Raw genomic sequence first — 72,089 nt, 5'->3', positions numbered from 1 at the left:
GCACAACATGGAAAGTGGCAGACCTTTTATGTACATTAATATTTATTTTGAACAAATGAGATAATAGAGAATGAAAAGTAGGCAAAGACATTTGGAAACATCTAGAAGTCTTAGAGAATGTTTCTCTCGACTTCTCTCCATTGAAAATAGACCACGTTGGCCTTTTCTTAGAAGGTGCTCCTTCAGCATTCCTCTTGTCACCATCCTCCCTTTCGCTTTTTATTTTTTCATGCCTCATGTGTTTCTAAACTTCTAAAACTGTGGGATGACAGTAGAAAAAACCTTCTCTATTGAGTGGCGTATGGTGCTCTCTGTTGGATGGCTTTTGAAATTCCCAGGCTGGTACATGACCTTGACTTCTCCCAGAGGAACCAGCAAAGGTAGCAAGGGTATGTCCCTTGCTCCCCTAAGTGCTTGCTGGTGCTGGGCTACCATTTGAAGGAAAGGATTCCCATTATTCCTGTCACTTGCCTGGTCTAGGACACTGAAAGGGACTAGGCTGTGACCTGTTCTTGCCTCATTTCAGTGAGGAACTTGAGGGGTGAATTGCTCACTGACTGCAGCTGAGTGCAGGTCTCCTCGCTGCTGACCCAGGACTCCCTCTCACAGCTGCTTTGCTCTTACCAGGGGTTGGAATGTCTCGGGTGTTTGACTCTAACAACCTAAGAACACCTTTGCCTTTCAGCTCATGCAGTCTGCAAGCTTCTGTCAGCACATTCTACTCAGGCCTGCCCCTAGGATCCCTGTCTTCTCCACCAGTAAGACAGGTCTTCACTTTGCCCCTACATTCTAGTGCCTTTGGTACAGGAAAGTACTCTGCACACTACCAAAAGAGAAACATAAGACACCAAGCCATCCACAAACCCTTTGACCTACAATGATGTCCTGACTGCAAGATATGCTAGTGCAATGGAGGCATGGCACAAAGCTCGTGGGAGTAACCAACCAATAACTGATTTGACTTATGGCCCACTCCATGAGATGGGGCCCATATCTGACACAGCTTGGGTGATAAAGAAGCAGAGACTACATAGCACACAGACATAGGGTAAAACCAAATAATACTGATCTTTAAAAAGAAAAACAAAACAAAAACGTAGTGATAAAATAACTCCTAATGATATTCTCCTATACTCATATATCAGTGCCTTGCTCAACCATCATCAGAGAAACTTCCTCCTGCAGCAGATGGGAACAAATACAGAGACACCCCCCCCCCAACCCCAGCCAGACATTATGCAGAGAGTGAAAGACCTTGGAACACTCTGCCCTAAATTGGATGTCATCATTAAATCCCTCCCCTCAGGACTCTCTAGAAAACAAGGCCCTCTAAATCAACATGAAGAAAATGTATATGAACTCACAGAGACTGAGGGAACATGCACAGGGCCTGCGTGGGGCTGCACTAGGCCATCTGTGCACATGCTGTGGCTTCTAGTTTAGTGTTTTCATGGGATTCCAGAATGTGAGAGTGAGTGGGTCTCTGGTTTTTATACCTTCTCTTGGACTTTCTTCCTTCTGTTGGTTTGCATTGCTCAATTTCAATGTGAAGGTTTTTGTTTTATCTTATTTTATTTTGTTTTGTGATATTTCAGCATTAATTTTTAGGAAACCTACTCTTTTCTGATGAGACAGAAAGAGAGCCGATCCAAACAGGAGGGGAGGTTGGAAGGTACTGGGAGGAGTAGAGGGAGGGGAAACTGTAATCAGGATCTATTATGTGAGAAAACACTGCTTTTCAATAAAAAGGGAGGGGGAAAAAGGTTTTCAGGTCCAGGAGTTGCAGGACTCTGCTGTCCTAACAACCGCTGCACACATTGGCCTGGGTCACAAGGCCAGAGAAAAATCATGCTGCTGCTGCCCTCCAGTGTCCACCTGCGAGACCAGACCTACTTTTCTCTGGAAGGCAGGATGCCAGTTTTTTGAGGGACAACAACCATGGGCTGAGCTGCAACACTAGAGCTTCCAGATGAGGCCTGAAGTGATTGACTCATTAGAGGCCAAGGGGTTTGTGTTGGGGCTCCATGTCCTTCAAGGAGGCAAGTTATAGTACTCCATGCTGATGTTTGTGAATGACATCAGTTTAAGGAGTAAACAAACATAGTCATGACCTCAAACAACTGGAAATGGCCCAGAATCATCAGTTCCTTATAAAACACCCATATCTTAAAGATGGGGGTCCTAAAGGCTTCTCCAAGTTGGAGTACCTAAAATTTACACAGTATTTCCAATGATGAATTGTGAAAGAGAAAAGAACTCTTATGGCATTAATATGAAAACTACATTTTTACCTACAATTCTAAGAATGAATTCATTTTCTATGCTCTTCACAGTAAATGATAATGCAAAATTGTTGAGGTATAGTGAGGCAATCAAAGTAACAAATCCTGCCTGTGAGGAAACTGGAGGTGGGAAATTACAGAGGAAAGTTTTGCTGGCTTGTTTATATGTTATTGTTCTGGATGTTCTAAGGATTATAGAATTTGCCACAATTTTTGCAATTGTCATGATTTATTTTCTTTTTGTCATTTAATTGTCAACTTCACACAGCCTAGAACTACCTGTGATGCAAGCCTTGATAGAGAATTGCCTTGATCAGACTGGCCTGTGGGCATGTCGGGGGGGGGGGTGGGCAGGGGATTATCTTGATTATTTTTTGATGTGGGAGGATCCAGTCCACTATAGGCAGCACCATTCCCTAGGCAGGTTGTCCTGCATTGTATAAGAAACTAACCTGAGCATTAGCCTGCAAGCTAGACAGCAAACATTTTCTCATGTTTTTTGCTTAAATTCCAGCCCTAATGCCCCTCAGTGATGAACTATGACCTGGAAGTATATGCCAAATAAATTCTTACCTAAGCTGCTTTTGGCATGAGTATTTCACCAAATCAACAGACTGAAACCCTCTAAATAAATATTCTTTTGGTACCTAATTTTGAACTCTTATTATATATTACATAATATATAATAATAGAATGCATTATATAATGTTGTGCTTCCATAAATCCAGATCAAATTCCTTCCTCCTTTCTTGTTCTGGTTCCTGGCTACACACATGTGTCCAGTCAGTGTCAAGTCAGTCCAGTCCAGGCATATTCCTGTAGCGATCCCTGGTGGCACCATCACCCTTCGAAAAGGTGTCCTAACTTTGCAAAGTAGCCTCATGTCTATAATTTCAGATCTAGTTAAACAATAGGTGCTTTGTAGCATTCAGTTATTTAAACTCTTCTGGCCTTTGTTTTTTTCATCTGTACTGTGGAGTGGCCCTTGGACCTATTTTTATTATGTGTCTGTGGAGATTGAGTGAGTTAATAAATGGCAGGTGTTTGGAACTGGACCAAGCACAACGTAAGTATCAGGTAGGTGCTGGCTGCTGTCTTATTTTACTCATTGCCTGCTGTTTACATGGACTTCACAGTATACAAAAGAACAAGCCCTGCCCCCTGACTCCCCTTTTCTTCAAGATGATGATATTGAGAACTGGGAGGAGGCAGGGAAGAGGTTTTAGGACTTGGAGGAAAGACAGCAAAATCTTCATCACATATGATGACAACAGACAAAGTAAAGAGGCATAAATTTTAAAAATTGTGGGGAGAGCAGAATACAGAATGATAAATACCCAGAAGAAATAATTAAGGGCAGATTCCAAGATGGCAAGCGTTGTGGACCTTGTTTAGAAGCTAGAGTAATCGAGTCAGGGAATTGGACTGATTTCTTAACCAGGAACACCAAGCTCCTTACCCTACTACAGGGGCAGAACTCCACAGTTTGAAAGGAATAAATTATGGGAAAACAGTGCTCCCCTGAACATGGGAAGAGCATGGACTCCCTGGAGAGCAGACTAGCATGGCAGCAGTGGCAACTGCTGAGGTAGGCTGATGGGAAGGCCTACAGGGAACCGCCGGCAGAGGTGATTGGCATGGTGTCCCTTAAGAATTGCTATGGGAAGTGGCAATTAACAGGGGCTGTGAGCAGTGGTAGGTGAAAGAGAGTGGAGACCAGCAACCTGCCTCAGTGGCGGGCTGTAAACCGCAGGTAGAAACAGAAGGGCAGACTGCTCGACAGCTCAGAGCAGCAAAACAGCACCCTCCACATGCACTGCTGCACAGGCAAGGAGCTGAGGAGAGGTCAAGGGGAAGCCAGGTGGAGTCCACTGTGCACTGGGGAAGCAGCTCCATGGAGCAGAACCAGCCAGCTTCCTGCCTGCTCCCTGCTCCCAGAATCGCAGCTCCAGAGCCCAGCAATGACTCAAACACTGAAACTCACCCCTCTGACAAAGATTGGGGATTCCTGTGGCATTTGATCTGCGAGGAAGATACCACAGAAACTGGGAACAAATTTGTGGGATACATTGGAAGCAGTGCTAAGAGGAAAATTCATGGCACTAAGTACCTTTAAAAAGAAATTGGAAACATCCCACATAAACAACTTAACAACACATCTGGAAGACCTAGGGAAAAAAGAAGCAGAAACATCCAAGAAGAGTAGACGTCTGGAAATGATCAAACTCAGGGCTGAAATTAACAAATCAGAAACTAAGAAAACAGTCCAAACAATCAACAAAACCAAGAGCTGGTTCTTTGGGAAAATCAACAAGATAGACAAATCATTAGCCAAACTAACTAAAAGGCAGAGAGACAGCATTGAAATCAACAAAATCAGAAATGAAAAGGGAGATATAACAACAGACACTGAAGAAATACAAAGAATCATAAGATCCTACTTCAAAGGCATATATGCTGCAAAATTTGAAAATCTAAGGGAAATGGACACTTTTCTTGATCAATTTCACTTGCCAAAATTGAACCAAGATCAGATAAACAAGCTAAATAGTCCCATTTCCCCTACAGAAATAGAAGCAATCATTGATAGTCACCCAACCAAAAAAAGCCCAGGGCCAGATAGTTTCAGTGCAGAATTCTAACAGACCTTCAAAGGTGCACTAATACCAATACTCCAAAAACTACTCCAAAAGATAGAAATAGAAGGAACATTACCAAATTCATTCTATGAAGCCATAGATACCTAAAACTCACAAAGACCCAACAAAGAAAGAGAAGTTCAGACCAATTTCTCTTATGAACATTGATGCAAAAATACTCAATAAAATACTTGCAAACGAATACAGGAACACTTCAAAGATATCATTCACCATGACCAGGTAGGCTTCATAAATGTAATCCACCATATAAACAAACTGAAAATCAAAAACCACATGATCATTTCCTTAGATGCAGAGAAAGCATTTGATAAAATCCAACACTCACTCATGTTTCAAGTTTTAGAGAGATCGGGGGATACAAGGCACTTTCCTCAACATAATAAAGGCTATATACAGCAAGCCAATAGCCAAAATCAAATTAAATGGTGAGATACTCAAGGAATTCCTCTAAAATCGGGAACAAACAAGGCTGCCCACTCTCTCCCTATCTCTTCAATATAGTCCTCAAAGTTCTAGCCAGAGCAATAAGACAACAAAAGGTGATCAAGGGTATCCAACTGGGAAAGGAGAAAGTCAAATTATCCCTATTTGCAGATGATATGATAGTCTACATAAGTGACCCACAAAATTCCACCAGGGAACTCCTACAGCTGATAAACACCTTCAGCAAATTGGCTGGATACAAAATTAACTCAAAAAAGTCTGTAGCCTTCCTATACACAAATGACAAGCTTGCAGAGGAAGAAATTAGGAAAACCACACCCTTCACGTTAGCCACAAGCAATATAAAATATTTAGGAATTACTCTAACCAAGCAAGTGAAGGACTTATTTGAAAAAAAATTCAAAACTCTGAGAAAGAGATTGAAGATGACATGAGAAGATGGAATGATCTTCCTTGCTCACGGATCAGGAGAATTAACATAGTAAAAATGGCCATCTTACCAAAAGCAATCTAGAGATTCAATGCAATCCCTATCAAAATACCTACACAATTATTTATTTTTTTATTTTTTTAAAAGATTTATTTATTATTATGTTTACAGTGCTCTGCCTGCATGTACAGCTGCAGGCCAGAAGAGGGCATCAGATCTCATTATAGATGGTTGTGAGCCACCATGTGGTTGCTGGGAATTGAACTCAGGACCTCTGGGAGAGCAGTCAGTGCTTTTAATCTCTGAGCCATCTCTCCAGGTCACCACAATTTCTTAAAGACATTGAAAGTTCAATTCTGAACTTCGTATGAAAAAACAAAAAAACCCAGAAAAGCTAAAACAATCTTGTACAATAAAAAATAATCTGGAGGAATCTCCAGACCTGATCTCAAGCTGTACTATAAAGCAACAGTAATTAAAACAGCATGGTACTGGCACAGCAACAGGCTGGTTGATCAGTGGAATCGAATCGAAGACCCAGATATGAATCCACACACATATGGTCACTTGTTTTTTTGACAAAGAAGCCAAATCCATTCAATGGAAAAAGGATAGCATCTACAACAAATGGTGCTGGTCTAACTGTATTTCTATGTGTAAAAAAATGCAACTGGACCCATATTTGTTACCTTGCTCAAAACTTAAATCCAAGTGGATCAAAGACCTCAACATAAAACCAGAGACACTAAGTCAGATAGAAGAAAAAGTGGGGAAGAGCCTGGAACACATTGGCACAGGAGACAACTTCCTGAACAGAACACCAACAGCCCAGACCTTAAGGTCAACAATTAATACATGGGACCTCATGAGGCTAAGAAGCTTCTGTAAGGCAGGAGACACTGTCAGGAGAACAAAGTGACAGCATACAGACTGGGAAAAGATCTTCACCAGCCCTACATCTGACAAAGGTCATATATCCAAAATATATTAAGAACTCAAGAAATTAAACACCACCAAACCAAATAACCCAATTGAGAAATGGGGCTTGGAACTAAGCAGATAAGTCTCAACAGAGGAATATCTAATGGCTGAGAAACACTTAAAGAAATGCTCAACCTCCTTAATCATCAGGGAAATGCAAATCAAAACAACTCTGAGATTCCATCTTACACCCACCAGAAAGGCTAAGATCAAAAATTCAAGTGACACCACATGCTGGCGAGAATGTGGAAAGAGAGGAATACTCCTTCATTGCTTGTGGGAATGCAAACTAGTATAGCCACTTTGGAAATCTATCTGGTGTTATCTCAGAAAACTGGGAATAGGGCTTCCTCAAGACTCAGCTATTCCACTACTTGGAATATACTCAGAAGATGCTCCAGCACACAACAAGAAAAGTTGCTCAACCATGTTCATAGCAGCCTTATTCATAATAGCCAAAACATGGAAACAGCGTAAGTGTCCCTCAGTAGAAGAATGGATAAAGAACCTGTGGTACATTTAAACTATGGAATACTACTCAGCTATTAAAAACAAGGAATTCCCGAAATTTGTGGACAAATGGATTGAACTAGAAATGATCATCATGAGTGAGCTAACCCAGAAGCAGAAAGAGTCAAATGGTATATATTCACTTATATCTAGACACTAGCCCAAGGGGCATGTCCCATGAAAATCTTCACATACCACTAAAGTAGGTCAGAAGGGAGGACATCGTATTGGGACTTTAGGTGAGAGAAGCATGGGAGAATGGGGAAATAGAAGTATCCAGATGGTCCTAGAAACCTACAAGAAGAATATTATGATAGGCAGATTTGGGCCTAGGGGTCCCGCTCAAACTATGGCATCAGCCAAGGACAATACCGGCCATAAACTTCAAACCCCTACTCAGATCTAGTCAATGGATAAGACATTCTCCACAGTTGAGTGGAGAGTGGGGACTGACTTTCCCACATACTCTGGTGCCTCATATTTGACCACGTCCCCTGAATGGGGAGACCTGGGGGCACTCAGAGGAAGGATAGCAGGCTACCAAGAAGAGACTTGATACCCTATGAGTCCCCCTCAGTCACAATCATTGGTGAGGGGAGTAAGAGGAAAATGGGAAGGAGGGAGGAATGGGAGGATACAAGGGAGGGGATAACCATTGAGATGGAATATGAATAAATTAATAAAATAAAATTTAAAAAAAAAGAAACTTACACTTCAACACTGATGTGTTTCTCAGTGGTCAATTAATGGTGACAATTTTCTCACTGTGAGAGACCCCCAAATAAGTTTACACTGCTGGCAGTTTTTTCTCACCATGCCCAGAGTCTAGGTTTTAACTGAGATATTCTAAGTTTACTATCAAAGACAAAGATGATTGAAGGAGGCAGATGGTGGGGTAAATGAAAATTTGGTGTATAGTTTCAATTGTCACCTTGACACAACCTAGAATTGTCTGAGTAGAAAATTGTAATGAGGAATTTTATATATTTATTTGGCCTATGGGCATCTTTATGAGGGGTCATCTTGATGTTGTTAATTGAAGTGAGAAGACTCAGCCCACTATGGGTGGCACCATTCCCTGTGCAGTTCACCAACTCTGAGAGCAGAAAGGATGACCAAAAACAAGAGTGCATGTATCAATTTGTTCTTTGCTACTGGACTGTGGATATAATTGTTTCAAGCCCCTACCACTATGACTTCGCCATGGTGACAGACTGTAACCTGAAACTTTAAGCTACGATCATCCCTTTCTCCCCTAAGTTGCTTGGTCAAGATATTTTAATCACCACAATTGAAACAAAACTAAGACACACACTGTCTTATGTAGACTTTTTTACTAAGTGAACCAGAATGTGGGGCCAGTTTGCTGACAATATTTACAAAAGCAAACTGGGAAAGGTATGAGCTGTGCTTTGTGATCTCAAATACTGGAGTACTATTAATAACCCTGAAAAACAACTGAAAGATTGGCTCTAAGGGGCTGTGGAGAAAGTCTGGATCTTGCGGTGGAAATCTGTGGCCTTCTGTAACAGTTTTGTGTATTCAGGAAGTGTGTGTGTGTGTGTGTGTGTGTGTGTGTGTGTGTGTGTGTGTGTGTGTTATTAAACATAGAAGAAGCAGGAAGGGGGACAGTAACCAACTGCCTCTGTGGCTGGGTCCAGGTCCACCCCACAGTTGAGAGATTAAGACTTTCACCTACACTTCTCTATTGGTTCCAAGAAAAGTTAAAACATGGAAGCATGTGTATGACAGAAATCAATACCTTTTTATTTCTTCTTTGTTATCTATTTATTTTTCTGAGACAGGGTCTCACTAGCTTTGGTTTACCTGGAGCTCACTAAGTAGAGCCAATCTGGCCTTGAACTCCCAGAGATCTGCCTGCCTCAAGGATGCTGGGATTAAGGCATGAGCTACCACACTCAGCCCCGTATTTTTCATTGAGGAAAAAGAAGTCCAAATTACATTAATATACCTTTAAGTTCTAAAGAACTCAGTCAGGACACTTTGTCTGTACTAAAGTAGCAAACTTAGTCTCATGGGTATGTATACTTGACATACGTTAACACAGGAGTCTAGGATGGCATAGGCCATGGAAAGTGGGTTGAATCCACCAGACTCAACTTCAGCTACTGCCTCATTGGTTCACAAATCTTCCATGGTCTTGGGGTTTGGGAGAGCTGACTCTAAGAAAGAGTTCCAAATCACCAATATAAGGTTAGGACTAGGGCCATCTCAAACAAGGAACTCTCATCGTAGGTTGTTCAGTGGAACACAAACCCCAATCACTAGGTACTTTAAAAGCAAGACTGAAAGAAATGAATGTTACCCTGTGATGGGATTCCATTTACACAAAGCTGTAGTCAACGCAGTTAAGACACACTGTGAGGCACAGGGTGCTTACCTGCTAGAGTACAATGACTGTTTTGGCTACTGTGGTGCTACCTGAGGTATAACGTCTGATACAGGGAGGAGTTTTGTCATTTTTGGACTGGGCCATGGTAAGCAACAAAAAGCCCAGCAATGTGTGGTCTGGGGAGTGCTGCATCATGGAGCTACTGAAGAGGCAAGGCTTTCCTGTGTGGGGTGGGGGTTGGGGGGTTGGGGTTGGGAGAGGAAACCCTTCACTTTCTCCTCAGCCTGTAAAGCCAGGGTAGAGTTTAGTGGTAATCCTTTCATTTCCACTGTTTGGTCTTGAATTCAATAACTTGGGTGGTCCTGAGACTATTTTGCTAAAATTTTTGTTTATGCTTGCATCTCTAATAGATTTTGGAAGTTTCTTGTTTTCTTTCTCCCTCTCCCCCCCTCCTTTCTTATTTTTGGTTAGGAAAGAATAGGGCATTCACAGAAAGACGGATAGAAGGTATTCATGCAACCCCCCCTTTTTAAAGAAGAAATGCTTACCTCCATAAATTGTCTAGATTTATAAATTATGTGATTCTCTTTTTACAAAACCAACTTCAAAATTCCTTATGCCATGTGGGTATCTGACACTGTTGTCTTCCAAGGCCAATTTAGAGCCTTGGTCTATAAGAACTTGCTAAGACTATATAACATCTGTAAAGGACTCTCACACCAACACCCTCCCTGCTACATACTTGGTGATAACACTTCAATCCAGAAAAGGTCAAGAAATCTTCTCACGGTCAGGACAGGCCAGTCAGGGAGCTAAGAGTGGGTCTCAGGTTTTGTAAGTTAGCCCCATGCTGTCCTTCACGTTTTTGATAAAATCTCCAAAGCTTCATTGTACAAATTACCCACAGCTGCTGTCTCCTGTTGGGTTCTGGAGGCTACAGCAGTACTATCTTCTACTGAGAACCAATGACATCTGTGCTTAAGTGGAAACTGAGTGGCTGGGTGATGGGAAGGGCGGAAGTGGGACTAGATATGCTGACTCTCCCAGAACATGAGTGTTGTGGAGGAATAGAAAATGCCTCCCGTTGGCTCATGCATTTGAACATTTGATCCCCAGTTAGTCATGCTGTCCTTTTAAAAGAGAATCATACCGGAGGAAGTCTGTCACTAGTGAACTTAGAGGCTGTTTTAAACCACCCCACTTGCTGTTCCCTGTCTCCTCCCTGAGTGGGGAGGTAATGTGACAAGCCAGCGTCTGTTCCTGCTGCCTTCTCTGCCTATGGCTGCATCTTCCTGGCCATGATGGACTCTACCCCTGGAACTGTAAGCCAAAACAAGCCCTTTCCCCCTTAAGCTGTTTCTGTCAGATATTTTATCATAGCACAGGGAGAGAAATGGACACAACACAGAACTGTCGGTCTGCTTCTGCTATTGGATGTGTTCACACATGTGTTTTCCTTCTTTCCTCCCTGCCCTCATCGTCTGTCTTGCTTGCGGGCCTGCCCTTCATCTGTGCTGAGTGTGGGAGTTCCTCCAGGCTTGGCTTTGCCTTCTTTCCTATAACTTTCTGGAAACAGCCTCCTCCAAACACCACCAACTCACAAATCATTACCTCCAGACCATCTCTGACCCTTCACTCTTCCTGGGCACATGGCATCTCAAATTCCCATTAGCCTACAGAACAAGCAATCTTCCCTCCTCCCCTAAACTCATCTTCCTCCAGGACTTCCAAGTCGGAATCTGTAAATCACCCCAGAGCCTGCCTTCCCACTGCCATCCCCCGAGTCCCTCATCCCTCCCATCCCCCACCTTCCCACACCCCCCCTTGCTCCCATACTCTACAGCCTGCACACCTCTGAGTACTCATCCGGTGATTTGGTCAGCTTCTGACCCTTCGTCCCAGCCCACAATCCACACTACCATCACTTCTCATCCAGAGGGATAGCAGCTTCTAGCCTGCTCCTGGATCTGCTTCATGCCCCCCCCATCTCTCTCTCTCTCTCTCTCTCTCTCTCTCTCTCTCTCTCTCTCTCTCTCTCTCTTTCTCTCTTTCTCATTTTACCCCAGTATCTCTCAATACACTCATCTGACTATAGTTAGAATCACAGAAAAAAAACACTTGCTTCTCTGGGCTGCAGTTGCTCTGCCTACTCTTGGGTCCCTGAAACAAGCCATGTTCCCAGGCCTGTGCACCCACCCAAGCTATCACAGAGTCTTCTTTCCTGGTCTTTTTGTGCCTGCAGACCTCCTGCCAAGTACACAAGTGTACACGAGCTCGTTACCATCCACTTATCCTGCATAGCTTGTCTCAAATATCTCTCCCTCAAGCCCATTTGCTGTCCCTGGGCTAAACTCTCACTTAGATCATATTCTGGATATATGTAGCTCAAGTTTAGAATCATAGACAACCTTCTGCATCCACAGGGTTACCTGATCCACAGAATGAACCACCCACAGGTCAAAACATTTTGGAATTTGTTCCAGATATACTGAACATGTGTGGATTTTTATCTTTTCATTGCTACTTACAGTACAGATGCTTCCATAAATCATTAGGTGTGAACAGTAGTCTGGAGATGGTTGAAAGTACACAGTATAGTCTATGCCAGCTACATGCAAATGTGCATCTATAGATTGTGGACTCTTTAGGAAGTCATGAAACATCAATCCCCTATGTTCCCAGGGGCACCTGTGTGCACTATCTTTTAGTTAGTGGACTTAGTAAGTTACCTGCTTTTTGCCAGGCCTTGTTCTGCACACTTGAGAATTACTCAACCAGTAGAAAAGTAAACTTAAGTATGTTTTTACCTCATTGTTTGGATTTACTTGTTTTTGTTTTATGCGTGTGAGTGTTTTGCCTGCACTTGTGAATATGCACCATGTGCATGCCTGGTAGGAGAGGGTGTCAGATACCCTGGAATACAGTGGTTGTAAGCCGCTGTGTAGTGAGTGCCAGGTCCTCTAGAAAAGCAGCCAGTGTTCTTAACCACTGAGCAATCTCTCCAGACTGAATTGTAAGTAGTCTAGAAACGGAATAAAAAATTAAATTATATATAGTAATTATATCCCATTAATTACTGTAAGTTACTTTTGATGTGTTCCATTTCAAGTTCATCCCCTCACTGGGCTCTATGATTAATGTGAGCTAGGACTGTGTCTGTCAGCCCTCAGCTCTAGGATCTATCAGGGACTCAACACCTGGGAAATTAATGAACATTCAAACCTGTAAGCCAGCAAATGAATGAATGATTTTAATACTTGGACCAATTTACATGGAATTATGGCATTTTTTCTTTTATTTTTTTATTAATTTATTCAGATTACAACTCAATTGTTCTCCCATCACTCGTATCCTTACGTTCCTCTCACCCTCCCACCTCCAACCCTATTACCCTCCCTTAGGGCCATGTCCAAGGGGGATCTCCTCTCCCACTTTCTGTTCACAGGCTAACAAGTCTCATCTTGGTAGTGTGCCTATTCTTTCTTTTTAAAAATATTTTATTAATTTAGTCATATTACATCTCAATTGTTAGCCCTTCCCTTGTATCCTCCCATTCCTCCCTCCCTCCCTCTTTCCCCCTACTCCCCTCCCCTATGTCTGTGACTGAGGGGGATTTCCTCCCCCTGTATATGCTCATAGGGTATCAAGTCTCTTCTTGGTAGCCTGCTCTCCTTCCTCTGAGTGCCACCAGGCCTCTCCATCAAGGAGACGTGGTCAAAAATGGGGCACCAGAGTTCGTGTGAAAGTCAGTCCCCACTCTCCACTCAACGGTCGAGAATGTCCTGTCCATCGGCTAGATCTGAGTAAGGGTTCGAAAGTTACTGCATGTATTGTCCTTGGCTGGTGTGTTAGTTTGAGCAGGACCCCTGGGCCCAGATCTGCCTATAATGTTCTTCTTGTAGGTTTCTAGGACCATCTGGATACTTCTATTTTCCCCATTTTCCCATGCTTCTCTCACCTAAAGTCCCAATACGATGTCCTCCCCTCTGACCTACCTTCATGGTAAGTGAAGATTTTCATGGGACATGCCCCTTGGGCTAGTGTCTAGATATAAGTGAGTATATACCATTTGACTCTTTCTGCTTCTGGTTGAACTCACTCATGATGATCATTTCTAGTTCACTCCATTTGTCCACAAATTTCGGGAATTCCTTGTTTTTAATAGCTGAATAGTATAGTACCACCAGGGCTCCCCTCCAAGGGGAGGTCATCAAATATGGAGCACCAGAACTCATGTCAGAGTTAGAGCCCACTCTCCATATAACTGTGGAGGGAATTGTGGCACTTTCAATACACCCAGTATGTATCAGCACGGACAGCGTATGTGTAATCCACGAGGTTGCTCTTCCCCTTCTCCACTAACCTTACATGTCAGCAGCTCTTCCTGCTGCCCTAGATAAAAGGAGATCTGAAGACGCTCTTGAACAATGCTGCCATCTTGTGACCAAAGACAGCACCACAGCTGGACTAGCAAGTTCTCATCACTGCCTCTGAGTATCTATGAAAATCTTGCCACTGAGGTTGATCTTTGCCTAGAAACCCAAGAACATGCTGCCAGCTAGGAGGAAAAACAATGTCCATGCTAGTGTCTGTCTCTGCTGTGTCTACTTGTTGGCCCCCTGGACCATAGTCCTTGCCCTCTGCCTCTGCATCCTAGCACCATGGTACAAAGCCTTCAATGTGTGAACAACTGTTTTCTATCAGAATTGCTGGGGCTCAGTCACTCAGTGGACACTGGATGCCTTTACAGCTCCCTTCTCCAAAAAGCGTGGGTGCTAAAGACTAGGCCTGCTCAGTTGGCAGTTTAGGGAATCCATGCTACACTCAGTGCAAGATGTGCACCCCTGCCCTCCCCCTACTCACACCCTCCCCTCTTTCTCTTGTCCAGCTTCCTCCTTGGCCTCCTTTCTTACTCACAGCCCCATTCTCTTCCTTCTTTCCTCCTTCTCTCCCCTTCCCGGGAAAGTCTATCTAAAATACTTGGATCAATAACAATTATAAATCTCTGGTTACAAAAGAATCATAATCGAAACTTAAGATCTCCCACCACACTCAATAAATGTGTGTGGGTTGTAGTAAAGGCCCTTCTAAAATAAAAGAATAAAACATTAGGAGAAATACTTTCTTTATAGCCTATATGACCCTGTAAGGAAAATTATGGCAGGTTCTCTGAGGGCTGGAAAAGTTCTTAAAAACATTAATCTGGGGTGAGATGGCTGAGTGGGTAAAGACACTGTTGCCAAGTGGGAAGACCCAGATTGAATCTTGGGACCTACATGGTAGGAGTTGAGAACTGAATTCCTGCAAGTTGTCCTTTTATCTCTATACACACGGCATGTGTGTACATGTGCATTCGCTACCACACAGACACAGAGATGCATATACATAATAAATGTTGGAAATGCTTATTTTTAAATAAATATGTAAAAATTGTGTTCCTTTAGAAAATCTGCAAATTTGAAAATCTGGCTGTGATGCCAGGGAGCCTTTGTATAGTTCAGGTTGCACAAGTGTAGCATCTTAGCATCCCAGCATCATCCCACCATCCCAGCATCCCAGCATCCTAGTATCCCAGCATCATCCCAGCATCATCCCGGCATCCCCCCAGAAAATCTTCCAACAAATCCAGAGAGATGAGACACCTTGAAATGGTCTCATAAGAATAGTCCATGTCTGGGAGATTGCATGGGCAGGTGAGTGACATACAGACCCATTAAAACGTAGTTAATCCTCAGCTTCTTCTGGGGAAGTTTCTAGCAGAGTCTTGATTCAGAGAAGTGAAAGTGTTGAATAAGAAAACAAAACTGTAGGGCTAAGAGGTTTGTCATTCTTTGAGGATTAACCCTCTGGTCAAGACAGGAAACCCACGGTAGCCAGATGACCATCTTTTCCTCTGTGTGGGCCTTGCGTGTTGACAAGGATCTCCTCACTTGAAGGAGGATTTTTGGTTACCCAAGTTCTCACTTCTCTTTACTATTCACTACAGTTCCTGACACAGATTGAATGATTCTAACTCTCCAGATTTAAAGTTCACCTTTGAACTCCTGCTTCTGAATAGTCATGTCAAAAAAAAAAAAAAAAAAGGAAAAAAATAATGCTTTAAGTAGCAAACTTCCAGTTACAATGGAGAAAACTAAACAAAGCAGCAATTTTTCTGATTTTATGTCTAGAAGCTATGCCAATGTACTTCCCTGGCCAGCACGAAAGCTTTCGGAGAACCTGGCCTTTGCACGCACATGTGGGTGGCCTAGTTCACCAGAGATGGGCAACTTTGTGCAAAGGTTTCAGTCCCAGCCAAACAGTGTTGCAAGCACTGAGCAGTACAGCCTCTGTATGACTCCTGCCCCTTTCATGAAGTAAGATACCTGCCAGCAATTTCCTGTACTGACAGACTGGGGACAAAGGCCCTGAACAGAGGAGGAATGGAAACCTGGCTGGCTTAGGCTGGTCATTTGGGAAGACTAATGCTGGGTGTGAAGAACTTGCCTGACATCCATCACCTGGCTATTTCAAATTGTCCTGGGAGTCTGTGGAGAAGACACTGAGCCATTATTTCCTCTCAAGCCCAGCTTTCCAGAAGTAGCATTAAAACAGGAGGCCTTTCTCTCTGGAGAGCACTAAGCCCTCATGGTGACTTGGGTGAGAGAGACGAGAAACCACTGATAAAGACATGTATGTCTCAGATGGAGAGGAGTGCCAGGGGAACTGCTCATGTCCCTTTACTCTGAATGAACACCTGTCATACAAGTTCCACCTGCTGATGAAATCAAACTCCCTAAAGCCCACTGAAGGAGAAGCTGATGAAGTCTAGGTCCCACAGCCAGAGATGCTGATGTAATTTCTTGGATTTGGCTTCTAAGTCACGATTGTTAAACCTTCTTGGGTAATTTTCACTATGCAACCAAGATGAAGAACCCACTGTGTCCCCATAAGGAGCCATTAATGGATTGAGGAATGTGATTTATTGATGCAAAATATTAAAATACGTTGAAGAGCTATGGATGGTCTATTGAATTTTTCTATCAGATGCTTGAACCACTTGAAACAACTTTACATTTTACAAATTGTTCACTTTTTATTAAATTACTGATGGAAGCAGAGAGACCCACTACTGAAGAGGGAGAAGAAGGATTGCAGAAGCAAGCATAGTCAAGGACAGCGCAAGAAAATCCACAGAATCAACTAACCTGAGCTAATAGGAACCCACAGAGACTGAATTGGCAACCAGGGAGTGTGCATGAGTCTGACATACACCCTCTGCATACAGTTGTGTACCTTGGTCTTCTTGTAGGATTCCTAAAAGTGGGAGTAGGAGCTGTTTCTGACTCTTCTGCCTGCTTTGGGGACCCTTTTCCTCCTACTGGGTTGACTCATCCAGCCTTAATACAAGCAGGGTGCCTACCTAGTTTTACTACAATTTGGTATGCTATGCTTGGTTGATATACGTGAGAGGCCTGCCCTTTTCTGAAGAGAAAGAGGAGGGGTGGATGGGGGTACAGAAGGGAGGTATGGGGAAGGACTGGATGGAGAGGTGTGAGGGGAAACTGTGGTGAGGATATAAAAAAATATATGAAAAAATTTTAAACAAATAAAAAATGGAGAGATGCTTCAGTAGTTAAGATCACTGGCTGCCCTTCTAAGGACCTGGATTTGATTTTCAGCACCCACTGGCAGCTTACAACCATCTGTAACTCCAATTCCATGAGTTCTACTCTAATACCCTCTTCTGACTTCTGTGAGACCAAACATTTATGTGATACACATGCATACATTCAGGCAAATCACTCATATACATAAAATAAAACCAAAAAACACTTAAGAAAATCAGGTGTGAACATTTGGTGTTTTGTTATTTTTCCTATGACTTTTCTTACTTTGCGGCAAGTTCATATTGTTGAATTTTCTCATGTTCACTACTGAGTACACCTGACTGGATAGATAAGCGTGGTCCCTCAGATGAGAATGGCCACCATAGGCTCATATGTTTCAATATTTGGTCCTCGGTTGGTGGAACTGTTTGGGAAGGATTTGGAGGTGTGGCCTTGTTGGAGGAAGTGTGTGAATGGAGTTGGGATTTAAGGTTTCCAAAGCCCATGCAAATCCTAGTTAGTTCTCTCTGTGTGCTACTCTTGGTTAAAGACAAGCCACTGGGCAAAATGTCCTCATTTCTACCACAGACAGAATTCTGCCTTAAAAAAGGACAAGCTTGGATGCAGGCAGAGTGGACAACTGAACTCTGTCAAGACAGGATAAGCAAGTCCTCAATAGTTCCTGCCTCACAAATATGTCTGTCAGATATATAGGCCCAAAAGCTGAGAAAGATGCTCCAACATTATAGAGAGTTTTGGGTGACTATTCAGGTAGCAAACTGTCTCTGTCATGTTCTCATTTGGAAAGTTACTAACTTGCACTGCTGGCATACTCGGGTAGTCAAGTTTATTCCTTCTCAACTCTCTGATGGAGTCAAAGACCAGGTAGCTTAGTTTTACAATGAAGCTTAGTTGTTTAGGGGTTAAGATGTTTTTAGGTCTAGATAGATGTTTTAAGTTGATAATGACAAGATGTGATGGAGCTTGATTTACATTCAGAATTTTAGATCCACCAAGATAAGAAAGATGTTTTCTTCAAAGGTGTCAAATACAAATAGCTAAAACACTAAAAATGTAACATATAATTCCTGATTCTGTCATGGTTCTTCTTGCTATAGGTAGTTTATTATATATGTGTGTGATAATATAAATGTATATGTAAAAAATATGAAAAAATAAAATTAAAATAAACTAGCTTTAAAAAGATATAAGATATTAGCCACTACTCCAGCTCCATGCCTGTCTGCTTCCATGCTCCACAATATAATGGTCATAGGCTCTAATGCTCTAGAACTGTAAGCCCCAGTAAACGTTCTACAAGTTGCTTTTGTCGTGGTATCTCTTTATAGCAATAATAAAATAATTTAGACACTGGCAGAGAATCTTAGGCTAGAAAGAAGCAAGTTCACTTACAATTGCAGAAATAAGATTCCAAAAAGAATATTGTCTTTGTCCACTTGAGTTACTATAATAAAATAACTTAAACTGGTAATGTATAAAGAATAGAAATTCATTACTCACAGTTCTGGGGACAAAGGCATCTGCGATTGAGGTTTCAGAAAGTCCAGCTTTTTCTGAACACTCAAGCTTTACTTTCAAGGTAGTACCTGGTTGCTGTGTCTTCACACAGTGGAAGGGATTGATGGGGAAACACTCACTCTCTCAAGCCCTTCACAAGGGTGCTGATCCTACCCATGAGGGTATCACCCACATGGCTGAAACATTACTCAAAGCCATCACCAATTTAGAAAATTATATTTTGTTAATTCTTTAAGATTTTCAAACACCCTAATTTGATAATATTCACCCACCCCTTCTCTCCTCTTCACTCTGAACCTACGCCCATTTTGTCTGACAGTAGATGTTCTCTTCCTCTGGCTCTTGAACTCTTTCCATTTCTTCTTCTGAAATGCTTCTTGGGTTTAGGTCTAGGGCTTGTGCTGTAGATGTAATCTTTAGGGCTGTCCACCCCACAGAGCTGTTCTCTGTGTTCTGACCAGTGAGTTTCTGTAACGGTCTCTGTCTGCTGCAAAGAGAAGCTTCTTTGATGAGGAGTGAGATACACTATCTGTGGGTATGAGGATAAGTATTTAGATTGCAGTTCAACCGTGGCAGTAGTGGGTTCTCTTCCGGGTTCTATGGCCTTACCAGCTGTAGGTAGTTGGCTGGGTTTACAGTACCAGTATGATTTCTCTCATATTGAGCCTTACGTCTAAATAGCTATTGGTTACCTCCAGGGTATAAGCATCACTACTGTGCCTTCAAAAAATGCCTTGTCACAGTGGTGCACACCTCTAATCCCAGCACTCAGAAAGGCAGAGGCAGGAAGATCTCTGTGAGTTTGAGTCCAGCCTGGTCTACCAAGTGAGTCCAAGATAGCCAAGGCTACACAAAGAAACTTAAAATATATATTTTTTCATTCTGATCATTGTTGAATAAGACTATTGATTGCTGAAGTCATCATATTTTTAAACCATTACTTTGAGGAGTATATTCTAGCATAATTTTTGGGGGCTACCAACATTCAGAACTGACCAGTTATCATGACCAGATTCCTTTTGAATTACTGTCATAAATATGTTTTAATAGCTCTGGGATAGTATAGTAAAGCTGTACTGCATTCTGGTGGCCCACTATTTTAGGAATAGCAAAGGAATTATTGTCAAGGCAGTATCAAGTTCAATAACCACTTTCCATTCTTCTCCTGCTGGTTGAGCTTTCTTTACCATAATTATGGAACTCAGCCCAAGGCCCATTAAAAGGCGACAGCTAACATTTTCATGGCTGCACTGAGCTAATGCACACAAAGTGATAACAGTTAATACACGCATGTTTGCTGGCTCTTTAATTGTGAGAGCCCCATTCTACTGCTTCCTGAGAAGCTACTATTGTAAATTTAGCATGCCTTTCAGCACTGGTAAATGCGATAATTGTGTGAGTCCAAAGATTCCCATTTAGCACAGTCAAGTGAAAACAGAGGAAAGGGTAGGTCCCACCCCTAGTCACCTGAATGAATGCTATGGGACACACATGTTCCCTCATTCATAATAGCTACCTTAATAAAAATATTTAGACTCTAATGTAATAGCCACAAGACAACAGAGCTTTCTTTTGTCTTTAGACAAAAAGGGGCTCACTAACATGCCCAGGATAACCTTGGATTTGATCCCGAGCCCAAGTTAACCTCAAACTTGGCAATCCTTCTGCCTCAGCCTGCAGAGTGACTAGGATTGCTGTCACTGTGCCACTAGGCCTGTCAGACTTCTTAGTTGACAGTTACCCTCAGACCTTCCCATCTTTCCTAACGTATCTCCAAAGTCGCTGGGCTAATCTTTAAACTTCTGCAAGTACTTCTTTGCTGGCTGTGTATCCAGGATTCCCATTTGTGCTACTTTAGTGCCCTCTATTGGCTCAGCTATTTTCACCAGCACAGTAACAGTAAATAAAGGCAGACAGATTGTTTGGGCAGTCCTTAAAAAAACAACACATTATTTTAAGTGAGTTGTTATGACCTCTGGAAAGTTCTTCACAACCATTCCTTCCTAGTGTACAGATAGCTCTTCTTACTATAAACCACAGATGGTCACTCCAATGCCATGACATTGTTCTCGACCTGTAGTACTAATTGTACTTCTGCCTCCCGCATGCAAGAGTCTATATGGGCAAATGTCAATGGCCAATTTGGACTGATTCAAAAATACTGCCCAAACATCATCTAGACAAACAAAAGTGATGGAACTATCTAGGGAAGAGTTAAATTTAATCCCTCAGCTCGCATCTCCTCACGAAAGGGAATTATAGTTGGACTAAAAATTCCCTTGTCTGTGATCATGCCGGGGCAGTGGGAAACTGCTCCATTTGCAGGGTTTGAAGAGTTCTGCATAGCCACTAGTCTGCATAGACACTAGTGACACATATTGATGTACCGCTAACAGGCTCTGGGCTTAGGCAATAAACAGTAAGACTGCAGGGTGCACACAGCACCGCATGGCATACCCAGGCATGAACTTAGTTCTTGGTCTCACAAGGCTAACAGTATGTAATTTCACTTGCAAACTACAGACTACATCCAGTCAGCCTGAGTCCCTCTGAGCCATTATCAGACCCTGATGTTAGCCACAGGACCTGTTTCAAAATCTTGCAATTTATGCTTTCCATAGATCTCTTTTCATAAAAATGCCTAAACTTCACTGGCTTCCTGGGCCCATTTTTGATAACCTAAAATGAGTTTATTTGGCTCTCCAGTGTCACCTGAGAGCCCTTGCCTTGGCTGAGGTTTCCACTGTCTCCTAGAGGAAGGTCTTCCCAATGCAGCAGTACCCTCAGACTTTCCCATTTCATGGAGACCCTCTGCTGGCTCCCGTTTCCCTGTCCTTTTTTCTTCTGCTTTGTCTTAGTATCATGGCAGATTAGATACAGTTTTACATGTACACGTTGCTCATGTACATATAAATGTATATATAGCAAGAGCACATGTTGTGTCACTGTTAAATGTCTTACACCAGCAAGTGTGACATGACTGCATGGGATGCTCTTTGAGGAACACTGCATGAGGAGCACTGCATGAGGAGTACTGAGTGTCTTGCATAATTTCTATGAACCCTTTCTAAAGGGTTCATAGCCCCAGCTATAGTGTAACGGTGTATGACATTTAGCAGTGATACAACATTTGCTCCAGCTATGGTCCTGGTTCCTGTACCCTCAGTGCTGCAAATGCGGTGGAGTACAGGCTGTGCACTAGTAGCCTAGAGAGTGAAACCAAAGAAAGGTGGACTTTACAGAAAGACCGAAAGGCCTGTGCCCACATCTCTGCTGTCACTAAATGGCCTTGGGCAAATCACTTGCCCTATTAGTTCCCTAAAATGGGGCCAGTAGCAGAACACAAGGTTGCCTGTAAGCATGGAGTAAGAAGCTTTGAGATGTTCTTTGCACCCACATGTCTACATAGGATGAAGACATTTTCTTTAAAAGAAGTTGCCCAAATCATCTTCATTGTCCTCTTCATACTTTCCAAATGTCAGCATAATTTACATGGATTCCAGAGCTTTGCATTCTGGCTTTGCCAGGGCCCAATTGTAGGACCTTTGGTTCTTTAGAACTTTAGGAATTTGGGGGTCTGGGGACTGAAAAATAGAAATTTACATGTTCTTCACAAAAGGGCTCATAGAAACGATGCAAGTAATGTAGTGTTCCTCATGCAGTGCTCTTCATGCAATGCTCCTCAGGCAACATTCCTCATGCATTGCTCCTCATGCAGTACTCCTCATACAGTGCTCCTAAAGCAGTGCTCCTACAGCAATGCTCCTCATGCAGTGTTCCTCATGCAACACTCCTTATGCAGCTTCTTAATGCAGCACTCCTCATGCAGGGCTCCTCATGCAGTGTTCCTTATGCAGCGCTCCTCATACAGTGTTCCTCATACAGTGCTCCTCATGCAGCACTCCTCATGCAGCGCTCCTTATGCAGCACTCCTCATGCAGTGCTCCTCATACAGCCCTCCTCATGTAGTGTTCCTCATACAGTTCTACTTGTGCAATGCTCCTCATGCAACATTCCTCATGCAGTGCTCCTCATGCACTGCTCTTCATGCAGTGTTCCTCATGCAGTGCTCCTCATACATCCCTCCTCATGCAGTCTTCCTTATGCAATGCTCCTCATGCAGCCTTCCTCATGCACCGATCCTCATGCAGTGCTCCTCATGCAGTGTTCTTCATGCAGCACTTCTCATGCAGTGCTCCTTCTACAGTCCTTCTCATGCAGCACTCCTCATGTGACGCTCCTCATACAGTGTTCCTCATGCAGCTCTCCTCATGCAGCACTCCTCATGCAGCCCTCCTCATGCAACACTCCTCATGCATTGCTCTTCATGCAGCGCTCCCTATGCAGCGCTCCTCATGCAGTGCTCTTCATTTAGCCCTTCTCACACAGTGCTCCTCATGTAGTGCCCTTCATACAGCCCTCCTCACGCAGTGCATTTCATACAGCACTCTTCTTGCAGTGCTCCTCATACATCCCTCCTCGTGCAGTGTTCCTCATGCAATGCTCCTCACGCAGCCTTCCTCATGCAGCGCTCCTCATGCAGTGCTCCTCATGCAGTGTTCTTTATGCAGCATTCTCATGCAGTTCTCCTCCTACAGTCCTTCTCATGCAACACTCCTCATGTGATGCTCCTCATACAGTGCTCCTCATGTGATGCTCCTCATACAGTGCTCCTCATGTGATGCTCCTCATACAGTGCTCCTCATGTGATGCTCCACATACAGTGCTCCTCATGCAGCCCTCCTCAAAGAGCATCCCATGCAGTAGTGTCACACCTGCTAGTGTAGCTCTGCTTTCTGCAGTCTGAGGCTTCCCCCAGTTTGCTCATGAAAGAAAGGGGTTAAGCCATTTTTTTTTCTCCAAGGACTTTAACACTAGTGTCCTATGACACTTTGTAATATATTATACCAGTCCCCACAAGACAGAATTGGAAGAGGAGCAATTTAAAGGTGGGTCCAAAGCCCTGGCTTCATAGAAACTAACTTCTTGTTCCTGGCTGGCCTTCTCATGTTGTACCCTGGACCCTCTTCTTCCTAATTTCCTGTGGTGAGTTCTATGACCGCCTTTTCTCTCTCAGAACAAGAATATTTCTCTTTATTATATCATTGTCACTGTATAACATATTCTTTTAAAAGTTGTTCTGTATTTTGTGACCTGACCTGCTTCCCAAACCCACTTGCCATCCACCTCAGCCAGTCTTCTCCATTTCCTTCCTTTCAGATACTCAAGTAAAATTTTTTATTAAGGGCTAGAGAGATGGCTTCTATCTCCTGTGCTTCCCAGCACCCACCTGGTGGCTCATAACCACCTGTAACCCTAGTTCCAGAAGATCTGATGCCCTCTTCTAGTCTCCTTGAGCACCAGACATACACATGTAGTATGCATATATACATGCATACACTCACACACACACACAAATAAATATAAATAAGTCTTTTAAATCTTGGGCATTGTTCTTGAGTCCTTCTTTCAGCACATCTAAGCATTCAACAAATCTTTTCATTCTGCCTCCAAAATTCAGCCACATGCATCAACTTTCTCCATTTCCACCAGTGCTGCACTTAATCAACCTGCCACCATCTTCAGCAGAGAATTGCTATAATATATCAACCTCCCATCCTTTCTCTTATGGTAACCAGACTGAGCTTTCAAAGAATGTCGATCAGTCTGTGTGTTTTCCTTGCCTGAATTTGTCCAAACCATTGTCCTTTGATTTTCTGAGGCTCCATATAAAAGCACCATTCCCTGCCTCCCCACCCTCACTGTAGAGCCCCAGCCTCTCTGAACTTCATGCTAATCATATACCCACAACTCATGTCTGTTGGACATTCCTGCTCAGGCTCCTTCCTTTCCCTGATACGTTAGCTTTCAGTCCTCAGGATCAACGTCACCTGCTCAGGGACACCAGTCCACACAGCACAACACGGAGTGTCATCTCCCTCCTCTACCACAGTGTTCTACATCGACAGCTGCTCTCTGAGATCTTTCTTATGTGATTTTCAGCCCATTCTACTGACATCAGGACCCTACCTTATCTTCTTTGCTGGTGCCATTTCAGAGCCTAGAACTACATATGGCATAGAATAAGCTGTTCAGTAAATAATTGTAGGAACACAATCAAATCAACCCATGTTGGCCTTGCAGCACTATTATCATTTCACACCACTAGAGGGCAGTCATTTAATTAGAATGAAGAAATCGGTGTCCTTGCATACATCCTAATTTGTCCATAATTGACTTTAATCATTAATGGCACAGTTATATTTAAGAAAAAATATTTTTCTATCAAAAAAAAAAAGAAAGGCCCTAGATTTTTAAAACAGCCACCGGGCTTAAGTCCAGGCAACAGTTTATTCCAGAATAACAAATGGTGATATTTTAAGCAGGTTTTCTGCTTAATGCTGTTATTCAAATTTGTTTGTTTTGAAATTTTCATTATATAGAGTGATATGTTTAATTTGGTGATGTGAATTGTCTAGGAACTCAGATGCAAGCCTATGCACACAGACTGAGAAAGGCTGTGGATGAATGAGTTCTGGAGATGAGGCGGAAGCTGCTGATCTGCATCTGGTGGAAGTGTTCTGTGCCATAAAGCAATGCTTGCAGGACAGCTTCAAATGAGGATCACTTTGTTGTATGATGGGTGGTTTTTGTGTCTATGACAAATGTTCTGTGGTGCCCCAAGGGCACAGGCCATTTCTATCTTTTCTGTCCCTTGTTCTTAGCAGAATGGCTCTTAGTGTTTCACTTTTTGTTTTATGGTATGTCTTCAGGAATCATGTTCAAGGTCAAGAGGCAGGAGAAAACCTTTCTGTTAAAGACCAGTGGCCAGCACAACCTTTAAGGGAATCTGGGAGAGTCAGGATCTGTTTAGCAGCAAGAGAATCATCTCGATGGGTAGGTCAGCCATGATTTACTGCCAATTACAGGCTATGTGCTACCATAAGTGGAACCAGTTTCCCTTAGCATCAAAGGAAGGGCCTCTTACACACTCAACAGTATCTACGTCAACCCTCTGCTGTCGCTCAGGTGTCCCTGAACATGTGATTTTTCAGATGGCTTAAAAAGGAAATGACACAAGCTCCAGAAATCTGCAGATGTGACCTCTGCTTCGGATGCCTGCTTCTAGCTTCCTTCCTCTTCCTAGCCAACTTCTCCTACACATTCATGGGGGTTGGGAGGAGGTCCCAGTAGATTCCTGCTTATCCTTAAACTTTGCCTAAAATGATCTTCACTAGTCCTTTCTTGGCCCTAGCTCAAAGCTTTAGGCATGCTGGGTCATCCTTGCTCTCACAGACAAGTCCACTCTGGCACACAGCACACTGATCGGTAGCTATTTGGGTTTTCTCTTTGTTCACCACAAGAGTGAGCATGGAGCCTGGTACATAATGTAGCTTAATAGCTATGAACTAAACAGATGAGAATTGCAGAGCTGTGCTGTGCAGTGTACATGGAGCTGGGTAAAACTCACAGAGAGACTTGCATCATTATCATAAAAGAGTATAGCTTTCAGAGGAGACGTCCTTGTTTTGTAATCACCTTTTTATATAGAGTGGACAATAAATCTTTATTAGATAGATAACTTGAAAATATGCTCTCCTATTGTCTCAGGGAAGTGCTTTTTGTATGAACCACAAGGATCTATTCTCTCTTCTGTGGCTGGTACTTTCAGCATCCTATGAAAGGAACCACTGCTTAACCCAAGGCGACAGACATCTACCCTTTTGTTTTCCTTTAAGACTGTCTAGTTATATAGCCTTTACATTTATGTCTTCAACCCATTTGAGAGCTAATTTCTCTACATTGGTATGAGGTAGAGGTACAGTTCCATTCTTAGGCACGTTTATGTCATGTTGAAAACATTCTTTCTGCATATAGTTGTCCTCATGCATTTGTCAGAAATCAACTGGAGTCACACATGTAAAAATATGAAGATTTGCTCATGAGCCCTATTCTCAGCCATATTTTGTTAGTCCTGACTAAGTCAGGGAAACAGACACAAGAGAAAATCACATGCACACACAGCGAGAGAGGGAGAGAGGGAAGGAGAGGGAGGAGAGGAGGAAGGTCAGAGAGAGGAGGGAGAGAGAGAGAGAAAAAAAGTGTGTGTGTAAACATATAAAAGTGACTGATTTGCACAATTGCAACAAGGTCAGCACTGTCAGGAAGACCAGACCACAACCCTGACACAGGTATAAAGCTTCAGTTGACAGGAAGAATTTCTTCCTCAAGGGAGCTTTGATCCCCCCTTCATGTGGTTCAAGCTCTAGATGGCCTACGATGCTCTTCTTTACTTGAACTTAACTGATTATACACTTTAGTGACATCTACAAAATAAATCCATAACAAGATTTAGATTAGCATCTGACTGAATAATAGAATAAAGTGTCACCAGGCTGACTCATAAAACTGACCGTCACAATCCGTAAGTCTTTGCTCATTCCAGTACCACAGTCTTCTTTACTATAGCTTGGTGGTAAATTTGCAGCTGGGAAGTATACATTCTCTGTGTTCTTATTTTTTTATTTTTATTTGTAGTGGGGGGAGTCACTTGCAGAGACCACAAGAGGACACTGCATCCCCTGGATCTGGAATTACAGGTCATTGTGAGCTACCCAGTGTGGACACTGGGAAATCATTTTAGGTCCGCTGCAAGAGCACTTGAGTTCTTAACCCCTGAGCCATCTCTCCAGGCCACAGTCTTCTTTTTAAAGTGTTTGTTTTGGGGGGGTTTGGGGTTTTTGTTTGTTTGTTTTTGTTCTGTTTTGGGGGTTGTTTTGTTTTTGTTTTGTTTTGTTTTGTTTTGGCTATTCTAGGTGTCTGTGTCTGTAAGCCAGATGTCTGTGAGGCAGGGTAGAAAAGAAGCAGGACATATTTATCTGATGTAAGCTTTGTGCAACATGGTGACTTCATAACTGAAAACCCAAAGAAACAAAGAAAATGGTGTTTTTAAAGGCAGCCATGCAATGGTGTGACCAGAAGGCCACAAGACATGAACTAGGGAGAACTTAGCACAATTCACTTGGCAGGATGCTGTGTCTCTGTCTCTACCCATGGACCTGAGGTCCAGAGCAAGCCCCTCTCTAACAGGACCTGTTTGAGGCAACACAGACAAGAGGAGGTGAGGATGACACTGATGTGTCTGCTGCTTTGTCCTGTGCTTAAGACCCACACCGGGGACAACATGTCCTGAACCCTGTTGTCCCTCAAGACCACTCGCTACATTTCCTACCTGCCTGTGTGAGGGGCTGAGACCAGACGGCATCATGAGAATAAGTCAATTGCTGTGGCACCCAATAAGTTGTTTTAAGTGTCAAACACTGTAGCCAATAGTACCTTCCTCTCTGCTCATGAAAAAGTGGCAAGTTACATATGTGTGACCTAGTGTGGCTCTCCTGATAATATGGATGATAGTTCAGCCTTCTTGTGTGAGGAAATCCTGTTTGAGACTTTAAGAAGTCACCTGCCCTGGGGAGTGCCTTGTGATGAATGCGATGCCAAGAGATGAAGGGACGTGCTTGCTTTCTGTGGAAAGTTTGAGTGCCTGTGAGAACAAATGCCATTGACATGTGTCATTAATGTGATGACACATTAATTTTTGATTTTTTTTGTATAGTGTATACATTTGCACACATGTGAGTATGGTTACATGTACATGTGTACATATGGACGGGTGTCAGCATCTGTCACTTTCCACATTTTTTTTGAGACACAGTCTCTCAGTGAACTGAAACTTCCCAGTTGGCTAGACTGGCTGATTGATAGCTTCAGTCAATCATCTACCACCACCACCACTACCACCACCACCATCACCATCACCACTATCATCACCACCACCACCATCACCATCTCCACCACCACCACCACCACCATAACCATCACCACCACCATAACCATCACCACCACCACCACCACCATCACCATAACCATCACCACCACCACTACCACCACCACCATCACCATCACCACCACCACCACCACCACTACACTACCACCACCACCACCATCACCATCACCACTATCACCACCACCACCACCACCACCATCACCACCACCACCACCACCACCATCACCATCACCACCACCACCACCATCACCATAACCATCACCACCACCACCACTACCACCACTACCATCACCACCACCACCAACAACAATACCCTTGGTAGGGTGTCAGATGCACACTACCATGCCCTGTTTCTTATGTGGATCCTGGGAGTATGGATGGATCCTTATGCTTGCTCAGCAAGCACTTTACCAATGGATGATGCCCTTTTAAGAAATTCAAGTTGCAGATATCAGCACCTCCACTGTCACATGGTTGTCGTCTCTGTTTCATTAGGACAAGAGGGTGACTGCTTGCAGGGATGTGCTTCAGCCTATTCCTTCCTGCTTGGCCTTGTTTTCTGGGAAGTCTGCTCAGCAGTCCACCGAACTGAAAAGATTTGAGAAACAATGGGTATTGTTAAAAATCAGTAAACAGATACCAGTCTGCAAAGATGCCTAGTGAGCAGGTAGAGGGGGGAGCTGTAAGCTCTGTGCTGGAGGACAGCATTGCAAAGCCCTGGGTTCAGGACTTAGGGAATGGCTGGGGCTTGTTTTAACAGAGCCCTGTGCACTCTAGTAAGGAATAGAGTCAAGCGCTCTCTCCCAGATTGAAGAAGTGGATTATATTTTATGAACAGACTTTCTTTGATTTTCTTGTTCAGGAAGACAAGTGCTGGTGAAGTAGAAGGCACTGAGATCAAGAGTGAGAAGCTAAGTGTCTCTACTGCTGGAAAAGTGTGTACTTATCCCTGAAACAGGAAGTGGTCCTTCATGTGCCTGGGGCGGGGGAAGTATATGTGCTTATGTGCTGCTGTTTCCCGGTTTGTGTGTGCCTGCAGGGGGGTGGAGGTGAGGGGCAATGTGTTTACATGATGGTGTATCCAAGTGTGTGCCTGAGCTTGTGGAGGTCAGAGATTGACTGTGGTTGTCCATGTAGTAAATCTTAAGAATAATCTACATCTTTATTGACCACTTTTACTCTGGGAAGCAAGCTGTCCACTTCACTTCACTGTGTAGTCAGAACTAGTCCAATTGTATTGGACTCTCAATGAGTCCAGGCTGTCTGGCAGGTAAGATGGAGGGGCTACCTCCATCTCCCCAGCACTGAGATTGCCAAGTGGGCAGCACCACACCAAATGTTTTCCACAGGTGATGGAAGGAACCCAAACCCAGGGCTTTACACTTACAACTGTCTCCTCAGCCTGACCCTTGACTGTTAGTTGAAGACTTTGTGAACTATTGATGAGCATCGGCCCCTCACCCCACCATGAGTATGTGAGTAAGGGTTGGTTATAGAAGATCATTCAAAATATAATTTCAATGACATTCACCAAAATCCGGGTAACAATGCTAACAATGATGACACAGGGAGGCAAAGCGGCCAGTTTGCTTCTCAGAGAAAAGGAAGTCAACAGAGATGTTGATTATTCTAAAGGTTTGCTGCCCAGTATTTAGAACTTGACCTGCTCCCTGCCCCCAGACCAGTTTAAAATCAGCATGAATGTTGTGTAATCTAATGAGTTTGATCCAGGTCAGTTATTAAGGGCTAAAATGGATTAAACAAAAGACATTCCCTCATAACTAGAAAGAATACTTCAAAGGTGGGATTTGCTCTTGTTATGACAAAGGAAGTGGATTTGCAGACTGCCTCTGGGGCACACCCCTCAGTGACTTTTGGTTTCTCAGTAAGGAGAGTCTTTTTTTCTCTGTCTTTCTGATTCTTCCCTCCCCACAACCCAGGCTCTGGTCCAGAGTCTCCCTCAGGTTAGAGATGCAAGTTAAGAGGATCTGACTGTCAACATCTTTTCTTGTTTTTTAAAGACCAGGCAGCAGGCATCACCACCATCAAATGAGCAAATGACATGCCTGGGCTCCTAGCAAGGAGTAATGTAGCAGGGGACCTGCAGCAGGTAAAACAGGCCACACTGTACAGACTCAGGGCTTGAGATGCTGACATCAGGACACATGGAACACTCTATCCTGGTACCTCCATTCTGTGTGGAAATCCTAAAGAGAGAATCCAAACAGGAGCCAGGAGATCTAATAGATTTTTTTTTTTTAAATCACTCCATCAACATTTCCCACTGCATAAACTTACAGGGTCAGGACTGGGCTCTGGGGTTCATCTTCAATACACTGACCTTTTATAGTACCGATGTAGCCCAACAAAATGGGTTGGTGGTGAGTTGGTGAGTGCAAAGGCCAAACACAAGGTTACAGCATGAATGAGTGGAGAAAAGTAGATTGCCTGTGGCAGGTAAGAGGCCTCTCAGAAGTTCCCTGGGGAGGTGGTGGTGGGGATTGAGGATTTTATTTGGGAAGCATACACATATTTGTACTAAGAGAACTTCGAGGGTGAGCACATTACTATGCATGCTCAGTTTAAGGTAGGAATTTAAGAAGGAAAAGGCTGGGGCTATAATACAGTGAAGAGTGCTTGCTTTGTTTATTTGAAGCCCTAGGTTCTAGGCCAGTCCTGGGAGTCGAAAGGAGAAGGGGTTCCATTGTGCTGCTTGTCCTAGGGCCTTGGCAGAGGCACAACAGTCAAGCCACCAGTTGTAAGATCCCTTTGGCTACATCACACATAGCTGCTCCACCTGCACTGGCACCTTCCCCAAGCGGCCATGCACATACACACATGGCTGCCTTTGGCCCCACCCTGCCTCCCTGCCTGCCACAGCACTTTGCCCAAGCAAAATGTTGCTGGCGGTAAGACCCCTTTGCCATGCCACACCACGCCATTCCATGACATGCCATTTGGTGCTTCCAGGACAGGAAGATCTGTCCACGCTAACCTGACATACTAATCTTCCCATCAGAATAGCAGCTGACTTCTCAATGTCTTTTAAAGCCAAAACAGCTTGAAAAGCAATGTACTTCAAGTCCTAAAAGACCACAGACCCAAACACTGACCAGTCTACTTGGTAAAACTATCTCCTATAATTGAAGGAGAAAGAAACTTGGCACCATTAAAAAAAAAAACCTAAAGGAATTCATGTACAAACCCAGCCCCCAAAGAGAACACTGCAAGGAGTCTTTTGTACTAAAAAGAAAGATAAGTATATCTAAAAGGTTACAGGAAGAAAAAAGTAGTACTATGACTGGATATAAAATGGTACCAAGAAAGCAAACACCATAAATGCAACAAAATGACAACAATAAACACACACTTTTAAAATGATAACTAAATATTGATGGCCTTAACTCCAAAATCAAAAGCCATAGGCTAGCTGATTGGATTAGGAAACAATATCCATCTTTTTCTGTCCTCAAGAAATACACTTCACCTGGAGGATGCACAGTGAGTGAAAAGATGGAGAAAAGTATTCCAAGCAAATGAGACCAGGACACATGTAAGCATCCCTGCCCTGACTTGACAAGATAGACTTCAAAGCAAAACTAATCAGAAGAGACAAAGGTCATTTGATTCTGATTAAGGGCACAAGCTTTCGACTTGTTGGTCGGGGGAATATATTTAAGTACAACACATCTTCTAGGAATTCAAAGCCATCATGGATTTTGGAATATATATATATATATATAGTCATACACTTGAATATACACAAATAGTAACTACACAAGTAGTAACTACTACATTAGAATTACTCTTAAAATGTTTAATTCCTCTGGAATAGCAGTAAAAGTAGTGCTGGCATACAAATGCTGTATAATAGCCTCTCTACATACAGTTGTACAAATGCTTCAAAAATATCTCCCACTGTTCTCCAGATGTTGACTTCAATTACGCTTATAATAATATTACTTAAACCTGTATGAACATAAAACTAGTTATGAGCTCCTAACGTCGTAGTTCTTATTCAATTATAAAAACCGAGTGAATGCACTAATTACAAACAAATTGCAAAACCAATAAAATTCAAATTAACAACATTAAATTAATGTGACACAAAATGTCGTATTGAAATTGAATTACCATATACAACATAACTATGGTGAGGTGCTGGAGGCCCCTCCCACATTCTTTTGAGTTAGGCCCCCACTAATTTCTCTAGACAACCTTTTTCTAACTAAATACCATCAATTATTTGATGCTGGTTATTATTTTCTTTGAATGGTGATGATAATAATTTTTCATGGCTGAGATGTACCATTTCGTTTTGCCAGTGGAGTTGTAAAGACCTGTGTATTGAGTCTGCCTGTCACTCTACACATTCACTTGAAGCAGAAAAAAATGCTGTGAGCCACCTGACTACTCATTCCAGGAAACTTGGTAAGGTTTGGGCTTGACCCTTGACATCTCCATCATTAAACTAATTTTGAAAATTGAGTCCATCACAGTTAAATCAGGTGTCAAGATTTTCTTATATGTTGCCATCAGAGGATACAGATGATCCTCTGTATGAAAAAGATCATCACCTATATAAAAACAGAAAGTCAACAGCTTTTAATAGAGAGCCAGGTGGGCCCTGGATCATGTACTTGGATTTCGGTTTAAGGGTCAGAAATGCTTCAGATGCTAAGCAGTAACTATTCCCAAATCCATTCTCCTGCTACAGGACTGAATACTTGTATTAATGAAAAAAGGCAAGCTGAGTACATTGGGACAGGCCTGCAATCCTAGCTACTCAGGAGACTGAGGCAGTAGGACTACAAGTTCAAGGTCAGTCTGGGAAACTTAGCAAGATCTTATCTCCAAAGCAATAAGAAAATAGGTGTGTGTGGGGGGTGGTGGTGGATGTACTTGGTTTTTTTTTTTCATTCTTTAACTATTGACGTGGTGGTTTTAATGAGCAGTACCCCTGCCCCATGGACTCACATATTTCAACAGCTGGTCCCAAGTTGCAGAGATGGCACAATCCATTTAGAGAAAGAGTGTCACTGCAGGCAGGCTTCGAGAGTTCATAGCATCACCTCATTTCCAGTTTGGTTGGAGATGTGATTTCTCCGGTTCTTACTCTGGATGCCTGCTGCCACCCACCCCACTCTCACCCTCCCCACTGCATAATCGACTCTCCCTCTGGAAATGCCAGCCCAAATCAACTCTTTCTTCTGTAAGTTGCTTCCAGTTTGTGTATCTTATCAGAACACTAGAAAAGTAACTGATAGAGCGAGGCCAGAGTTCAGGCCCCAGTCACCTAACGAGTCTTCATGGTCTCTGTGGAGGCAGCTAGTATTCCCTGGCTGCAGATGAAGCAGCCAATAACCAGTTCATGGACCAGGCATCTCTCTTTAAGGAGTTTACAACTTAGGGAGACAACACACACATTAAAAAATATATGTTTGAGGATGTTCAAAGCTTGCTTGTGAAAATGCACATCCTCCCTAGTCAGAACACAAGGGGAAAGGTTGGAGGCTCAGCAGCATCACCTGTCATTCACACCCATCATAAAGCCTCAAGTCCTTCTTCCCTGCAGGAACAAAGTACCATTCCATTGGGTGCCACCCACGACTTGAATCGGTAAACCTGATAGCGTCTAGGGGTTGACAGTTGGCCCCTGTGCCATTAGGGTGTCTGAAAATTCTGATCATCACAGTCAAAAAACAGAGGCCATTTTTCTACTCCAGCTGAGCACCGATATATTTCAGGAGAAGCATGTGGACACAAGGAATAAAAGACATGCACAATAAAAAGGAGTGTACATTTCTGCTAAGTTCCAAGGTCCTTAGAATTAGAAAAGAAGTCTACAAACAGCAACAACAGAAAAGCGAAGCCAGTCTGATGACTTATGTGAGTAAACCTGGGTGCTCAGATCACGGGACTGCAGAAGAATTTGAGGATAAGGTACAGCTCCAATTCCAGGCAGTGGGCTCTGTGAGAGCACCTATTTGCAGGGTCCTTAAATTTAATGCCATGAAGACAGGAGGATGATCTGCCAAGATGACTGGCAAAGAACCCGATCTCTTCTTGCCTGGAACCTGTCAATCAGCAATGTCAGACCTCGGACTGGCTGGAGGTAATCCAAGTTTTTCAGTTCTGGAACGATTAAATTCAGAACAATTAAATTCAAAAAATGCAACAGTGTCATTTCAATATATGTCAGTAAAGAGCAATCTCTGTGTACTTGAGCTCATGATACTTTAAAAGAAACCATCCTGCTAGAATAATTTATAACTTTCATAATTTGAGCATAAAAATTAGTGAATATGGGATAGTGAGATGACTCAGGGGGTAAAGTTCACCAAGAAGGCCTGACGACTTGAATTTCATTGCCAAGACTCATAGTGGAAGGAAAGAACAGACTTCCAAAGTTGTCTTCTGACTTTTATAGGAGTGGCATGGCACACACACACACACACACACACACACACACACACACACACACACACACACACACACACCAAGGAATTGTGTTTTTGACTAATAAAGATAAAAATATCAACTCTAAACAGAATTGATTTTTTTAATTAGCTTTTTAAAAATAATCAGCTAAAGGACTCAGAGACAATGGAGATACATCATACTACTTGGTAAATAGTTGTTTGTCAGACTGACAATAATTTTTTTAATTTCCATATCAAACCAAAGGAAGTGTTCAAAGTTTCTAATTAGACTGTGTAGAAAATAGAAACAATATTCCTATTTTTACTTCTGCCTTTATCCTCCTAGCACAGATAGATTAGCCTATAAATAAACAACCTAAACCCTCACAACTTGGAGTGGTTTAAGTGAGAACAGCCCCTTGGCTCATAAAATTGAATGTTTAATCACCAAGGAGTGGAACTGTTTGGGAAGGATTAGGAGGTATAGCCTTATTGGAGGAAGTGCGTCACTAAGGGTGAGCTTTAAGGTTTCCAAAGATTGTCACCATTACCAGTGCGCTGTCTCTGCCTCCATCTTGCAAATCAGATGTGAGCCCTCAGCTACTTCTCCAGCACCATGCCTGCCTACCTGCCACCGTGGTCCTTCCCAGGATGCTTTTGGACTCACCCTTTGAAATTGTAAACAAGCCCCAACTAAATGCTTTCTTTTAGAAGAATTGCCATCACCACAGTGTCTCCTCACAACAATAGAAAGATACTGTGTAACCTGCTGCAGCCAATGTAGTGTCATTTGATAGACTCCAAGGAGAGATTGGAGTGGGCGTGTGCACCAGGCTTGACTTCTGTTACACTACCACTTTCCTGTGAGGCATGTGGAGGCCCACTGTGCTACAACTTCCTGGCTTACCAGACTGCATCATACTGTACAGATACAGAAGCTATCAACATAAAAAAGCTGTGGGAGGTTGTCAGCTCCTCCTGGTCATTCCCACCAGTAGAGACAATGGATCCTTTTTGACTGACAGACTTTCACAAAGAGGCTTGGAGCTGGTGTGCATTTCAACAACTATGAAGTGTATGATGATGTTCTTGTTTTCCTTCTTATCTGAACTCTTTTTTTCTAAGATTTCCTAGTTGATTTATTCAATGTGTATGAGTGTTTTGCATGCATGTATGCCTATGTACACATGTGATTTTGCAGTGCCTTCAGAGGCCATCAGAACCCTTGGAGCTGGGATTATAGTCCATTGGATCCTGGGATGGAATCCCAGTCCTCTGTAAGAGTAGAAAGTGCTCTCAACTGCTATCTCTCCAGCCACCATCATGTTTTTAACATGAATTAATTATTCTATCAGGAACATGTACCAATCAACACTTTTCATCCTAAGAAACAAGTGTGACCTCATATGATCATTATGGAACCTACCCACAAGGTCATTACATGTGTTTATGATGTCTAATAAAGGCTTGTGGTGTCTCTCAGGGGGTATTGGAGGGGCTCTTCCCAGAAGCCTGATAACTCTGAGAAGAGTCTTTCCGTATCTAAATATTGGCTGGATATTTTTTCCTGCCCTGGACAATAGTTAATAAAGCCTAGTAGATCACTCACATGCCAAGTACTATGAGTTGAATCCCAGTAAGAAAATGAGAAAGAAATTCTGTGAATCATTTTAAATCTAAACCCATTCGTTGAAAAAAAAAATGACCCTGAAGTTAATGTCATCTCATTCACTAATTGGATCTTCTTTGCATAGCAAAAAAGGTTCTACACCAAAGGCATAATAATTCTATTAGAAAGTTAAACCATGATATTGTACAGTTCGGAGGCTCTGAATTCATATTTAATTATGCAAGTAATGTAATTATACAATCACTTCTCATCTGATATCAAGAGGAAAAGTTCTTGGTGAGTCTGTGAGAGTGTTTTTTACAAGGTTTTGTGGAAGAGGCATGCAATTAATTGACGCTCTTAAGATGAAAATGTAAAGATATCTTTGCAAGCCTGTATCCCCTTCCATGCATGCACACTGAATTAGCTGCTTAGATCTTTGCCGTTGCTAATAGAGTTGTGGCTCCTTATCTTAGCATGGCCTGCTATAACAATTAGCACTAGGATTGAGCAAAGACCTCAGCCCTTTATTTCAGAGCTCAGCATCATTCCACAGAACAACCGAAAACTAATAAGTCAAGAATTTTGATTCCCTTAAATGCTTATAAGAATTTTTTTTCGTGTTCACTATTTCTATTTAATTCACTAACAGACAAACTTATATACTTCTCTTAGCTTTTCTTTTTTAAGTCCATGGGACAATTTTGCCTGGTAAGCTAAAGAGAAACTTTGGTTAAAATAGAATGCAATAGCAAAATCAAAACAAAGAAAAAACTCCTGTTGCCTTTCGTACTGGCACTTTTACCAATGACACCCAAACAAACATGCGTATTACCTTGCTCTGTGTTCACAGTATTAAAACGAGGGCAGGGTTTCTTGCCACCCTACCAACAGCAGGGCCTGTTCAGCCCAGTTCCTCACGCTGAATGGTGGTAACTCGCATAATATTATCCGGAGGCCCCAGATCAAAGCCTCTGTGCTCTGGAAAACCCACATTGCCATGCTTTATCACACCAGCAGGGTACACATCACCACACTCCTGCTTGCTACCTCATCAGTAGACACCTGAGTGATGTCATTCTGGTGCAGCACCTCCATGGTTGTGAAGTCCCAGGTTGCGGCTCTTTTGTCCATGCCGTAGAAGTGTCCCATGGTGGACAGGACACATTGGATGCTGTTTGGCAGAGTCTACCTTGAAGTCAAAAGTCAAGCAGCAGCCATCATCATTGTTAAAGAGCACTGTGTAGCAGTAAGGCCAGCAGGCAATACACTGTTCTCTGGGATGAATGCCACACTCACCGGTGGTGCGAGCCTGGCTTTCAGAGTTGGAAGCTGCAGACTTTTCTAGGCTTCAGCAACTCACATGGCAGTGCTGTAGCTGACCAGAGCTCTCCCTGGAGAAGATTGTGAATCCATGCACCAGGCAACCAACGGGACCACCAAACTCTGACATCTGCTAACCAAAAGGCACCTTGCTGCCATAGTGCTGCCAGCTGGCTTCTCACTCACCTCTTCAATACAGGGAGAAAACACTGTGCACTTGAAGTCATATGAGCCTGAAAAGCATTGTTAGGATGCCAGTCCAAGCTGAGGACCATGGACCCACCTGTTGTTTCCAGACTGCAAGTGGAAAGCAGAAATGAGCCGACCTCCACTGCTGACTGCAAACTCACTCTCTATGGAGAATGACCCTACACATTGGCTCTGCATGCGAATTAAACCTCATTATCACATGATGTCCGCTTGGCAGGTGGCTGGCCTGGCTCTGAGGAACCTTGGCAATACATATGTTGTGTCCCTTACCTTCCTGAGTTCATGAGCTTTCAGGTATAGGGCTCCTATTCTTGTAGGTGTGAACTGTCCAGGCATGGCCACTGACACACACAGTGCTTCCCAAGGACACAAAGCCTGGATCTGGGTACCCTAGTGTTTGGAGGACAGGAGTCACTGATGTCAGTCAGTAGATGCTAACACGATCCAGTGTACTCTGGCAGAGGAGGCAGGCCCAGAGGTGTTGGTTCAAAAAATGTTTTGTTTTGTTTTGTCAAGTCAGGGTCTCACTAGGTAGCCCGGGCTGGCCTGGAACTTGTCGAGCAGACCAGGCTGGCCTCAAATGCATAGAGATCTGTTTGTCTCTGCCTCCCAACTCCTGTTATCACCATGCCTCCCACAACTCCCACCCCAGATCTAAAATTTTGTAGAGTTTTCTGTTTTTTTCTTTTTGTTTGTTTTGTTTTGCTTTGTTTTGTTTTTGAGATAAGGCTTCTCTGTGTAGTCTTGGCTGCCCTGGACTTGATTTGGACCTGCCTATACCTCCCATAGTGCTGGTATTAAAGACGTGCTCCACCACGCCTGGCTCCAGATCTAAATGTTGAAAGCATCAAAATCTACCTGAAGTGCACACTTCCGACCTCCTTTAAAACTGCCTTTAGCAACAATAACCCTTTACAAACATGGAGGTTTGAGAGTTCTTTAACAGTAAACATGAATTCCTAGCACTAAATATGTTCTATTTGTCAAAATAGTTACATCCCTTCTTTAAATTTCCAGACATGTCTCTGGAAACAGTTGCTGTTTTACATTACTTGACTGTTTCTTTAAGAGCTGAGCTGTTTCAGAAGACAGCATAGTGGTTCAGAACCGTAGGTAGTCTGATAAGAGCAAATATGCCTGGACAATTACCTCTTGGCAACCTTTCTCTCTCCTGTCTTGAACTGTCAAGCTTCCCAGAGTACTCCACTGTCATTACTGAACTGAGTGGGCCTCCTAAAACTCCACGGGGCACCAAGAGCTCCTTAGTGTCCTTTTGGTCACTTGTTTATTTATCCCATTAGCCAGTAGTGGGGAGACCCGTGCTGGTTGTGTGGCCGTTGTTCTTTAATGTTGTTTGAAATCTTGTTTCTGGAAGGTGAGCATCCATGCTAGGTGGGCTGGAGGTATAGGAGGTAGAGATGCATCACTTGCAGTTGTGTGTCTGAGTTGGACCATTCATCTTCTGTAGAGAAGATTAAGAGTTTCCTGGCTTTGTGGCTGGGACATAAACTTGTTTTCTCACCACAGACTTAGCTGCTGGAATCAACAGACATGAGTTCTCTTAGGGTTTCTGTAGGCCAGGGTACACTGGGCCAAAAGCTGAGTCTGTAATTCTCATGGGGACCTGAAGGTCTTGTCTCAGTGCCTTAGCAGCTGAATGGTTTCATTTCCATGTGGCCCTCTTTCCCCTGCATGCTGCTGTTGAGTAGAGACCATGTCCAGCAGTGCTGTGTGAGAAAATCAGTAATTTCCCATAAACTTGCCCCAGTTACAAAGCCACTCGTGGATGGGTTGTTGCCAAGGCTGTCTGACACCAAAACATTCATTTGTGTGACTGACTTTTGCTAAATAGTGACTGCTGTATCAGTCAGTGTTCTGACAAAACAAAACAAAACAAGACAAAACAAAACAAAATGCCAAAGAGCCCATCCAAAGAGCTGCACGAAGAAAGAGCTTAAATAAGCGTTATGTCCATGGCATAGTTAGTAGGTTTAAGAGTAAGTAGGGTTAAGGAAATTAACGTAAAGGAGAGAGTTATTTGAGAGCCAGGAGTAGGAAATCTGATATCCAAAATATATAAAGAACTCAAGAAATTAAACACCACCAAACCAAATGACCCAATTGAGAAATGGGACTCAGAACTAAACAGAGCATTCTCAACAGAGGAATATGGAATGGCTGAGAAACCCTTAAAAATGCTCAATGGCTTAGAAAACTGGTAATAGGGCTTCCTCAAGACCCACATATTCCACTCCTTGGAATATACCCAGAAAATGCTCCACCACACAACAAGGACATATGCTCAACCATGTTCATAGCAGCCTTATTCATAATAACCAGAACCTAGAAACACCCTACATGTCCCTCAGTTGAAGAATGGATAAAGAAACTGTGGTACATTTACACTATGGAATACTACTGAGCTATTAAAAACAAGGAAATCATGAAATTTGTGGACAAATGGATGGGACTAGAAATTATCATAATGAGTGAGTTAACCCAGAAGCAAAAAGACTCATATGGTATATTTTCACTTATACTTGGGCACTAGCCCAAAAGGCACTTCCCATGAAAGTCTTTACTTACCAGGAGATTAGGATAGATGTGAGGACATCCTACTAAGACTCTAGGTAAGAGAAATATAGGAGATGGGGAAATAGAAGGACCCAGATGGTCCTAGAAACCTACAAGAAGAACATCGTGATGGTGGATTGGGGCACAGGGGTATCTGCTCAAACTATTGCACTAACAAAGGACAATAACAGTAGTAAACATCGAACTCCTACTCTGATCTACCCAATGGACAGGACATTCTCCACAGTTATGTGGAAGTGGGGACTGACTCTGACATGAACTCTAGTGCTCCATATTTGACCACCTCCCCTTGGTGGGGAGCCCTGGTGACACTCAAAGAAAGAATAAGCAGGATACCAAGATGAGACTTGATAGCCTATGACCATATAGTAGGGGAGGAGAAGTTCCCTCTCAGTCATAGACTTAGGGGAGGGGAATAGGGTAAAAGCAGGAGGGAGGAATGGGAGGATACAAGTGATGGGATAACAATTTAGTTGTAATCTGAATAAATTAATAAAATTAAAATTTAAAAAATTTAAAGAGTAAGTACAGTTAAGGAAAGTTACATAAAGAGGAGAGTTATTTAAGAGCCAGGAGTAGGAGATCTGAAAGAACATAGAAAAGAACAGATACTAGAGAACACAGGGAGGGTATGGCTAGGGGAAAAAGCAGATATGGCCCTTCATGGAGAGAGGCTAAGATAAATAACCTAATTGTCTCTTTGCCTTCCAATCTCCCACTCACTTGGAAGGCAGGAGGAGTGGAGAATGGGCTTATAAAGAGAAGGGGAAATAACCAGGATAAGCTCTAAAATACAAGTTGTTCTGCAGAGGTATCTCTTAGAAAGTTCATTTTAATTTTTCCTTTTGGAGTCATTATTCTAATGTGTATGAGTGTTTTCCCTGCATGTATGTGCATGTACCCCATGTATGCCTGGTATCCACAGAGGTCAGAAAAAGGTGTCAAAAGAGAAGTGTAGAACCCCTGGAACAGAAATTACAGATATTGTGACCTATTGTGTGGGATCTGGGAACTGAACTTTGGCCCTCTGCAAAAACAACAGTGCTCTTACCTGCTGAGCGGCTTCTTAAGTCCCACGTAGCCCCTTGAAGCCACAACCCAAGCTGTATAGTTTGACTTAGTACAACAGAGAGATAACTACTTAGTACTTGGTTTATCTGTAGTTACCATCACGGCAGTTATATGAAGTCATTAGAGCTGCTATAAGAAGATGGACAGGATGGCCCGTAGAATAGAACCTGTTCACAGTTACAGAGGCTACAAATTCATGATCAAGTGTTGGCAGGTGTTTTTCTTCTTGCCTTAGTGATGGCTGACTACTTCCTGTGTCTCACAAGGTCTTACTCTGTACGTGGTCATCCCTGGTGCCTCTGTGTTCACAGCTGCACTTACACCAGCCATGGTGGTTTAAGGCCCACCCAATGATGTCAAGGCCTTACCTCCACAGACAGTCTCCTTCTGAGGTGTTAGTGCTGGCAACACAGGAAATTGGAGTGAGGCTTAAAAGCCCATTCTATAAGTGCAACCTTGGTGTATGAAACCAGTTTCTAAAACTAAATAGGATAGTTAAATCATAATTGGAGAAAGAAGAGAAAAGAACTAGTGCTTTGCCTACTAAGATGCACATCGATTGGACTGACTCTCCTTGCCTGTGTCTTCAAGCGTTGGCGGGTTAGGAGAGGGCTCTGACAGGTATGGGACACTTATTTTATTCACCTGGCAGTGTATTCTGTAAACCTCCCCCAAAATATGGAAGAATGGGAATAAGATTTTGTAAAACAGCAACCCTTTCTCACAAAGAACGGGCCTAGAACCCACTAAATGCCAGTGGTGTCTGCCGGGGATGGTGTACACAGAATAGAGCTCTCACACTCTATGCGTTGACTGTGCTATAGACCCTAAGAAAAATAAGACAGAGAGACTTGGCCACTGTACCTAGGGAAGCTCAGTAAGTCTGAAGTAAGGTCGTATGTGGTTTGTTAAAGTCCCACAGATGATTCTAGTTCCCAGCGACAAAGGAAAGTCAACATTCAGTCTGCAACAAGGTTTGCATAACTGAAGTATATTCTAAGAACCCACAGAAATCACAATTAAGAAATGCAGGTATTTTCCTATGCTGTGCCACCCATGCTCAAGTGCTTCTATGGCTAGTGTGAGGCTGGTGTTTAAGGCATGCATGGCTCAGACACCCTGACTCCTGTCAAACTGACACATTCATCTAGTATTCAACAAAAGATGCAGCAAGTCCTATTCCAATCATGGGAGAGACTGGCCAGGATGGGCTTATCCTAAAACTAATATGTTGAATCCAAGAGACGTTCAAGGTTGATTTTTGCCTATATGAGATTTTCCCCTTCAAATCTGACTTCAGGCACTAGTCCCTGTGTGAGGCAGGGTAATTTCAAATACCCTACAGACAGGGAAATCCCAGCATTAATTTAATGTGAATATTTTGAACACTTGATATTGTATCAGTGCTTTGTTTAATAAGTGCCTACATTGTACAGGACCACACAATGTGGAACTCCCAGCCATCAGATAGTATCCTAGCTGCAGAAATGGAGGTTTAAGTAAATATTTTGCACTAGACGTAATAGTGCCATGGTCTCAAGGAAGAGACCAGCATCAAAAAGTAGACCTGATGCTATAAAGATGGCTCAGCAGGTAAAGGGGCTTGCTGCCAAGCCTGGTGACTTGAATTCAATATCAAGGACCCACACAGTAAAAGGAGAGAATGGAGACCAGGCAGTGGTGGTATACTCCTTTAAACCTAGCACTTGGGAGGCAGAAGCAGGCAGATCTCTATGAGGTCGAGGCTGCTTCACCTACAAAGTAAGTCCTAGACAGCCAAGGCTACCCCAAGAATCCCTTTCTCAATAAATTAACAAAATAAATAAATGGAGAGAACTGATTCCTATAAGTTGTTCCCTGACTCCCACATGTATGTCATGCATGTGTTCCCTCCCCCCAATTTAATTTTTAAAAAGTGAAAAGTGGATCTGAGAATGGCCTAGAGGCAGAGGAGGAGGAGAAGGCCATTCTCCTGAAAGCCTGGGTGACCAACAGAGAGAATGCATTAGCAGCTGGGGTTGCTGATCATATGGTTGGCAGCATGAAAGTCATAATGAGCCTGGCAACGACATTTTTTGAAGGTGCAGTTGGACTGACAGCACCTGACCAAAAGGAGTGAGAGTGAAGAGACTGAGGCCTGACAGCTCTTGGTAGGAAACATGCAATTTTGTGTGGGTGCAAGAAAATGTCTAGTTTCGTGCATGATGAATAAGTGCTCTGCACTTTTGCACATTTTCTATCTCAGTTCAAAGCTGGGCCATCACTAGCCTATACAGTGATGCTGGAGGGGTAGAGAGGACCGGGGATTGCTGGTTCAAAGGCAGGCTGGGTCTTGGCCAAGTAAGCCTGAAAGTTGTCCCATCTAACCAGCATCTTCAATCTGGTTCTTTCTCCAAGTCAACTCAGTTTTTTTTTAGAAGACAGGACAGTTATTATATCATCACTATCATTTCAAAACATGGCAAATGAGACGTTGTCTGTTTCCTATTTGTAGGAGGGAGGATGGCTTTCCTGGGCCCAGTAGCCTTCCTATTGACTCCTCAAATCCAGTGGTTCCCCATAGATTATGGATAAGTATTGAATTGCTGAAGTACCTGTTTCTAAAAAGAGAAAGCCAAATTGACCCAATTAGAAAAGAAAGCTCTCAGTGGTTTCTTGCTTGAGCAATGAAGGAGAGGTGGCAGGCCCCCCACTTTGCTCCTTGGAAAATCATGTTCTTTAGGGCCTCAAAGAATGTCCCAGTTTATACAACTTACCTCTTTCTACAGCAGTAAGCCTGAATGGCATTGGGAGGCAGATAAAACCTCAGTATGTCACACAGCAGAGAGCTGTGCTGCCAGATATTGCTCAGAATTACGTTTAAAACCTAGAAATCAAACGATGTGTCCAGATAAGTTCTGTTAGACGTCAGGTTTAGCTTCTACATTTCTAAACCGCCTGACTTTATTACATCCAGACCAATGTGCAGACCTTCCTGACAGCGGTATCAAACAGTGAGAAGTGAATGATGCCCTCGGCACATGCACTGAAGGGTCAGTGCCTCCCTACATTTGACATGTTTCCTTGATTTGAGCATCAAGTTGATGCCTTCCCTCCTGGCTTATTGGGTTATTTTCTAGTAGCTAAAATTTGACAAACAAACAAATAAAACACACTGAATGCTCTTTAATTTTCTAAATTTCATCTCTAGATTTGTTTCCTTTAAATAGCTCTATGCTGGACACTGAATGTTATTTTCTTGTCACATCTTACTTCTCAAAGATATCCAAGAACGTCAGTATGTTAAAAAGTAGATGACCTCCTTCAGACAAGGAACTAGCCCAATCTTAGGAACACAGATGGAAAATATTATTTGATCTTCATTTGTTTAGGGGGAAACCAAGGGCCTATGAGATGATACAATGTCTTAAGCAAGCTGAAGAGTTGATGGAACTTTTATTGATGTATGTCCCTTGCCAATAACAGTTTTCTCTGGAAGTTGTTCTGGTCCTTACATCTTCAAGGAAGGACTCTGTTCAGCCAGCTCTGTAAGCTCAGGACCACATCAGACACTACAAGATGCCTGTAAGCATCTACCTGGATCTCCTTTGGACAGTGGATCAGGGATTGGAGGTCAGAAATTAGTCTTTTTGCTTTTCTGCTGCGGGTTTGTTTCTCCATGCAGTGTCTGATAACAGAGAGAGAGAGAGAGAGAGAGAGAGAGAGAGAGAGAGAGAGAGAGGCATAAGCTGAGACAGGGGCATCTGCCAATCTATGGGGTTGAGATATACTATCTGTAGAAATTTACTAGGCATGATTTTATTACTGTAAAAGTAACAGATGGACTTTTTTCTAAAAAAAAAAAAAGTTGAGTAGATCCTCTTGTTAAAAGAGTCATTTAAATATTACTGGTCACGTCACATTGTAGTTGTTTGGAAATAATTATATCCATATCACAGACAGTAAATAATAGATGTGCGTCCACTAACGTTTTATTCATGTTCTGCTTTAATATGGTAAACTTAGAAGTAATTTAATCTCCCAGTAAATTGAAGTGGTAGGGGGTTCTTCACACAGAAGACTGCAAGTTATTAATTCTGGGCAGTCTTCATCTCGTACAATTAGTCACTGTTTGCAGCTGGAAATGTTTTATTAATTTTCCATAGCAGTTGATTTTCCACAGTTTTCTCAGTTTAAATTAAGCAGTAAGAGCTGCTGTTTCTTCTTAAATAAATTTTCTTTCCACAAAAATACATGCCTCTGGCTATGTCAATTTTCCCATTTGATTAAAGTGCCAGCAGGCAATTAATAACTTAATGCATTTTAAAGTACTTTTGTAAAAAGTAATTTGAATGGCCAAACTTGTGTATTTGAATTGATGGTTGCAGAAGATTTATTAGGCATTGGAAAATCCTAGAGCCTCAGAAAGGACAAACAAGGCTGAGCCACCATGTCTGTACCCATGGTCTGGCCCCATGTAAGGCCCATAACTGACCATGACACTTGGGTAGAGAGTGGTTGACACTATGAACAAGGCTAAAAGATGAAATGCCAAGTCAAAATGACCTTTCAAGGTTGTGGACCACAGTGTACAGTCTAAGCGGCAAAGCAGTGTAGGAGAAGGCAGACATGTGTGGTGGTGATGAGGTCCAAATGCTAAATGCAACAGCAGACATCTCATGATTCCCTTCAAATGGCCTGCCAATGGTCGTAGAGACAAAAAAAGTGCAACTGTGGTTTCAGAAGCTGCAAGTACATGAGAAAGCAGCTACTGTTTAATAGACTTAGCTTCAGTTTGGGAAGATGAAAGAGCCTGAGGAGTGACTAGAGGGGTTATAGTCCCATAACAAAATGAGCATATTTAATGCCTCCAAACTATGTACTCACAAAAAGTTAAAATGGGAATTGTGTAGTATACGTTTTACTATATGTTAAATTCTTCATGGGTTCTTTGAGATTTCACACATGGCATACAATATATTTTGATCACACAAGCCCATCACGCCTCCAAGATCTACTCCCAATCCTTCATCCAACTTCATATCTTAAAAACAGAAGACAAAAACAAAACAAAACAGCAACAACAAAAAACAATAATCAACTGAATCCAATTCCTGCTGCCCATATGTGTATGAGAGCGGGGCTGTCCACTGAGAGCATGGCCAACCTACCACCCTTAAAGCTGATTAAGTGAATATGATCAAAACATACCGTTCACACATACGAAATTGCCAATGTGTAAATTAAAAAACATTATAATGTAAAACAACAACAACAAGAGGAAATAGTGTAGAGAAAAAGAGAACAGGCATTCCCTCCCCTAACAGTCATCAGCTATTAATAGCTCCTCAAAGAGGGTGGTGTTCTCAGATGCCTTATGTCATCCAGTAAGAGCCTGTCCTAAAGTGAGAGCGGCACTTCTGTATGACAGATGGCATTGCCTTCTGAAGCGTATAATCATGGACACTAGAAAAACAACCTACAATGAATACAGAAGGCACCTCCAGCAATGCCAGTTCAGCCTGGAGACTCAGCCCAGAGGAGCATAGTGTGTTTTTCTAATTTGAAGATGGCTCAGAGGTCATAGAAATCAGTAATAAAGCAATACTAAACAAAAAGGCAAGATGCAAGGTTCTGCTCAGCGTTCAGGGGGGAGTGGAGGGTAACCACACAGGTGTGCACAGACTTGCCACCCAAGATTGCATGCACTGCTGAAGGCATCATGCCATTGAAAAACAAGTAAAATCCTACCCTGAAAAGTACTTGCCGAAAACCAAGTGAGCAACCAACCAACCAGTGTGAGCTTTTGCATAACATTCTCCTTGGAAGTGAAACATTTCCTGCAGGAGGCAACAAGTGGTTCTTTATTCTCAGGAGGTAAAAGAAAGGAAGGAAACGAAACCTGAAAGATTCTTGAGGGTTCCTCATCATCAGTATAAGGGGTCAACAATAGTTAGGGATGGAGACTCCAAGCAGCTAAACTTCTGAGAGAGGCACGCAGACCTTGGAGTTGTCTCCATCTGCGTCGGGATGGACTTCCCTTGCTTATCAGACAGCAGAGGTCGCTGTGAGTAACCCTTCACCCTTTGGTGCCAGGTGCTTTGGTCCATTGTGAGTTCCCTTTCTGAGGTGAGTAGACATGTTTGTGCAAAGCAGGCAGCTAGAATGGGAATCTGAGAGATCACGGCTTCCACCACAAACCCGAATCAGAGAGTGTATACTAGAAGTGGAATCCGGCATCAACTCTGGGGGTCTGGCCCCAGGGACAGACTTCCTCCAGGAAGGCCACACTCCCCAGGTCCTTCCTACCTCCCTACTTTACATTCTCTCTCTCTCTCTCTCTCTCTCTCTCTCTCTCTCTCTCTCTCTCTCTCTCTTAAAAAAGACAAAAACAAAACTCTAAAGAAACACACACACACACTCCACAAAAATGAAAATCAAAATAAACAAGGAAAAGACCAAAAGACAAAAAGGAAAAAAAAAAAAAATAAAGGAAGCCCAAACAGAGGGAAATGAGATATAGTGTCTACAAAATACCATTGAGTTCATTTATATTGGTCTGGAGAGGAGGCCTTCTCTGCAGTGAGGTTGATAAACCCAGTGAGACCCCACTAGAAAAAAACTGATTTTTCCTTTGCCTGTGGCAATCATTTAGAAATAGCTTCTTGGTTAAATGGGAACCAGTGTCCACTGCCACCTCACTGATGGGACCTCATCTGGCCTAAACCTGTGTGGGCCTTGTGTGTGCTGCCATGGTCTCTGTGAGTTCATATGTGCACCCGTGCGGCTGTGTCTAGAAGATACTGTTTGTTTCTTGAAGTCATCTACCATACCGTCTTTCTTCCTCCTCTCCTGTGCAGATCCCTGAGCCTTAAGAAGAGGGCTACATAAAGAGATCAGGTGTGAGCTCTCAGCTACTGTTGCAGCACCAGCCTGCCTGCCTGCCTGTTGCCTGCTGACGAGCTTCCTTCTATGGTGGTCATTGACTTCACTACCCTATGGAACTGGGCGTTTTACATTAAATACTTTATTTTTTAAGTTGTCTTGCTCATGGGATCTCTTTACAATAATAGAAAAGTAACTAAAAGTAACTCAAATAAGATGACCTGTTCCAAAGTTTCTCACTCTCTGCACTTTGGTCAGTTGTGGGTAACTGTGTTAGTTCTGATCTACTGGAAGGAAAGGCTTCTCTGATGAGAGCTGAGTGATCTACGGGTATAACAAGATAGCATTAAGAGATATTTTATTGCTATGTTCCTTTAGCAGAATAATAGTACTAGTTTTTTCTCCTAGGCCCATGAGCTACCTAGTCTTAGGTTCTTGGCCACTTTAGCAATGTCGAGTATGGGTTCATAGAGGGGCTTTAAGTCCATGCAGAAAGTAGTTGGTTACTCCCATAACACTTGTGCCAGTAATATACACATATTTTTTTCAGGCAGGTCACCTGTTGTAGGTCTCAGGAATTATGGCTGGGAGATACTAGTGATTATCTTTTTCCTCCAGTGGTGTGTAGTGTTCCTTCCAGCACCTTTAACATGCGCATCACTAAGGGTGAAGCTCCTACTTAAGCACCATTTTTACTTCTCCGTGTTTGGTGGCATATGTGAGGATTGGCTTCAGCAGTAGGGCCTGACCATATATAGCCCTGGAAATAGTCTGTGACTTTTCTTTTATTCAAACCATCATGTCCTGCTTCAAAAACACAGGGGAAGAAAAGGACTGACTCCTGAAAAGTTTCCCTCTAACCTCTATATGGAAGCCAACACACATGCACAAGTAAATAAATAAAATAAATTCAAATCTTCTTTGAAAAGAAAAAGAAGCATGTACTAACTCTGGAGGCCATTATGTTTTGCTTTGTTTTGTTTGTTTGTTTTTTAGTTTTTCAAGACAGGGTTTCTCTGTGTTATCTTGGCAGTTCTAGACTTCTTTGTAGACCAGGTTGGCCTTAAACTCATAGAGATCCACCTGGCTCTGCCTTCTGAGTGCTGGGATTAAAGGCGCACAGCGCCTCTCCCAGTGGAAGGCCACTATGTTAAGTGAAATAAGTCAGGCCTGGAACAACAAATTCTGTATGTTCTTACTTAGGGGAAATTTATACAAGTTTATCTCTGAGATATGGAAAAGGTGGCTACCATGGCTTGGGAAGCATGAAGGGAGAATGGCTGATGGTCACAGAGTGCAGCTGAACAAAGGAATACTTTCCACTGCACTGTAACACAGTAGGATAATGACGGTTGGCAAATCATGCATAATATGCTTTAAAATAGTTAGTAAAAGGGGTCTTGAACTCTCCTAACCCCAGGTAAGCAAGAAATAAAAAAAAGGACACACCAGTTCTTGATGTGACCATAACACAGTATATATGTGCTAAAATATTATTTGTGCCCTGTAAACATGCCCAATTATTGTTTGTGTGTGTGCAAGTGTATATGTATAAAGTGTGTTCATGTAAATAAATAAGGAAATGTAGCACAGTGTTGCCTACAGTGTGAATCCCCTCTGGCTTAAGCCCACATCCCCTTCTAGCTGTTCAGCATTTTGCTCTAGGCTGCAGGGCTGATAAGAGATCAGCATTAGGACCTGTGCCCTGCTCCCATTCCCATTGCCTCTTGAGTGAGTCTGTTAAGGTTGTACTCAAGCCTCTTCACGGCATGTTATTTTAATTAAGCAATATGTAAGCTGTAAAATGTAAGCTCACAAAGACAGTGGTTGTTCCTAGGAAAATTTAGTCAGATACTTTAATCAGGTTTGATAAATATAATCCTTAAATAAACAGTGTAGAGGTACTAGGCACAAAGGGTAGTTAGAGCTGGGGCTGGAAGAGAAATAAAACTTGAGGGTGGGAAAAGGATAAGGAAATAAAACAAGCATTCTAAGGCACTTTACAGGCAGGTTTCAGTTTTTACTCCACTTCAAAGGAACTGAGCTAGCAATTGTGGGTGGGGTACTCTCTTGGGTTGAAGTGACTAGAAGTTCTGGAATGTCATACTGACTCACTGCCTAGTTGCACTGGGTATAATAACCTGCATCGTGCTTTCAAGTATCTAGGAGGAATAATCGGTCATAATCTTTATGGCAGAGCTGGCCAATCAGAGGGACTACTCAGATGCCACATTGAGAAGTATCTAAAATCACATCTGCTCTGGGTGAACTGAAGTCCAGAATCAGTGTCCACAGTGATAATCAAGAACACAGACACACACATGCACATGCACACACACACACACACACACACACACACACACACACACACACACACACACACACACACTATAACCTAAACCTTTCACCCTGCTAAATGTAAACCAGTGTCTTTTATTCTCACAGTGTCTCCCATTTTCCAGTCCTAAACTAGGAAGCCATACACTTTGCCTTGTGAAGGATGGGGCCAGCTCCATAGATCCTGCCAACTTACTGCAGGACTCTCCCCTGAAGAAAATACCCAAGCCCTGAATCATCTTTCTGAAAAATATCAGGCACTGGCAGTTTTGTTGAATTTCTTTTGAGGAGCCCATGCTTGGAGGCTAGTCAGCTCCCATTATCCCCCGGGCCTGAAGAAAAGGCCAAGTACTTTCAAACAATGATCCCTGGATGACACCTTGTCATTGAAGGTGCAAACAGTGTTGCAATACTTTATTAGTACTGAGCCAGAACATGATCCTGAAAGCCCCTAATGTAGACACTGCATTATGTTCCAGGCCCAGGAGGGGGAAAAAGGTGGGCATTTTTGTTCTAATATCAGTCTTTCACATGTATACACCAACTGGTAGCTGCTGGTCACTCACTGTAACAATGCCGGCTGGGTTGTAGAAGAAGGAAAAGGAGGACTGAGGAAGGAGGGAGAAATAATGAAGTAATAGGATTAATACCAACACCACTCTTTAAGAGCCAGATCAGCATTTGCTGTGTTTTCTACAAAAAGAATAAGGAACAGATGATCTCCCAACTGCCAACACCAAGAAAGAATATAAAGCTCTCTTCATTTAGGAAGTTTGGAAACCATTATAAATAAAATGTAGACTATAAGAGAGATACCATTTTTTCTGAGTACTTGATTATTTTATGAGCTGACTTCTTTCTCCCTCCATCCCTTCTTTTTCTTTCTGTCTTTCCTTCTTTTTCAAGCCATCAAAATATGAATGTGTCATGGTTAAATGCATGACTCCTGACAGAGGCCAATCTCCAGGTCCTGGAGCTTGGGTTGCTGGCACAGCAGATGTGCTCTTGGTTGCAGGAAGCTACCGTCTGCTGAGGTCTCTAACACTAGACCTCATGGCAGTCTGCTCACAGCCTGGCATCGGCCATGCTCTCTGTCCCTGCTATACTCTCAGCCAAGGCTGCTTGGAGTTTTCTGTTGTGTGGCATCTGTCACCCTCACCTAAGCAACTCTGTATTGATTCCTGAAGAAACCATCAATATCTAAGTTGTTGTTTTAAATCTGCTGCTTGAAAGTGTTTAGCATAGGAAAGCTTTGCTGAAAAGTTCAATGGAAAAGGTGCCCTAACAGGCTCTTGAATGCTCTGGCTGAGGAAAAGAGCATTCTAAGCAATAATTTTAAATCCTTTTCTACCAGTACCTCGAAGCAGTGAAAGGAGGTAAAAACTGAGCTCAGTGGAGAGCATTCAGCAATTATCATTGAAAATTATTTCAGCTTAAGTAGGAAGAATAACTTATTTTATAAAATCATATGACCAAGATTCTGCACAGTCAGTTTGCTTTCCCATGGTGCAGCTGAAGAGGTAAGGAAAACGATGACTTCCACACATTTCGACTCACTGAATAGAGTTGACTGAAGTGTGGACTTCCTGAGGATGGGGGTGAGTCACCGCCCCACAGAGATTGGCAAATGGGATTAAATTATTTTTAATGACCCTAAAGCCTAATGAAATGAAAACATCAAATATTGCATGAACAATGACCCCCACCTCCTTCCATACAGTGAGCACTTTCCAATATTTGTAGAGGTCGCCTAGAACCGGTCGAATCCTGGAGTCACACCTCCCCAAGGCAAATTCTGCTCTGCTACTTTCAGCTGTGTGTTCTTGAGACTCTCTGTGCCTTGTCTCCCTGATCTGTAATGTGGGACACTGTGTGGGTTGCCACTGTGAGTGCTCACACATGGGGAACACAGGATACAGCTGTGTGTTTGCTCTGGCTGCCTTTTTTCCTTGATGCTTGGCTGTATCTCTGAGACTGTGAGATCTGGAGGAACTACATCCATCAGCTCCCCCCCCCCCCCACCAGATGCAGCTGTCTTTTCAGTGGGATGCTTCTTGAAGGAAATCGCACATTTATGCTGGGGGAGGCACTGTGGCTCATCTAACCCACCCTGCTTGCGATGTTCCCACCAGTTGATGGACAGTGCCTGGCCTGCCTTAGGAACCCAGTACTGGACCAACCCTTGGCAAAGCACTTCAGATCTTAAGATGTCAGACTTGCTTGCTCTGGGAACCATAATGAGACCTTGAGAGACAAGCAAATAGGGGTAGTGATAGACTGGCAGCAAGCTCAAGGAATTGGGGAGAGGGGTCAGGAGACTTTATCCAGAGTATGACACATTTCAGTGGATGATAAAGAGATGGTATAGTTCAATACATAGACAAGAAGATGAAGGAGATATAACTCCTGATTGTCTCGTGGTTCTTCCTACTGTATGTAGTTTATTTTATTCATGTTTAATAATATACATGTATATGTTTAAAAATAAACATAATAAATTAAAATTTAAAAAAAGAAGAAATGAATGAGAAGTGACAGGACAATATACAGCATGCCACATGTTTGGGAAGATCAAGTCATAGTCTGTGGCCTCTCGCTTTGGTTTGGAAGTAGCCCTCTGTGCTTAAGAAGGCAGAGTGTGAGGCTGAGGAGTGATACCCGAGCTGGGCCAGCTCTGTTGACAACCAGCCTGGCCACCAGGTGATTCAGCTCTGCACTCTGCCTCCACAGCACCTTGCTACCTACACAGTCCAGGCATAGGCAAGGACTCTGAGTGACTCTTCTTTTCTCTCTGGGGCAGTGTATCAAGATTCCCAGACCATCCATGTCAAAACCATCAAATCCAAAATCATACTCATTTCCACACAGCCCCACTAACTCTAGTGTACTGGGATGAATGTTAGAAATGTTCGTTTTGAATTAGGGTGGTGTGTAGGGTAGAAATACACAACTGAAAATATCCCTCAGGTAATTGTGAAACATATCCCAATAGTAGATTCATTGATTATTATAGGTGATTGATAAAATTTAGTGAATGGAAGAGTGTGTGTGTGTGCTTTTGGCCTGTGTAGCACAGACAGGACAGAACCAAGGAAAGGAGAGGTCTTGAAGCAGAGCACATGACAGTATGGCCACGGAAGAAGAGCAGATGACCTAAGGTAGGAAGGTGACTGGTGGGGTGATGGGACCCTTCTGAGTTCCCTGTTTCCTAGGACAGGCTCCAGGTGGGATCCAGGGCTCAGTCTTCTTCCCACTGTGCACCCCAATTTCCTTTCTCTGTCTTTACCCACAATAAGGCAGATTTTCTCTGATTGTTTCTACAGAGCAAAGCCAGTCACCCACGCATTCATCTTTGTCACCCTAGTAAGCAGATGGCACACCTGAGTTTTGGTATGGCTATCTACATTCTAACTGCTGGTCCTCCTCTCAACTTCTTTAAGAAAAAATAAAAAAACCTCTTTCATCAGGCCCCTGAAGATCAGCAGGTGATGTGATGTTCTCTTTGTTGTTGTTGTTTTACTTTTTAATTAACAAATAGTAACTGTACGGGGTGTGGCATGATGTTCTGGTACAGGTAACAGGATGGTTTGATTAAACCAGACTAATTAACATACTTGTCATCTCAGATATTTAGCATTTCTCATGATTACATATTTATAATCTTTTAAGAAAACTTTCTGAAATAATTCAACCATAATTTTAGTAAACATTAGTGTGAACATACTATAGATATATGACTATGGTCATCTTATAGGCAAGCAGAACCCTTTCAAAGCCATGGATCTCCTCCTTGGCTACATGCTGTAACCACTAGAGACAGGGAAGGGGGTTGCGGACAACCCAGCTTTGCTTTTGTTCCCACAGTGCACCATACTGGTCTGGGGGCACATCCTGGACAAGGTGCATCTTGGAAAGCTCAGGTGGCTCTGATACACCATCAGGTTTGAGAAGACAGTTCTAGAGAGACCAGAGTCTGAGAAATCCTGGTAATGATCTTCTCAGACACTGACAAATGCATCCATGGGAGGCAGTTACCTGCATCAAAGCAAACTACTCCAGCCTTGAGTGGGATTAAAATGTGACTCAACAACTGTGAAGACCCTGTTAAATCACTTCCAGAAATGTCAGGAGACTAATTACTGTCACTCAACCCATTAGGTCATCTCCAGAAATGGAGAAAGGAACTCTCTCATTGGAGGAGCTGTTCATTCACAGGGGTCACCTAAGACCGTCTACATATCAGATATTGACACTGAGATTCATACAGTTATGAAGTGTTAATGAAAATAATTTTATGGTTGGCGGTCACCACAACATGACGATCTGTATTTAAGAGTCACGGCATTAGGAAGGTTGAGAATGGCTGCTCTAGAACACTTTTCAGATATCGAAACATAACCAGATGGATCCCTAAATAGCTGAGGGTGACCTTGATGACTGTCACCCCCTGTATTAGAGACAGAAGTCAGAAGCCTTCTCAGCCATTTGTGCTCCTTCACCTAGATGGGGTTCTGGAGCACACGCCCTTTTTACAAAAGGAAATACCCTTGCCAATTTATATGGCATTGTTTGTGTTTTCCATTGTAGGACAATGACATTCTTCCTTTCCAACATCCTAAAAGGCCCATTTCCAGTCATCTCTGCCAACAAAATCCCACAACCTTCCCAAACAGTGCCACCATCTGGGGACACTAAGTCAAATATATTAGCATTGGGAGGGGGCATTTCATATTCAGACATAGCATTCCTTTAAGAATTTACAACTTAAGGGGGGAGAAAAGGAGCATTTCCCGGTATGAAACAATTATTTGACAAACTTCAGCTCAGCATTGCATACATAGCATATTTTAATGCAGCTCTCTTGTAAAGCATGTTAATACCCACAAGAGAGAGAGGGGGAGGAGGATGAGGATGAGAGAGAGAGAGAGAGAGAGAGAGAGAGAGCACAAATCCATGATTGTTCAGATAAAGCAAGCTTTATTTCTCACTGGCCAGCAAGATGAACACTGACCACGTTCATACTCTGGATTCCCAGAGAATGGGAATGAACTATGTCACTTGGGTGCCTATAAGTACTTTCTGCCTTCGTCCAATGAGGGCAAGCATACATCCTCACGTACTTCCTGCCTACATAGCTCTCACCTATCTGTGATCAGGCACATCCTGTGCAGTTGGGGAAAAACAAACAAAAAAACAAAAAAACAAAAACCTTTTTACTGAAGTAAAAACTCAGCGACTTGTTATCTTACAAAAACAACAGGAAGTTATCCACGCTTGGGCAAGTGGGTCTTGCAGGGTAATCGTAGCCCTTATTGCTGCTTAGCAAAATGCATATATATTATGAGAATGGTCCTGAACAGATAAAGACATGTACTTTCTTTTCATCTATTAATCTAAGAATCATCTATTTTATAGGACCATTTGATGTTTTAGTGTTGTTTTGTGCATGTGTATGCATGCATTTGTATGGATGTTGAGTGCCTGTGAAGGTCAAGGGACAGCCTCATTGTGAGTCCTCAGGTACTTTGCACCTATTGTTTCAGACAGGGTCTCCCATTGGCCTGGAATGACACCATGTAGGCCAGGCTAGCTGGATGGCAAGCTTCCAAGTGTCTGCCTGTCTCCCCTCCCATCTTACCTTTGCTGGGACAACTGATACACCCCCATCACACTTTTTATGTGGGTTCTGAGGATCCAAACTCAGGTACCCATGTTTGCAAGGCAAGCATTTTATTAACCCAGTCATCTTCCGGGCCTATGTGGGGGTTTTGCTGTTGTGTTTGTTTTGCTTTGTCTTGTTTTTTGGGAAAGGGTCACACTATCCTCAAATTTCTTCCTCTGCCTCTATAGACACAGACCTTGCTGCAACTTCATCATAGAGTTAAAGAAACTGAGACTCTGTCAGATGACTTGCCCAGGGACACAGTTAGTGAAGGGCAGCACTAATTACAAGAACGAGCTGTATTTCTCCCTCAGAAAGCAATCACTGAGACCCTTCAGTGTTCCACATTGCCCTCTAAAATGAGGGCCCCAGAGCAAAAGCCTGAGGTCATTTGAATGACAAACATGGTGCTCCACCCCCTACACCTAGGTTTAAAGCTCCATTCATCTGTTTCCACTGGAGGAAGCTGCTAATGGCTCTGCCTTTTCCAGTTGAAGCAGAGAAGGAAAACATTTGCAGTCTGAGGAGTCCCTCCCACTGTTTGTAGATCAAACACAAACAGAAACTGTAGGAGGCTGGGCCATCTCTCACTGAGAGAATCAATATCGATGAAACAGACAAAATCCCAAAATCTCAAAATAACAAAAACAAAGATATCCAAGTCATAAAATCTGCTAGAATCACAAAGACAGCACAACCCCAATCTCAGCTGGCTCAATGAAAGTGTCCATTAACAAGGGATTAACACAACGGAAATACACAACAAGTCAATAGGAAATGGAAACATCTCACACAGTCTGGTCCATTTGAGTGCCCACCAGGAGTACTTGCGGGGGGGGGGGGGTGTTGAGATGATGGGGTTCTGACTACAGTAAGGGGTCTCAGAAACCACCAGCCATGTTTCAACTTAAAGGGACACATTGTGGAACTGAAAATTTGGAAACTTCAGCCAAGGAGATTAGAGAAAGTACTGACTAGTGGCCCCTTTTAATCCTATCCGTGTGTTTTTCTGAAGGCCTTCATAGGAAAAGCCACACAGGCTCACTCTGGTGGCTTTTTAAGTGTGGCATTTATTCAAGTCCTCATGTGCCACCATTTTCAGGGTGAAGGAAGGTCAACAAATCCCACCAGAATGAATTAAAAATAAAGTGCTAGAATTCAGTTATCCTAGTCTATCATAAAATATGTAAAATTGCATTTTCTATGCCCCATAAGATGACAATGTATGGAACCAGAAAAATGGCTCAAATTTGGTTCTTAGCACCCACTTTGGAAAGCTCACAACAGCCCAGAATTTCAGCTCCAGGGATCCAACACCCTACACACAAATATATGTTGGGGTAGGTCTTGTGCGCTGTGTATTCTGATACTGATTTCTGTGCCCTGAGATCTGGTTGCAGTCTGGACAGGAGCATTGTCATTTCTTATGAAGAATCTCCTGCCTCAGTGTTGTGTGAAAGTTGTTCTCTATCATCTCAGATTGTCTAATAAAGAAGCTGATCACCCTATAGCTGGGCAGGAAAGGACAGGAGGCGGGACTTCCATTTTCAATCAAAGGGTCTTAAGTAGGGACCAGAGGAAGAAGAAGAGGAAGTAAAGGAAGAGGAAGAAGAGAAAGAGAAGGCACTATGAGGAGTTCATCATGTGGACAGATAGATGGAACAGGAGTGACCAGGGGGAGACTGAGATGGGAAGTAACATTGGGGCATGTGGCCAGGATAACATCATTGGGTTAGAATAGATGAATATATGCCCAGTTATAGTTCTTAAAACTTGTTGAATAAATTATTTGGGATCTACAGTGGGTATTAGAAAATGCCCCTACTAATACCATAATACACTCCTCTACAACATAGTATCTGGCATCTGGTACCTTATTACCTTATTATCTTATTGCCTTATATCTCATCTTATTGTCTTATTATTAAACATAAAAAGAGTTATAAAACACAAGTCAAAGCTAATGCAGAGGAAAATGCTAAGATAATTTGGAGACAATTTCCTATATCTAACTTGGAAAAAGTACTTTCTTGGGCTGGAGAGAAGGCTCAGTGGTTAAGAGCACCATTTGCTCTTCTAGAGGTCCTGAGTTCAAGTCCAGAAACCACATGGTGGCTCACAATCATCTGTAGTGGGATCTGATGCCTCTTCTGGCATGCAGGTGGGCATACAGATAAAGTGCTCATACACAAAATAAATAAATAATTTTTAAAGTATTCTCTCACAAGGTCTTCAAGTCTTTCAAGATCGCCACTTAGCAAACAGATAATAAAGCTTATTGTCTCTAAGCAGAGACCATTTTCATGTTGTGCCCATGAAGCCCCTTACACCTTGCTGAGTGGAAAGTAGTTGTTCTCACAGGAGGGTATCTGAGGTTCTTCATGGGCTGGAATTCAACCCAATGCCTAGAGTCTCATGGCAACCATGTGACAGTCGTGGAACCTCTGTCTGCTAGGGTTCTCAGGAGCTACAGGGCATTTATGGCCTGAGCCAATCAGGGATAGCCAGGATACCTGGCCTGAGGAAGATAAGATTGCGTAGCTACTGGTTTTTAAAAGGCCTCTAACTCCTGACCAGAGTCACTGGCCAGTCTCAATCAAGGTCACTTAGCTACAGTAGAAACTCCCCCTTCTGGCCTTTAAAAGAGATTTGCATGTTCCCCTGGGGGCCAGGGGCATCGCCATTTTGTTCGATCAGTCAACCCCAGCCTGCTGGAATAAAGGCTCTTTGCTTTTGCATAGGACTTTGGACTCCTGGTGGTCTTTGGGAGTCTCACAATCTGGGATCTGGGCATAACACCTAAAGACATGAAGTAATGAAACTCATCCCAGCCAATGAGATGTGAATTGGATTCGGGGAAATTTTGGGTTAAGGCCAGCTTCTTCACTTCACTGTCCTTTACTTCTTTCTTTCTTCCTCTTGAGTCGTGGCATCCCACAGAAAGGATGAAGCCAAAGACAAAAGCCAAGACATCACAAAATTTTGTATTACAGCATTTCCTGGTTCTGTACCAGCCATATTCCATGTGTTCAGTGGCTATATGTAGTCAGGGGCTAATACATTATACAGATTTATTGTAAGGCGTAGCATAAAATCTTATAAACAGCCTTCGCATCTGTGATGCATTTGGGTGTCAAATTAGCAAGCGATAGACTTGTAATAATTGATCTTACTGTCAACTTGACTGGATTTGTGAAGATGTTTCCAGAAAAGTTTAAGCAGAAGACCTACCCTGAATTAAGGTGGTACAATCTCCTGGGCTGGGGTTTTAGACTGAATAAAAGGGGGAAGGGTGCAGAAAGTCAGCCGAGTCCTGCAATCATCTGTCTCTGCATCCTGACTGCAGATGCAAAGTGACCTGCCGCCTCAAATCCTTGCCTCTGAGCCTTTCTTGACACAAAGGACTGTTCCAGAGAACCATGAACCAAACAAAATTCCTCTTAACCCCTTGAGTTGACTTTGTCAGATATTTTGTCACAGCAAAGAAAAAAAGTAATTAATGGAGATTGCTTGGATTTCATCAGGGCTCCAAAGCTTGATATAGTTCTGAGGGTCAGCTGTGTGGGAAGGTAGGTAGGGCATCCATCCCTCTCTTAGTTAGTGGCCTGCTTGAAGAGTGAGAACTAGGACATATGGCTATAACAAGCCTCCAAAGCATTTCCCATGCCCAACCTATCAGGCAAGGCTCACCATCCAGCGAGTGCCCCCTGCTGCCTGACTCATCACTCTCCCCATTGTCCTTACCTAATGCCAGCATGTGGGATGACTCAGCTAAACCAGCCATTCCCCTACTGTGAGAACCAGAAGCCCGTTCACTCTCTTGCTCCTACAAAGTCAACTTGCTATGGGTCTCTATGCCCAAGTGCCAATGCCATGCAGTTGTGCATGATGCATGATGCCCCTCGTCCTCATTGGGTGCCTGTGAGTCTGAAAGGTAAAAAGCCAAATCAGACTCCAGTGTGGTCTATATTTGATTTTGAGTTTCAAAATCAAAATTTCCAAAAGATATGGAAGAATTTGGACTCATTTCTTACTGTTCCTATATGTACACATGTTCTTTTTTTTACTTGGTACTTTCAGTCTTCCAGACTGGTTTTTTGTTTTTTCAACTCAGCTTTATTGATGGTCTTCTCTTCACTCTATGCTCTTGTTTATTTTTTATATTTTTGAAGTTGGTGGCCCAGTGAGGGCAAGAGTCCTCTGTCCTCCTTGCCTGGTCCTACCCCAAAGACTGTGTCAGAACTGTGCCTTTGTCTTGGGAGAGATAGCCAGCTACATGCCTTGAGATAGATAAGAGCAACCCAGACTAGACAGAGATTTGTTTTCACTCATTCAAGATACATCCTCACAAACCCAGGAGCAGGATTAAAGAGGAACTAGCCCCTAAGAAAACACAATACATGAGTGTTTTGATTATTTTTCTTTTACAGATTTTATCTTAATCAATAATAAATATCGGTTTTCTTTTTTTTTTTTTTTTTTTTTTTTTTTTGGTTTTTCGAGACAGGGTTTCTCTGGGTAGCCCTGGCTGTCCTGGACTCGCTTTGTAGACCAGGCTGGCCTCGAACTCACATTGATCCACCTGTCTCTGCCTCCCGAGTGCTGGGATTAAAGGCGTGCACCCCACCGCCCGGCAATACCGGTTTTCTTTTAAAGGTAGAGAAGTTAGATTATTACCTAGTTAAGTGAGTGATTACTTAATTAACAGTAATAAAGCAAACTTCTGTTTCCAGGGTACAATTCTGTGCATGTACTTCAGACCCTGTATGCATCCTTTTAAGCCATCCACACTAGCAGCCAGAAGTCTATACAAGCCAGGGGCAGCCCCGACTCAACAGCTGCCTGCAGCAGAAGGATTTGTGTCATCTGCTTAGTGATGTAAGACACTACAAGCTTACAAAAGCAAGGAGAAATACAAGTTGCACTTAACTTCATATAGTTCTGAGGGTCAGCTGTGTGAGGAGGTAAGAGACATCCTCCTAGGTAGTGACCTGCTTGAAGAGTGAGAACTAGAAAAACGGCTACACTGATTTGTTCTCCATGTGATTTGTTCACATAGAATATTGAAACACAGCTTATAATTTAACATGAAACATTAGGTTTTCCAGAAGTGTTGGTGTACACCTTCAATCCCAACATTCTGGAGGAAGAGGCAGACATTGTCTCTGTGAGCTCAAAGCTAGCCTGGTCTACATAGTGAGTTCCAGGCCAGTCAAGGCTACATAATGAGACCCTTTCTCAAAAACGACAAAATCTTTACAGTTTATATGAAATAACCGTGGCTATTAGCCATTCAATACTAACCAGTGGACATGAACCTTGATAGTTGTTGAGTATGTATATTTTGTCCATGTTTTTCTCAAGATAAGGCGATAAGCTTGCAAATGGTTATCTCCACTCACAGAGAGGAAAACAGTGGTTGAGTGAGGCTAAAGTAATTTGGTCAATGGTCAGCTCACTACTGGCTCTCACTCTATCTGGAGCTAGACACAGAAGCCACATGGCTCGGTATTGCCTGTATATTGATTTCCTCATGGCGTGGTACCTCACAGGATGAAAAAAAATCTGCATGGGAGACCTCGCTGCTTTTTGTTAGCCTTCCCATGCCCAGATCTAGTTGTGGTTAGCATGCCTGGTAAGCTCTCAGTAAATGTTTCAAGTGCCTAACAGTGGTGAAAGGCCAGAGGAAGGTAGAGATAGAGGATTAATGTACTGCAAACTGAGCGAGTAAGGGAAGCAGGAAAGGGAACGTGGATAGCCTTCATGATTCCCAGCAAGGCCACATGCCGCTCTGCACTATTCCTGATGGCTACATTTAATGATACCCATATGTGATTTACATGGTCAGAAATAAAGTCAGCAACAGCAACCATCATTTCGTGATCCTGGCTGGGCTCTTCGTACCTGCTGGTTTCTATTAAATGCTTCTTAGAAAAATAATTGTATGACTGGACCCTGTTGGCATTAAACATCAATCATTGGTCTGGCTGATAAAATACATCGTTCAAGGTGTGCAGAAAGACAAGCAGCCTTTCCTTTCTTCTTCATCTTTTTTTTTCTTTCCTTCCAAGATATTTTAACTGTGGACAGGAGAAACTGATGGTCCCCACCAGAATTGGCCACCTGTGTGCAATTGCTCTGTGGGTGGTATCAAGCCATCCATGTCACAGAGGCATCAGTCACGGATTCTGGCTACAAGGGGTGCCCCAGTTTAATCTCATTTTTGAATGAATTAATATTATTAGTTTTGACGAATTAATGGTATTAAACATTTGAGATTACTATGAATTATGCCCACACTTATTACTAAACATGCCTCATTTGTGAGCAAGAAAGCCTGCTGAATCAGACTTGGGAAAGCCACTGGATCTTCAGTTTTCTAAAGTGTTTCTTAGACGACTTACAAAGTTTGGCTGATATACCTGTGGACAAGTAACTTTTTATATATAAATCTTGACTGAGTTTTACACTGAAAATGACTATAATTTAGTGAACAGACAGAGGAAAACCTAACTTTGTGATGGTTTAAGACTGTAATCACATTCTAATCCATCCAAGATTATCACTGAGTGCCACCACTCTTCTTTCTCCGGGGGGGGGGGGGGGGAGGGAGAGCTATACTTATATGTACCTTTGCAACTTAAACATAAGTGAAGTATCTGTTATTAGAATCAAAATTTATGTCTGCAGTTCAAGTTTTAGAGGACATGATGATCAAATGTGAATGGGAACAAGGTTTTGTTTTCTGAATAATACTTTAATATTTAAAGCTGTGAACATATATAACAAACATACCTCATTCATATAATTATTAACACTGTGCTTAACACTGATGGTAAGGGGTCAAAACTTCATTCTTCTCCTTGTATTTCATTGACCAAAATTTGGTCCTTGATCATAGCAAAGGATAGCTAAATTATCTCACAAATCTTGGGGTAAGGGTTTACCTTTCTTAATATTATGGCATCTCATACTTACTTATACCTGAACAAAATCTAAGCTGTTTAAGCAAGGAGTAAAGGTGCAGCAATAATTGCATGCCACAATGTCTAAGTTGAAAGTCCATTATCATAGCTACAACAAAGTACCTGAGGCTGGGCACTTTATAACACAAAGAGGTTCATTTAGCTCATAGGTTTGGAAGTTGAGCATCTAAATATCATGACTGACTCTGGTGAGGATCTAATGGATTGTGGCTTCATAGAGGGGACACAGGAGGGGAAAATACAGTGAGATAGGAAGCCAGACTAGCTGAGGAAGGAGCAGGCTTGCACCTTGGAGGGCTGGCAGTGGCTCATGAGAATGTCTTCCAAGGATAGAGCCCTCAGTGATCTAATTACTACCAACCAGGCTCCATTTTTTATAGGTTCTACCACCTCTTATATCTTTGTATTGAGAACCAAGAATCCAACTCTTGACAAACTACATACAGACCAGAGCTGTGTCTAGTATAATTTCATCTCTGCACATCATGAGTTTTTAGAAATTGCTGTGGTCTTTGCCTTATCTTTATTAAATGGTAAGGTGTAGTCTTAGTGTTTTGTGCTTACAGAATATCTTATCTCAGTGGCCTTTACTACCCAGCCTTGCTAACTTCTTCCCACTATTATATCACATTCTACGTGATTCATTTCCTATCACACTACTTCAAGATTTTGCCCCCTCTGCTTACAAAATTCCTCTCAGTTGGCCTTTCTATTTGCCAAGGAGTCATTATTTGGTGTCTGGTGCAAAAGGAAGGAAGTGCTTCCTGCCTCTGAGGCATCAGGCAAGGCCACAGTCAGAACCACCACCACCGGGCCCTTTCTGTCGCATCGTGTCTTCCTTCTGTGCACCTCTTCTATGCTGTCCTTAGCTCCCTGTGTGCAGGGAATGGCTCCCATTTACGGAGGGGATTTGGAGTGTGTACTCACGATAACCAGTGGTTTTACATCACAGAGGCTTGGATTGGAAGGGACTTCAGAAGGTGTGATGATTGATTCTATGTGTCAACCTCACTGGGTCACAGGATCCCCGGATACTTGGTCAAACATTATTCTGAGTGTTTCTGTGAGGGAGGTTTTAGATAGGATTAGCATATAAATAGGTAGACTGAGTGCAGTGGAGATTCCCCTCCATAACACAGTACGTATCTAAAAGCCTGAATAGAACAAAAGGGCTTACTGTCCTGCCAGAGAGAGAATTCTTCCTTCCTAGGATGGTTATGTTAGACTGTCAACTTGACACAATCTAAAATCATCTGGGAAGAAGTCTTGATAAGAAACTTTCTAGAACAAATTGCCTATGGGTACACCTGGGAGAGATTATCTTGACCAACTGATGTGAGAAACCTGACCTCTATAGGAGGTGCTGTCCCCTGGGCTTTGTGGACGCAACATGGGAAAAGTGTGGCAAAGAGCTGCACAGTAGTAAGTGTATGAGCATTCATCTTCTCTCTGCTCGTGACTGTGGATGTGACCAGCTGCTTCAAGTCCCTGTCACGCTGACTTCAGGTATGATAGATCATAACCTGAATTTATGAGCTAAAATTAACTCCTTTCCCCTCCTTAAATTGTTTTGGTCCAGGTAGTTTTTCAAAGCAACAGGATGCAGTGAGAATAATAATAAATTAGCGCCCTCTCTAAAGGCCTTTGAACTGAGACATGGTTTCCCTGCCTTTGGATCTGAGAGGAAAATCAGCTCTTCCTGATTTTGGAGTCCACTGGCCTTCAGGCTGCAGCTGAGGCATCAACTTTCTGTGTCTCAAACTTGCCAGTGCACCTGCAGACATGGGACTTGCCAGCTCCAATAATTGTGTTCCCTAATCCCAATTTATACACACATATCTATGCCTGACAGGAAGATAAACAGATGGATGGATAGATAGATACATAATAGATAGGTAAGTAGGTAGATAGATAGATAGATAGATAGATAGATAGATAGACAGACAGATAGGCAGATATCTAGATAGGCAGGGTTGTAGATAGCTGTGATTGTAGGACTCGATTCAAGAGCAAACTCTGTCAAATATAGTATTAGTTACTTTTCTGCTTACAGTGGCCAAAAAAGCAACTTGAGGCAGAAGTTATTTCTGATTACATTTTGGGGGAGACTCTGGGGCAGGAGCTGGTGATACCGCATCTGAATCCAGAAGCAGAGAAGGTTGAGTGTTGTGCTCTGCTCTTTTTCTTTTTATGCAGCTGAGGACCCCAGGCCATGGAATGGGACTACACATGTTAGGATGGGGCTTCCCACCTCAGCTAGTCTAAGTGAGAAACTCCTCATAGACACGTCCAGAGATTCCTCTCTTAAGTGACTTTAGATGCCATCAAGTGGATGAGATGACCCACCACAGATTCTTTGATCCAACAGTCTTAGTGTCTCTCAGCACGAGGAGGACACTGCTTATAGGAAAGTCCACCTTCCTGTTCCCATGGATACCCAAGCCTTAGACAGCTCAAGTCCCTTCTATAGGATGGTATAGAATTTGCATATAACCTATGTAATCATTTCATGCATTTTAATACTCAGTATAATGTAAATGTTATGTAAATGATTGTTAGGCTCTATCGTTTAGGGAATAGCAAGAAAAAGTTGGTGTATTTTTCAGTAAAGATGATGTTTGCTTCTCTAAAATACGTTTGATCTGCTTGTTTGAATCTATGGAACCCTTAAATATGGAGAGCAGCCTAAATTTCTGGAAGTGACGTGAATATGGACTATATAATGCTTTGATTAGAGAAACACTGATGCCATAGTTTGCTTTAGCAATTGTCCAGCAAAAGCTGTTTGTCACAATAGATCGGAGACAGTAATTTCAGATTGAGCTCTAGCACCAGCAAGATCTATGACCTGACCTGCTTTCTCAGAAGGCAGTCAATGCTGTTTAGACTCTTTTGCTTTGTTACCAGTATAATGAGGATGCTGCAAGCAGGGTCTCCTAGGCTCTGTTCCAGGGGCAATAGCACTAGTGTGGACTACTGGAAGCAATTACATCAGAACGGAAGCCTCTCTCAGCATCTTTCATATTTCCATGGGCTGTATTAGTAAACGTGGACATTTCAGGGCTGGGAATGTAGCTCAGTGGCAGAATATGCACTTGGCATGTGCCAAGCCCTAGTTTTGATCCTTGCCTACAACACAATGACAACAACAAAAGTTGCATCTGAACAATATTCAGAAAAGACAGAGGGTCTCATTCATCTTGCTGCTTCCTAAACTCAGCACAAGACCTAGGAGCTGATGTCCCAGGAACAATGCCAGACTCTGAGGGCAGTGGAAGGGTCTGCCACTGTATTTCTCTCATCACAGGACAATCAAGCATGTTCTCAGTTACTCCTGAAGCCCCAGCAGAGCTGCCATCTCCTCTGTAGTTTGATTCATTTGGTCCGTTAATATGGAGGCTCCTTTGGGCTTTACTCAGACCTGTTCTCAGCCTGTCCCTTTCAGTATAATCCAGCTCCAAGTGTACCTTCCGAAGCCACTGGGCTCCAGCCTGCTCTCCGCTCCCTTGACCTGGGGCCTGGGGTGAAGCAGCCCAGCCAACCCTGGGACTGAGCATTTATTTCCCCATAGTGCTGTCTCAATCCCAGAATCCCTCAGTTCCTCTTCCATCTTTTTCTCCTTGGAAAGGGAACCTTTCCAGGTAGCTACTCCAAAACAAAAACAAACAAACAAACACAAACAAAAAACAGATTCCACAGTAAATATAGGCAGCTGATCTCTCTCCCCCTCTCCCTCCCCCCGTGTGTGTGTGTGTGTGTGTGTGTGTGTGTGTGTGTGTGTGTGTGCGCACGCACCTCTGTCTCTATATCTCTCTCTTTGTGCATTGTGTGTTCCAAAGCTTCTTTAGTAAAAATGTTTTCTTTATTTTTACTTATGTGTGTGACTCTGTTGATGCGTGTTTGCAGAGGTTAGAGACGGTGCTGGACCTCCTGGAGCTGGAGTTACAGGTGTGAGCCACTGATGTGGGTGGTAGGAACAAACGAGTGAACTCTGGTCCTCTGGAAGAACAGAGAACGTTCTTCACTGCTGAGCCATCTCTCAGCCCCCAGCTATGCAATTCTTAAACATCCTTTTCTGTCCTTTCCCAAAGACCCTGAGTGCTCTCATTTTTACCAGTGTATTTTGTACAACTCCTACCCACTGCCCAGTAGTCTCTAATCCCCCACAGTAATTAGCCCTAACCGATATTTAAGTGCTTAATTTTTTTCAAGTTCTGTTTGTTTTGCCCAAGACACTAATTTGTGGTTAGGTTCTAGTGACGGGCGACCACCATCATTTAAGTTTCTAAGAAATGCATACACTTCTGGCCACCTTATTTTGGGGAGGGGGAGAAAGGCATAAGGTGTTGTTTATTTTGTTATTATTGTTACTACTTTAAAATGATCCCAGGATTCTTCTTTCTGTGCTTAACTTCATTGTAGGGTCTTTGGAATAATCAGCAGTGAGCCTGTGTGCGCAAAACTGCCCTGAGCTATTCTTTAAGTTAATTATCACTTCTTTTGGTGCTGTGAATGGCTGTTCAGTGACACTGTCAGCAAGTGGAAGGAACCAAATTACTTTAATTATGGAGTAATTGCACAGAGTGATGGTAATTAAATCTTGATCAGTTTAAGTGAGTGAATTAATTGCCCTAACTTGGAATGCACACCACCACAAGAGGAGTTGTTTTGTCGTTTAATTAACACCATCCACTAAAGTCTTATCATATCGGATATGTAGACAATTAATGAGTCTGATATTACTCTCGCCTTCATGGGAACGAGAGCTGAACTCGCTGACAAAGGAAGCATACTCAGTACTCCTGTCTCTTGTGTAGACAAACTGCTTTCAATCTCTACTTTGCCTCCTGGAGAAATGTGCAGGTAGAAATGGTCCATCTATCAAGTTCTGGCCCCATTTCATTTCAATATACCCTGACCTATGCAACAATAGACACATCAAAAAAATTTTAATGATGTAAGTTCTACAGCCTTAATTTCACTGTAAACCTAAACATCATTTGCTTCCTTTACATTTGGGATTTGGGAAAGTTTGGTGCTTGTATAGACATACTTAGGGTCTTCATAAAATCTGATCACTTATCAGTCATTATTTATTGAAATAGCTTCTCCATGTCTTTCTATTGTCTTCTTTTAGTGTTGTGAAACACTTGGTGTTTTTAAAGCAAGTAAAATCCTTCCTGGACATAGACCACCAGTGTCTGCCCTTTAGTATGAAAACTTGAGAACTGCTAGTACCCAAGCCCCTGGGTAGAACTTAGGGGGGTGAGAAACTGTTAAGCCCAAAATTTTGAGAGACTCCCTGAACAGAACATCCAAGAGCCGAGTCCAAATGCAATGGCAAGGAAGTCTTTATTGCAGGTTCAAACCCAGGCCACGCTCCAATGCACTGACACAGCAGATGCCGGGAAGCAGCCTCCGAGTTTCAATTGAGAGAAGCTTTTACAGGTTTTAGACAATGAAATGGGTTTAACAGTATATGATTGGATGGCATTTGGGCAGAAAAGCAGCAAGCAGGAAGTTACAAGCCTTGGCGTTTCATGGTTGGGTAATAGGTGTAAGGGCAAGTTGACCTATAGAAAAGACTGGTTGAAGCAGTCATGGGGTATTAGGAACTTTGGCCTGGGTTCTCCTAATGGGTTATTGTTATGTCCCAGATCACTTGCTGGTCAGCTTGGCCAGCAGACAGTATATTTGGACTTTCCCAAGGTGAGCTGATTGTGTAGCTAGGGGAATTTTTCTGTTTAGACTAGTTTGTGGCTTTTCTAGAATCTGGGTTCAGCCCTTGCCTGGAATTAACACAAAATGGAGTTTCTTTTTCAAAATGGAGTTTGTCTGGTTCTTTCAAAACAAATGTAGATGTGTTTTTAAACTCCTCAGGTGATTATAGCATACACCACGGGCTCAGAACAACTGATCTAGAAAGTTCCAATAATGAAGAGCTGAATTCTTCTGAGCTGAGCACAGGTCTGTTTACGTGTGCACAGTGGGGTTCACATCAGTGGGGTGTAATGATCCACATAATTTTTGGAAGAAATGGCATTTGCTGGTTCAGCCTGATGTGAGGAATAAGGAAGCTTCTAGCGGCCAGGCATTGCCAAAACCAGAACTGGTACCTGCTTCAGATTTCCAGCCACAGATGCACAGGCTCCGGCCAGAGCTAATGCAGGGCACAGGATGCTAAACCAAGACATGTGTGCTCTTAGAAGTCTTTACATATGACTTGATGTGAGAGGTGGGTTTAGAATAATATGGGAGTAAGAGTGATACACACTACAATCAAGCAATATACACTAAGGGTATGTTTGGGATATTGCACACAGCCTTGGTGTATGTGACTAGATCATGCACTGTGAAAGGTAGAAATACATTGAAGCGGATGGACCAACACTATTCATAACCACCCCTAAGCTGGATAGATCAATGTGTTCAGCTTATTCTGGACAAGGGGGAAATGCAGGTATACAGAACAACAGTTCAGTGGCAGGGCACTGGGGGCAGGACCAGGGCTGTTTCAGGGTCATCCTAGGGAGATTTAACTAAGCACTAGTCCCTCCTGGATTAAGTGTAATCAATAATGGGGTTGGTTTTACAATTGGATAGTCAGTGATTATATTGAAGAGCTAAGAGGATAAAAGCTAGGCTAGCTGGGCCAAGAGTAAAGTTTGCTATCTTTTTCTTTTGTTTTGTTTTGTTTTTAATTTTTATTTGGAAAAGGTGGATAGCCTAGTTACTTCTGCCTGCTGAGCCTCTTTGTCTTTCCTTGTTTCTGACCTGATCTGAGGGAAGTTACCCGTTTCTAGTCTATGAGCATGGGTCATGGTCAGAAAAATTAACCTTATGTTCCCTTCCATCACACTTTCCTCTTTTTCAAGGGACAAGGCTCTTGATTACTATGTTAAGGATGTTAAGAGGTGAAATAATATAATGAAGTTTCTATTGAAAGACTCCTTAGGCTCCTGAGTGGAGGATGGTCTTGATTATGGGAAAAATAAATGTAGATGATTCAGTGGGAGCAGAGGCACGCTCCTGGCCATGAGAACGGAGGGGAAGGAATGAAAGGGACGAAAAGGGAGGGTGTGCAATAGAGGAGGACAGGAAGGAGAGAATAGACAAAGACGGTGCCTGGACAGATAGAACTCACTTGGGGCATCTGAAGTGTGCAGCCTTCTGTTGCAACTCTGGGGACACCTCCAGTTCAGACGGAACGAGCTCCCACTGTTCAAGTGGTTATGCTTTAGATTGGTTATACTGGGACAGACGCCTTTTGATTTTCCTGGGAGAAGGACTGTTTGCTGTCCCAGGGCTGTGAGTCACAGAGAGCAAGGACAGATGGTGGGAGGAGAGAGGCAACCCTCCCAAGCCCAGTTCTCTAACTCACCCCAGTCAGTCTCAAAGGAAGGGTACATGGCCAATGCTGCTAAAATTCTAAACTAATGGACAGCAAAAAAACCTTGGAAAACAGTAGGAAATAAGCAACTTCCTTTGGTGTCAGGTAGGAGGCCACAGTACAAGGACACAAAAGACAGCTGACTGTAGTACATTTTAAGAACAAAAGTGATAATTGTATTCCTCTTTACACTTTAGCGTGCAGGGGTGTGTGAAGTTCTGTGTGTGCAGAGACCACAAGAGGATGGCAGGTGTTCTCTGTCCCTTGGAGGACATGACTTGGGTAGGGTCTCTCACCTCACCTTGGGTTTTTCCATGAGGCTCACTGGCCAGCAAGCCTGAGATACTCCTGCTTCACTTACTCTGCCTTCCAAGGCCTGAGGTTCCAGGCGTTTACCCCCAGGCTTTTTTTTTCCTATGGAGGCTGGATCTGAAGTCAGTAAGGCTTAGCAAATGTAGTTGCCCTCTAAGCTATCTCTCCAGACTCCTGGATTTTTTAAAATCTATGAAATGGTGATTCACTGGTATGAAAAACAGATACACTACAAAAACTCGGGTGATAGAGAAGGGAAAATAAACTAAACAATGAAACAGTAACAGAAAATCACATAGAATTACAACTCTTAATGATGATGAGATACATTCTGTAATCCTCTGGGGTGGGGAAACACATGGAAAGAACTAAGTCTCTGTACTGTTCACTTCCGTTGGGGGTTGGGGATTGCCTCGGATTGCTTGATTTTAATCTGTGGCTGCACGGTCACGTAAGTGGCTTGGAGCAGAGTGCTCTTACTATTTGTTTCTGTTCCATCTCACACAGATGCTCTTAGGACTGGACTCGCTGGTTTGTGCATTTCATAAGAATTCAGACGACTTGTTTACCTAGCTCTTCTATAGGCCTACCCCGCAGATTACTGAAACCCTCAGAAAATGAGGATTCTCTTAGTTCATGACCTTGTGTTTTAGTGGCAGGAAAAGTGGCTTTG

At 42.8% G+C, this 72,089-nt stretch overlaps 1 long non-coding RNA gene across 1 annotated transcript; it reads right to left on the bottom strand.

Annotated features, from left to right (window-relative positions):
- Window positions 1–28,503: 28,503 nt before the first annotated feature.
- On the bottom strand, window positions 28,504–35,059 carry LOC311589657. Its single transcript, XR_014776600.1, has 2 exons — window positions 34,619–35,059; window positions 28,504–29,223 (listed from the first exon to the last, which is right to left on the bottom strand). It is a non-coding gene; the product is annotated as an uncharacterized lncRNA (long non-coding RNA).
- Window positions 35,060–72,089: the final 37,030 nt, after the last annotated feature.

Source organism: Acomys minous (genome assembly GCF_964271855.1).
Source record: "Acomys minous genome assembly, chromosome: 18".
Lineage (NCBI taxonomy): Eukaryota > Metazoa > Chordata > Mammalia > Rodentia > Muridae > Acomys > Acomys minous.
The sequence above is the reverse complement of the archived record's forward strand: the minus strand, read 5'-3'. Positions and strand labels throughout refer to the sequence as shown.